The following is a 72,089-nucleotide window of genomic DNA, read 5'->3' as shown; positions in this document are numbered from 1 at the left end:
TTCTGACACTCAAAGCACATTACACAGTGTAAGTCAATGCAGTCTATACAGGATTACACCAATCTGAAACAAGGCATAAAGTATTTAAACATGATATGATTGATTAAACAAGGCAGAAAACACTGTTGCATAAATATAAAACAAAGTACCAATTAGGATAAAAATACAGCAAAAAGATAAACATAGTGTACCCAGTAGTAGTGCAGAAACCTTTATAAAAGCCCTTCCTAAATCATTTTGATATATTATTGCCTTTATACAAATGCCCTCCTGAACACTTTTCTTTTACATAGTTCAAAGAAAGACAGAAACATGAGAACCTTCCTGACCCTGCCAGACAGGCCATTCCACAAGGATGGGGTCAGAACAGACTATGCATGTTTGTGAACAGTTGATCTTTTTTGTAAGGTGGCACCTGCAGAAGACCCTGCACAGATAAGCACAGCTGTCATGGTGAAACATAGCAAGAGAGGCAGTCTTGTAGATATGTGGGTCTAATGCAATGGAGGACTTTGTGTGTGATAGTCGGTATGTTGAATTGCACCCAATAACTGATGAGTAGCCAGAGTGGGTATGATATGGATGGTCCAGATATTATATTATTATTGTTGTTGTTGTTGTTGTTGTTAGATTTATTACCTGCCACTCCCAGACAAGCTGGTTCGTGGTGGATTACATAAAGACATTCAAAACAATAAAAAAAAATCCCCAGTTAAAACCTCCATTAAAACCCCATAAAATAATTATTGGGATAGCTCCCAATAACAACCAAGCTGCAGCATTCTCTATCAAATGGTGTCTTTGAGATAACTTCAAAGGCTGATTCATGTAGAGTGCTAAAATGAACAGTGAATGATTAATCCTTTAACATGGTCGAAGAACCTTGAGTGATGGGATTCAAATAGGATTCTACAGTTGAGAGGGTCACTTAAGAGTGGCAGTTGAGAGTGCCAATTCAGTTGGAGAGGAGTTAAACAGAGAAGGAGGATCAAGGAGGATACTGTATTATGCAATTGGGATCAGTAGTTTTTTCTTAAGGGAAATCACTCCCAGTAAAGCAGTGTATTGATTCCAATCAAGTATTTCATAAGAAAAATAGGAACTTGTGGACATATTCCTTCCTTCACACAATTAAGTAATCTTGAGATAAAGAAGCTTAGGCTTACGTATTTACGCAGTGACTACCAAGTTCTGTCTATAGACCTGTCTGTAGAACCAAACAGATATTTTCTTATGACAGACTGTTAGCATTATACAAAGTTAATTGATTCCTTTTGCCTGTTTACCTGACAAGTTTAAATCTGAAACCTACCTGACAACCTGACTTAACCCTTCCCCCTCAACAGTATAATAAAGCATTTTCTTTATATTGAATTACTACCAGATACTCTTGTGCCATTATCAGCCATCTATATATGAAGGATTTCTGTTGGTTCCTCAGTTCCCTGGGCTGGGTAAGCATATCTGAACACTGCCCATGGCGCCGCGGGCGCCACGGACTAAATAAGGCGATAAGGGCTTCTGGGGCAGAATGTGTCTGGGATGAGGAAGGGTCCGGATTGGACCCTTCCTCAGGACAGACAATCTGGTCCCTCTGATTCCCAGCCCCAGCAACTGCGAGCCGCGCGCAGCGCAGCTCGCAGTTGCTCCCATCCTGATGCGGCGACCGCATCAGGCCGCCAACACAGGGAGCCGCTGCCCAAGAGAGCTGCCGCCGCCGTGAGCCCCGCCGCCCGACAAGGTAAGCTTCTAGCGCCCGCTGTATTCGGCACACAGCGGGCTTTATTACTAGTATCTGTATATATTTAAACAACTAGGTGGAACAGAAAGTGAAACAAAAAGAAAAGGGACTGCTCAGCTAAAGGAAAAGGGAAGTGGGGGATCACTGCATAGCGGGGGGGGGGATGGAAGAGACCAATAAAGAGTACTCAGACATGGTCTGTGGAGCAAACAAGGCCACAGGTTTATTATAACTCTAAGTGGGAACATAGTGCAGCATGGGGGGGGGGCAAGCTGCCTTCCAGAGGTCAGCAGACCTCCAGAAAACACTGTTTCCAGTAGCCACCCATGCAGCTGAGGCACTCACTTGGCCTGTTGAGAGCACATCCCTCTCCTGGCCAGCTGGGATCAATCCCCAGGGGTGGTAGGCAATGAGTACCCATGGGTTTGAGTCTCTAAATGGTAACCTTTTGTTACCTGGAAATGCAAGCACAGCAGACCACCCCAGCAGGGCAGCCCTGCTCAGTATTAACACAGCCTTTTATGCATGGGTAAGTCCAGTGTGTAGACTTGGAATGCCTCAGAACAATTAGTTTCCTTATGAAATGGATAGTAAACATCAATGCCAGTTTGACAATATGGAGATAAATGTATATAATTTACCACAATATTAAATAAAAAATAAAGAAAATGTGGGAGCCCTACTGCATCACATTTAAAATGTTTGATCTCTGAAACCAAACATTTTCCCCATTTTCCCCTTTATATAAAAAAAACCTCCAGGCCTAAAATACATATATATGATACATATAATTCTTTATACAAAATCAATTTGTATCCTTCATCTCACAGAAGTGTGGAGGGAGAACAGATTCACAGCTAAGTGGCCTGTTCGTTGCTTCTGTACTCTGCATTTCAATTCATCAAATAGATCTCAGATACTTTTAAAGGTCAGACAACAGCATGCACAATTTAAATTCCTTTTCTAATGTATGCTTCCTTAGTAAATATTTTCCTTTTTATTATACAGAATGTTTTAAAGGTTTTATGAGATTTGTTGCTATTTTAAAGAGAGAGCCTAATCTCTATGCCCTTCGTTATGCCTTGTATGTCGGAGAAACAGCCAAATGGAAAAACCTTTTTCATGAAACAGGCAGTGGTGGCTCACTAGAAGACTATGAGCTTCCATTACTGAGTGCTGCTGAATGAGAAGAGGGATGCTATTAGGAGGTCACAACAAAGTGACCTCAGCTTCTCTTTCAGCATTGTTGGGAATGCATGCCTGCTGAATGGAAAACAGTAACTGGTACAGACAAAGGTGATGACATCATAGTCCACACCATACATTGCTATACCAAGCAACCATTTGCTTGCATTTTACCTAGAGTCTCCATTGTCATCTCCTGACACCCTCTGGTAAGGATGAAGAATCCTTGCCCTTTCTATTCAGTGGCGGAAAATGAAATATCTTCAGTGAAACACTACATAACCCAACCTTAGATTCAGTATGCCTAAGGCCAATGATAAAGCCCATGTGTTTGTCCAGAGTTTGGTCATAATAAGTCTCCAGCAGTAGTTTGTCCACCACTAGAAGGGGAGGGTGATGGAGGGCATGTGTATGATAGTCAGTGATTCTGAACAGCAAAGCATCATAATCATTCTGTGTTCAATTCTAAGAGCTGCACTTCACTTGAGGATTGTTGGGTTTAGCCTAATGTGGGATGAAGAGTGCAGTAAGTGGAATCAAAGAATCATAGAATCATAGAGTTGGAAGGGGCCATACAGGCCATCTAGTCCAAACCCCTGCTCAACGCAGGAACAGCCCAAAGCATCCTAAAGCATCCAATAAAAGTGTGTATCCAACCTTTGCTTTAAGACTGCCAGTGAGGGGGAGCTCACCACCTCCTTAGGCAGCCTATTCCACTGCTGAACTACTCTGACTGTGAAACATTTTTTCCTGATATCTAGCCTATATCGTTGCAAAGGTAAAGGTATCCCCTGTGCAAGCACCGGGTCATGTCTGACCCTTGGGGTGACGCCCTCTAGCGTTTTCATGGCAGACTCAATAAGGGGTGGTTTGCCATTACCTTCCCTAGTCATTACCGTTTACCCACCCAGGAAGCTGGGTACTCATTTTACCGACCTCGAAAGGACGGAAGGCTGAGTCAACCTTGAGCTGGCTGCTGGGATTGAACTCCCAGCCTCATGGGCAGACAGCTTCAGACAGCATTTCTGCTGCCTTACCACCCTGCGCCACAAGAGGCTGTTATATATATCGTTGTACTTGTAGTTTAAACCCATTACTGCGTGTCCTTTCCTCTGCAGCCAACGGGAACAGCATCCTGCCCTGCTCCAAATGTCAACCTTTCAAATACTTAAAGAGGGCTATCGTGTCCCCTCTCAACCTCCTTTTCTCCAGGCTGAACATTCCCAAGTCCCTCAACCTATCTTCATAGGGCTTGGTCCCTTGGCCCCAGATGATCTTCGTCGCTCTCCTCTGTACCCTTTCAATTTTATCTACGTCCTTCTTGAAGTGAGGCCTCCAGAACTGCACACAGTACTCCAGGTGTGGACTGACCAGTGCCGTATACAATGGGACTATGACAGCTTGTGATTTTGATGTGATGCCTCTGTTGATACAGCCCAAAATGGCATTTGCCTTTTTTACCGCTGCATCACACTGCCTGCTCATGTTTAGTTTACAATCCACAAGTACCCAAAGGTCTCATTCACACACAGTGCTACCTAGAAGTGTATCCCCCATCCAGTAGGCATGCTTTTCATTTTTCTGACCCAGATGCAGAACTTTACACTTATCTTTATTAAATTGCATCATGTTCTCAGTTGCCCATTTTTCCATTGTGTTCAGATCTCGTTGAACTCTGTCTCTATCTTCCGGAGTATTTGCCAGTCCTCCCAATTTGGTGTCATCTGCAAACTTGATAAGTAGTCCCTCCACCCCCTCATCTAGATCATTAATAAATATGTTAAAAAGTACCGGGCCGAGCACCGAGGCCTGAGGTACCCCGCTACTCACCTCTCTCCAGTCTGATGAAACACCATTGACAACAACTCTTTGAGTGCGGTTCTCTAACCAATTCCCTATCCACCTAACTATCTGAAAATCCAGATTGCAGTCCTTCAACTTATCCATCAGAACATCATGGGGAACCTTGTCAAAAGCTTTACTAAAATCCAAGTAAATGACATCAACCGAATTTCCATGATCCAGCAAACCTGTTACTTGGTCAAAAAAGGAAACTAGGTTGGTCTGGCAGGACCTGTTGGAGACAAATCCATGCTGACTTCCTTGGATCACCAAATTGTCCTCCAGATGTTTGCAGATCGCTCCCTTTAATATCTGCTCCATTATCTTCCCCACAACAGAGGTCAGACTCACTGGTCTGTAGTTTCCTGGGTCATCCTTCCTCCCTTTTTTGAAGATCGGAATAACGTTTGCTCTTTTCCAGTCCTCCGGGACATTTCCGAAGATGATGGACAAGGGCTGTGCAAGTTCTCTGGAAAGTTCTTTGAGTACTCTTGGGTGCATTTCATCCGGACCAGGGGATTTGAACTCATTCAGTGCAGCTAAATGCCTCTCGACAACCTCTCTATCCATGTTAACCTGTCACCTAGACACTGTCCTTTGGATATGGCCATCTCTAGATGTGCCTAAACACTTTGACCTGTGGGAAAAAACAGGTAAAATAGGCACTAAGCCTTTCTGCTTTCTCTGCATCTTTCGTTAGAGTTTGGCCATCCGCACCCAACAGTGGGCCTATTGCCTCCTTTACTTTACGTTTGCTCCTCAATTAACTGAAAAATCTTTTCTTGTTACAATGGGCTTCCCTGGCCAATATTAGCTCACTCTCAGCTTTGGCCTTTCTGACGATTGATCTACAGTGCCTAGTAACCTGTAGGTACTCTTCTTTAGAGCTCTGTCCTTCCCTCCATTTCCTGAACATTATCCTTTTCTTTCTTAGTTCCTCTTGAAGTTCTCTGTTCATCCAAATAGGCTTCTTAGAGCTCCTGCAGTGTTTTCATCTTTCTGGGATAGTCATTGATTGAGCATGCAATAGCTCCTGTTTGAGTAGTGCCCATCCTTCACATTCTCGCCTTCCCTTCCAGCATTCTCGTCCATGGTATGACACTCATCATGTCTCTGAGTTTATTAAAGTTTGCCCTACGAAAATCCAACATCCGCGTCTGGCTACAAGCTTCCTTGGCTCCCCATCTCAAAAGGAATTCTATGAGGACATGGTCACTTCCCCCTAGGGTCCCCACCTCCTTCACCTCATCCACCAACTCTTGCCTGTTGGTCAGTATTAAGTCCAGTATGGCTGAACCTCTTGTGGGTTCATCTACCATTTGATAAATGAAATTGTCAGCCAGGCACGTCAGAAACTTGCATGACTGAGGACGCTTCGCAGAGTTTGTTTCCCAGCACACATCTGGGAAATTGAAGTCACCCATGATGACAAGGTCCTGCCGCTTGGATATTTTCTCAAGCTGCTCACAAAGTGCAGCATCCACATCCTCTCATTGGTCAGGTGGTCGGTAGCAGACACCAACCACCACGCTGTTTGTTTTCCCCTCGCTTATTTTCACCCAGATGCTTTCCACTGTAGATATGCTCTCCTTCACTAGAATTTCCTGACAGGTAAGCCCTTTCCTCACATACAGTGCCACTCCTCCACCTCTTCGATCTATTCTGTTTTTTCTGAACAGTTCATATCCATCCACCATTACATTCCAGTCATAAGAATCATTCCACCAAGTTTCTGTGATGCCTACTAGATCATACCTTTCCATCAGCATGGGAAGTTCCAGCTCTTCCTTTTTATTGCCCATGCTTTGGGCGTTAGTATAAAGACATCTGAATCCTTTTACCTAGAAGCGTATCCCTCATCCAGTAGGTATGCTTTTCATGTTTCTGACCCAGATGCAGAACTTTACACTTATCTTTATTAAATTGCATCTTGTTCTCATTTGGCGATTTTCCCATTGTGTTCAGATCTCGTTGAACTCTGTCTCTATCTTCTGAAGTATTTGCCAATCCTCCCAATTTGGTGTCATCTGCAAACTTGATGAGTAGTTCCTCCACCCCCTCATCTAGGTCATTAATAAATATGTTAAAAGGTACCGGACAGAGCCTCGATCCCTGAGGTACCCCACTACTCACCACCCTCCAGTCTGATGGAACACCACTGACAACAACTCTTTGAGTGTGGTTCTCTAACCAATTCCCTATCCACTTAACTATCTGAAAATCCAGATTGCAGTCCTTCTATTTAACCATCAGAACATCATGGGGAGCCTTATCAAAAGCTATACTAAAATCCAAGTAAACGACATCACCGAATTTCCATGATCCAGCAAACCTGTTACTTGGTCAAAAAATGAAACCAGGTTGGTCTGACAGGACCTGTTGGAGACAATCCATGCTGACTTCCTTGGATCACCAAATTGTCCTCGAGATGTTTGCAGATCGCTCCCTTTAATATCTGCTCCATTATCTTCCCCACAACAGAGGTCAGATTCACTGGTCTGTAGTTTCCCGGGTCATCCTTCCTCCCTTTTTTGAAGATCGGAATAACGTTTGCTCTCTTCCAGTCCTCCTGGCCATCTCCAGTCCTTAAAGAGGTGAGAGAGAGAGTGACGGATCTGGCTGGATTTAACTCTTTGTTCTTATTATCTTGAAATCAATTATTTGTGAAGATTTGGGACAGTTTGTATGGATCATATGACAAATTTTTGACAATGCCATACTTGTTTCCCTTTTCCTCATGTTTGGCTACTTTTAAAACAATGGGTAAGAGACAAGGGTGATATAATTATTAGGGATTAATACAAACCTAAAAATTCAAGTACAGTTAAGCATTCAGTGTGACCCCTGAACCAAACCTCAAATTGAACTATGCCAGAATTTTCCTGAATTGGACCAGCCAGTTCAAACCCCCTTGAGCTGGGAGAAATGTGGGGATCACCTGGAAAGGGTTAAATGGCTGGCAGCCATATAATAGGTCAATTTTGCTTTCCCATCTTTGAAACTGAGGGAGTGAAACAGACATGTTGACACAGTCATTGAAATCTAACACTTGATGGGTGGAACCACCAAGATAGCAGCCATTTCACCAATCCATTTTACTTCCTCCTGCTTGGAAGGGGTGGACCCACCTTGCTTAACGGTTAGGTTTAAATGGCCTGAACAGCTTAACTGGACAATAGTCCAATACATGTTAGAGGATGGTGCCTTATCTGAGCATTGGTTCAGTGGTTATGAACACAGGTCAAATTCTCATCGAATTTTGGCTAGTGAACTGGCTTGTACCCATTCCTAACAATTATCCAATGCCATCCTAACTATATTAGGAATTTCCATTTCCTATGGTCCATGTTAAATGTACTTAGCACCTGATATTTAGTCAGTGAAAATATTTTATTTATTAAAACATTTATATCCAGTCTTTTCTCTCTTTGTTCAAGGTGACTTACAATAATAATGAAAACATCCTCCTGCTGAAGTGTCCAATCCTTCCCCCATACCACCCTTAAAGTTGCCTATAATTTAAACCACTTTAAAAGCCCTGGTGAATAGGTAGGCCTTGCAGTGCCTTCTGAAAATCTCTAGGGATCAAGCGAACTGTACATCTCCTAGTGTCCTTACTTGCCCATACTGTGCTCACAATATTTGTTCAAGTTGATGAAATCTCTGTATGGTCAATCATCCAGCGAGAACTGAATCCTACTATGGGTGCATATTGAAGTAAGTATTTTTATTTATTTATTTATTTTTGAATTTATACCCCGCCTCCCTCACCAATGTCACCTCTAGGCAGACAAATCACAAATTAAACAATAAAACAGCATAACCCATAAAATCCCATCTTTAAACCACTCCTGCGGTGCGGATTAAATAAAAGGGTAAGGGCTGTGGGGGAGGAGTTAGGGTGGGCCCTGTCCAGGATAAAAGCTCAGAGGAGCGAATCAGGAGCTGCGAATAGCTCCTGATTTGCTCCTCTGAGTGGCACTCCAAGGCCAAGTGGCCAATAGGGAGGCGCGCAAAGCGCCTGCACACTTCCCAGCCCGAGTGTCCGTCCCCGGCTGCCACCACCCGTGCCCATCCCACCCCCACCCCCACTTACAAGTCGCCACTGTGCTCCCTCTCTCCGACCTTCACCGCCTCCACCACGGCCAAGGCCCGCGATTCAAAATGGTGGCGCGGACGAACAGAATGCTGGCGAGCCGATCCGCAGCCAGCAGCGCTCCAACGCTTCCCAGCCTGTCCCCAAATGGCTGCCAACAACAGCAGGCCCACGCTCCGCCGCTCCGCCGCCACCGACTTGCTGAAGTCTCGTAGGCCGCTCCAAGCCGCATTCCCTCCCGATCCTGACCTCGCCTCCTGGACGCCACCGTTGCCCTGACACCCGCCCGGGCCGCAGTAAGTCTGCCCGATGAGAAGTGGGTCCACAGAGCTACAGCCACCAGCCCTGCAAGCCATGCCTGGCCTACCAGCCCCCCGTGAGCATAGGCTCCCGCAGCTAGCGCCCGCTGTATTTACACGACAGCGAGCTTAATTCCTAGTTAAAACATAAGTAGACATATTGGTCTGAAGCAGCAGACCAAAGTTTAAATCCAGTGTTATCTTTAAGACCAATAAAGTTTTCTTCTGGGTATAAGTTTTCGTGCGCACACACACTTTGGCAGTTAGTATGGGTAGACATTTTATCAAGCATTGCTAATCTCAGTCATTGAAGCCATTACTTTTTGCAAATAGTCAAAGGCAAAGCTCAAACAGCGCAAAGCAAAGGTTAATATTTCTGAAACTGCAGAAGTCTGGCAGTGGATCAAGTTCTGAAATTAATAACATGCTAGTTATCTAAGCTGTAGCTTCCATCAGTAAGATGTTTGCCCACCACTCCCAGCAAGCCAGCCCATGGCAGGTCAGCATATAACATACCAGTTACACTGGATTATTTAAACATACAACAGGGAGCAGATTCAGATTCAGGGAGCAGATTAGAGAATATAGGCGCCAGCTAGTTGACCTTGGGTAAGTTACATTTCTCTAAGAGCCATCTTGATGTAGTGGTTAAGAGTGGCAGTCCGTAATCTGGAGAACTGGGTTTGAATCCCCCACTCCCCCACATGCAGCCAACTGGGTGACTTTGAGCTAGTCACAGTCCTCTTAGAGCTGTTCTCACCGAGCAGTTCTATCAGAGCTCTCTCAGACTTACTTACCTCACAGGTTTTCTGCTGTGGGGAGAGGAAGAGGTGATTGTAAGCTGCTATGAAATTACTTTGGGCAGTGAATAGCAGGGTATAAAAACCAACTTTTCTTCATCATCCTAAACTGAGCTATGCTGTGCTCTGAGTTCCTTGAAGTCAATGGTTTAGAAGGATGTGGCTCTACTTAGGACCATACTGCATGACTTTTGGAAAACCACTCCCAACATCTCAGAAATGTGTCCTTTAAAAACAAAAAAGATACACCTTTACCACAGGATGTGCATAAATACATTAAGAGTCTAGTAAGAAGATTGACAGAAGCAAAAGCCCAAAAGAGTTGTAGGATGTCATTGTAATTTCACCTGGGAATAATTATATGATTATTGTTATTTCTGTTGGAATACGCAAGCTCTGTAGTAAGACTGGGCGCTTCAGCACCCAAAGCGGCTGGTCTCTCCCGGCACAGCTAGAGCTGCGCTGCAGGGGTGGGGAGGTGCGGGCGTTAGCCTGATGGCAGGTGCACACATGCAGGCACAGTGCACACACTGTGTGCACCCACTGGCATGCTGACGCCCACGCCTCCCCCCCCCCCGCTGCACGACGCTGGCTGTGCCAGGAGAGACTGGCCGTTTCAGGCACTGAAGCGCCCAACCCTACAGTCTGTAGTGTGCATGGTTCAATAGCATATGTGAAGAATATCCTACACGGGGCATCAGAGGAGATATGTTGTTAACATAGATCAGTAACTTCCTTGTATTTTTCAAATAATCTCCTGTGGCTGGATTGGTTCCACTGAAGACTTCGAGTTTACCTTCAGATGAAGTCAGTTAAACCGCAAGAGCTCTCTCATTCGCAATAAAAGTATATATTTAAGCAGAAGGTACTCTGCATATTTAAACTCTGCCAACAATTTCAAAGAGAAAAGCAAGAGGGGCGGAAAGAGAAATCTTTAATAAAATATTTCACAGTGTTGTTTCTTCTGTATGAACCTGCTTGGCAGCTGATAACATCATACAATGCACTGGTCATGGAGGGGCTATGGTAGAATATTTGCTTTTCATCCAGAAGATTCCATATTCAGTGATAATATTTGCTTTACATACAACATATTGCAGATTTGGCACCTAGTATCTTCAACCAAAAGCATCAGGGCTGATATTGCTAAACCAGTGGTCTGACTTTGCATTTCACTGCTTTCTGGGGTGACCAGGATATCTATCAGGGAGAGGACATTTTCATCTTGTTTGGGGAATGCTCCCATGACAAATGTCATCTAGCATCATATCTTGGTCATTTTTAAGCAGTGATGGATGTTCCACTCCATTCACTGGATATGCTTTTAAACTGTGCCATTGTGTCACTGATTTTTCATCATGATACCATGGTTTTATGTATACTTTTGTTTAAATTAATATTTGATTGTTATAACTCCATGTTACCATTGCTGTAAGGTACTCTGGATGACTCTAAAACAGAAAGGTAGTATGAAAAACTAATAAATAAATGATTTTTTTTTGTTGCCCATTTGGGGCAAGCCATTATTTTGAATATTGCTAGGCTTCAATGATGAATAATATATTCTGGCCTACATGAGTATTTGTCCACTCCTACTCAGTTCTAACAAAAACAGACAAGAATGTCAAATTTCATCAGGTCCTATTAGATTGTACCAAGAGACAAGAGCACACATCAGATAATTAAGTTCAAAGCAACAAGTCATTTGGGACACAATGCAATGAAGCAATGTTTGAATTTGCAAGGAGATGAAAGCTACATGATCTAACAGCTGTTCACACACTATTCCCCACCCTCACCCACATGGGGTAGAATTCCTATGCAAATATATTATGAGAATTCTGCAGAAAGGGGACTGCATGTCAAATAAAAAAGAAATCCACTTATTCACTCCCAAGTAATGAGTGATCCATGTCAAATCTCCATTCTTATCAAGCTGAGCTATATGTATTGCCTCTGAAGTGTCTCCACTGAAAATTGAATATAAAATGAATTAATATGTTATTTAGAAAGCTGGCATATATCTTGATTGCAGGCCAGAAGGACATGCTTTGAGTCCTTAAAGGAAAACACCCACACAAATATTTTGGTAGCTAAAGGGGCCACAGCTTTATTAGCAAACATAGTCCCTGGAGTACCCGTACAGCATGGGTGGCTCCCACCATCTCACCACCAGCTGACCATGAGGAAGTCCCTGTATAGAGAGTCCATCTGGAGCACTCAAGCTACTCCATCTTCACTTGAAGCCCAGCTCCTGTCCACCTGCTGGAACCCTGAGGAGTGGCAAGTTAATGGGGAAAGCTCTGCAGCCAGCCCAGAGGGGAAGAGGCCAGGAATAAGCTAACAAAAGGTGTCAGAAAGTCATGAAGCATGACCATGCCTCTAACAGCCTACATGAAATCACTGTGAAACATGTGGAAAGAAAGAGTTGAGAGAAAAGACCAAGGAAAATGTACAGAAAACTCCCACATGTAGGAGCTCCATCACTAAGCCTCTGTATTCATAGCAGTGATGAAAGCAACACAGAGAACCTTCACTCTGTGGAAGTAATCCAATTTTTCACTTAGCTAGAGTTATAATCCATGGATTTTTCCTCCCAAGTGTTTCCCACTGACCCACTCTAGTCTCACTGAAGTCTATGCCATCTGCCTTTACCCCCATTCACTCTGCAAGAACTAACTATCTTGAATTGGGTCTAGAATAGTTTATTGATTTATTTTATTTTATTGTTTCTATTTCACTTTTCAACACAGAAAGGAAATCTTTGCTTACGTTATCCCAAAATCTAAAACAGGTTGGAATAAGTGCATGCTGTTTACTGGTGTATACTCTAAGTACATTTCAGGTCAAGAAGTGAGATTCCACAGTTTATAGTAAGTGAAATGTCTGGACAGTCATCAAGGTTGTCCCTTTGTAGAAAACTCATCTAGCTATGAAGTCAGGCATAAATGATGGTATTAATCAGAGAAAATGTAGATTCTTAATATGTTTTAAAAATATTTAATACATGATTATCAGTAATACTTCTGATGTACATGTCCAAAACCACAAGTTGTTGATAGATTATGTTTAAGATCATGCAAACTGTACTAGTCATAAATGTAATTTATAAACTGCACAAAGCAACTCACAATATACATTGTGCATCCCAGGTTCATGCATTTTAGCAACAGTGTATCTAAACTGAAGGCTGATTTTCTAGGTAAGTTCTAATGTCATTTTGATAGGAGTAAAAATGTTTTCGAGACTAATTCTATTTAAAATAACAATGCTGTTAAGATAAAAGTGGCTATTTCCTTCTTCTTGAATGTGAATCCCTTATAAACATTATGTTTCTCAATTGCAGGCTCTTGTGGCAGCTCTTTTCTCCATCACCCCTCAGCTATTCATTACTTGATGTGCCAATGCCTGTCACAATTCCTCCTATGGGACAACCGTGTCTTAATATTTTAGTAACAGCACGGCAGTGTAATTATCTTTAAATAATTCAGCATGTATTTCATCCATGTGGAAGCCATCCAATCAGTCAAAAGGAAGAAAATACATTTTGTGTCAAACTTAAAGTCTGGCACAATATGTTTTTGTCAGACTTGACTCCTCAGGTCCCTCACATTTTCTTTTCCAAGTCTTTAAAGTAGTATCTTTTAAAAAAAAATCCTAAAGTATTTTGGGCATGATTTGAAGCTCAATGAAAGTGTATTGAACTTCATTAATGGTACCAGATTTTGGTCTACTTACACCAAGCATGAATTTGGCTCTTGGCCTTGATACCAGTTCCCTGTGTTTTGGATATGGAATCTAAATCAAGGCAATTTCAGTTAGTTACTGATGATAAGGATGTGGTAGCTGCCTTGGGCTGTATCTCTTCATTTCTTACTTTAATCAGGTCATCCTATAAAAAGAATATTTTTGTTTTTATTAAATTCTAATGATTTCCTTGTTAAAAATTCCACAAGGCAGATTAACCCCCGCCAGAGAATTAGAATAGAACAGAGAAAAGGAAGCAGTATATATATAGAAAGCCAGATTTTTGGGACAATGCATGATTTCAGGCCAGATATAAGAATCATAGAATTGTAGAGTTAGAAGGGACATTTAGGGTCATCTAGTCCAACCCCCTGCTCAATGCAGGAACTCACAACTACCTGCCCACCCACAGTGACCCCAACTATGGACCAACATGAAGAAACAATGGCTACATAGGAGACCATAAATATGCATGGTCTCATTAATGTATTCAGTGGTTGAATTTGCTACTATTTTATACCTACATTTTAAAATAGTGCAAATAAAACAATAATACATTTTGCAAAGGGAAGATAAACTGAAAGGTTATCATTAAAGAATTTCAGAAGTCATTTTTCCATATGAATTTAGCAGGTGATCTTGTGAGGTTTACTCCTTTATATCAAGAGCTACATAACTATAGGTACACAACTATGAGTAGTCCACCCTTGCTTATAGCTGTATTTTCACAATTGTCACTGGATGTTGCTGGTCATTGTGAGATTCCTAACTCATTTCCTTTTTTAGGCTGGTAGATACCAGGGCAACAGATGCCAGGTTGTACAACTGAATGAACAGCACAACAATAAGCATCTTGGCCAATCTGATTTCTAAAACCTCAAGCTGAGTAATAAGAAAAATTGTTAAAGACTGCACGGTTGTTAAATCTATAATAAGCTGTCTCTATGTATACAACACCAGCAGTTCTTGTGAGTGAGGGCCAGAAATAAACTTATCTCGCCATTGGCACCATTACTGTATAATTCATTAATTGTAGGTTACTATTCACCTTCTTGCTGACAGTCACAGCAACTGAAAACTTCCAGTTGTAGAAAGGCCTACATGTCTCTTGCTCATGTTTAGCGTTAACACAATCACTGACAACCCTAAAAAATATTTTGTAACGATCCATTTCTCCAACAAAACCTGTCCCTAACAACCTTGGTTTCACTGTCCCAGATCTCTCCAGTTTCACTTGACACTTTCCTTGCCATGATCACTGTCTAGGATTACCAGCTCCACCAGTGGGGTATGGGAGTTAAAGTTGCAAACTCCAGTTTGGGAAACTCCTATAGACTTGGGGGCAGAGCCTAAGGAGGACGTGGAGATCAGTTCACATCTCAAACATCCATTTTCTCTGTTACTCTGGAGATAACCTGATATGCCAAGCGTATATCACTGAGGTATCACCTAGAGCAGGGGTAGTCAAACTGCGGCCCTCCAGATGTCCATGGACTACAATTCCCAGGAGCCCCTGCCAACAAATGCTGGCAGGGGCTTCTGGGAATTGTAGTCCATGGACATCTGGAGGGCCGCAGTTTGACTACCCCTGACCTAGAGGCTTGCATCCCTATCACTATCCAATTTTAGATCCTCTTCCACAACTCCTGCTTTCCCTTATGAATGTCAAGATTACATTGATGAGATGCATGAGATCCATAACTGAAACTCAGAACATATTAATTCATATAAAAGCAACTGCGGGGAGGGAATGTGTAATGTCAATCAGGGGAATGGTGTTGAAATTTACCCATTTCTCCTCACCATTTTTGAATATTAATTCATTCATTCGATTTATGTACCCTTACTGTGACTATGAATCATGCACACACATACACACCAAGAAGTTGTTAACCCAGATATCCCAGTAGTAAAAATAGCTATGGGGAAGGACAGATTTTAATCCAGGCAACAGCACTGGAAGGGAAAAGTCAATTCCATGCCCAAGTATCATGGCTACTTCAATGAATTTCTTACATCTTGCAGACAGAAATTTTAAGCCATCTGGGAAGCCATTTTATCGCTTTTATGATATGTATACAATTCCTATCACAATGCAGGAACAAGTTAAGTGCTGAACTGAATCAGTAACTATGTGTAATCTAAAGAAGTGATATTTATGGGTGGAAGAAAATCATGCACATTATTGCATTGACAGTTCATCATTGCAGAATCAAGCTGCCTTTTAAGTCAAATAGCAGCCTTTCTTGCAACAAAACCAGGAAGCATGTGAAGGTCCACTTGCATGGTTTCTCCCATTTCTATATGTCCCTTCTTTGAATCCACTCCTTATAGTATTAAACGAAAATTTAGTTCAAATTACAGTCAAGTTGACTGATTCACTATTCCTACTCCTGATGTTGAATGAACAAGAAACCACTTGGTCTAATTCTATTTTCTTTGTTATTGCACTGTGCTCTGTATTGCACATTGATCACTTTCACGCTGGCAACAGAACATCAAATCCATCTTCCTCTTCCCTCACTTTTCTACTGTTGAGTTTTCTGTTGGTTGAATTTTCTTTGCTGCTGCATTTTCATTTTCTGAATTCTACTGAATCAGGTTATTATTCTTTGTAACTCTATCCCTCCTGGGTAGTCAAGATTCTCTCTCCAGGAAAAATACACTCAAACAAATCCCATGACTTCAGTAATGAGCAAAAGAAGAAATCCCATTGCATTATGGAATTTTTAACATTTCTTCCTATTCTCTTTCTTAAAGATCCAGTCCTCTTCATCCATTATGTATAACTTTTATCATAAAATGGGCATTTATAGGTTTCACTTGTCATATGAAATAAAAGAATGGAAGACCCTGAGCCCTGGGGCTTGTTTCCAGTGTTCCACATTGGTCCAGAAATAGGAAATCAATAAACGTGTGCTGTAATGGTTATACGTTAGAGTGTCAGATTAAGGTGGGGAAGAAACAGTCTGGTTGGAATCCTCACTCTGCCATGGACCTCAATGGATGATCTTGGCCAGTAACTCTGTTGCAGTCTAACGTACCACATATGGTGGTTGTGAGGATAAATTGAAGGAAAACATGCACTGCCCTAACTTTTTTGGAAGAAGGGAAAGATAAAAAGTAAATTATAGCTAAATGTTTGATAGGCAGATGATAGAAAAGAATGTAAGAGCTCTGAAAATACACAGAATACAGTCAACATTTTCTACCCATACACCTCCGATGAGAGATGAGATTCTCCTTACTACCTGGCAAGACAACACAGGTGACTAAATGTGAAAAAGTCCATGCTGAGGTAGTATAGTCATCTGACTGGACTCAGTATTGTCCTTGCTTCCATCTCTAAATCTCTGAGTTTAGAGGGAAAGACTGTTTTCTCAGATATTTCTTCCAAGCTGCTTTGAGCTTGAGATTTTCTTTCTTTCTTTCTTTCTTTCTTTCTTTCTTTCTTTCTTTCTTTCTTTCTTTCTTTCTTTCTTTCTTTCTTTCTTTCTTTCTTTCTTTCTTTCTTTCTTTCTTTCTTTCTTTCTTTCTTTCTTTCTTTCTTTCTCCAATAAATGGATAAGGGGAGGGATGTCTGTGTTGCTGTCTGTGTTTTGAAGCTCATGCCCTTTAAAACACTGAGCCATTCTAATAAACTGGGGCTTACTTAGGAAATTCTATTAGGCCATTTCTGACAAGCAGATGAAGTCTGTCAATGATTATGACGAAAATTGCTGAAAGTCTGTCAAATCAAGGGGCAAGGACTAGAGCAATTTTATCTCTATTACCCTACAGTGTATTGATTTTAAAATGTATACAGATACAGAAAGGAAAGCTTAAGGCAGCTCAGCCTCAGTGGAAATCATCCTTCTGTTCATTACAAACTGTCTGAGTTTAAGTTGATTAGACCTCAAAGGAAGAGAGGAGAGATTTTTATGGTAATGTCGTTTCTGCAGGTTATCAAAACAGCTCGAAATCTGTTTATGCGCACAATAGAGAGCCCAAAAACGGCCTTTTGTGAGCCATATTAAAACTAGTATATAGAAGACTTCATGAATTAGGGTGTTACAGTTTAGTAGTAGTAGTAGTAGTTTCATTTTTAAATATATATATATATATATTAAATTCTATTGGGGTCACCCTGTCAGTGTCAATTCTTTGGCCTGGATTTAGCTGAATCAATCCTAATTGAAATTCTGCACAGGTCCAGTATTCTGTGGAGATTGCAGATGAATGACAGTGCAGTGGCAGGAAAGATAAATATGCTGGCAAATGAGATCCAGACTCTCCACAGAGGATGGAATAAATTACTTTACCAATAGAGTGGAGGTAATATGTTGGAAGAAAGAAAGTGAAATCGAAGCAAGCTTAATACCTGTTTGTTAAAGGCACGGGGTTTGGGGGATGCAGCTACACAGTTAAGATTTACTTAAAATAGAGATTGCTGTACATACAGCATTAGGTCCCCCTTTCAGTTGCTTTTGTATTATGAAAAATGATTACACTGTTCACTTTAATTTCTTCCTTTATGCAGGGGGCTGCCTGCATGGATTGGAATTCATGGCGCATGCTGCACATAGCTCAAGGCCCCCAAGAAACGGTGGTATAGCATATTGATTAGTCATTTGATAAATATACCAAATGACACACTGAGCTTAAGGTGCTTCATGCAAAATGTATTTAAATGACCTTGGCTAATTAGTGTGAATAGCTAGGAGGCACTCCTGTGTGAATGAGAGTCACACTTTGTGGGTGCAAAGCTTTAAGAGACAGACAAAGTTGCATTTAAACAATGGGAAAGCAGCCAAATGGCTTGCACAGAAATTTGATGGGGGGGGGGAGAACTGCTTTCTGCAGTCCACTTGGAAATGCACCACAGAAAAGCAATTCTATTGCTTCCCTCCAGAGATAATGTTATAAATCAGATCCATCTCAGAAGCCAAATCTCCATATATTTACTTTGATTTTTCTCTTTCAGAATGTCAGCCTGTCACTCCCACAAGCAATCACGCCCCATCATACTATCCTAAATGCTTCTTCATCCTTGTTTCTTATTTATACTGTATTTTCTTTCCTGTCATTACCACATGACAAATCACTGCACCGCGTTATTTAGCAAATTGCCCTGAGGATATCCAAAACATTCTACTAACGGCTCATAAAAATGGGAGAGCTATTTACCTAAGGATACATTGGCATGGGGATACAGCATCCATACAGAATTAAGTTTGCTGAGGAGCTTGGGATAGCAGATGATTTCCACCTGGGCTTTCTGTTTTGCATAAATACAATTCTTTTTGTGATGAGTCTAATATTATACGAGAGATGCCCCAAGGACATGACGGGCCCTATCCTCACAAAATACCCTTTCATCACCAGCTCAGAGAATTTGGCATGATAGATCTAACATAACATTCACAGACTAGTTCCCTAACACTAGTAGTAATATCCAAAAAAACCTCTGCCTAGCAAACTGTCAAGCAAAAGATTTATCATTCAGCCAGGGTAGAGTCAAAAAACTCTTCCTGTCCCCTTGCTTAGAGTCCAATGGGTCTTTTTAAAACCATGGAAATGTGTAGGCATAGCACATCCCGTGTCATCCATACATGACAATATAGGAATGGCTGGAGAGCCGATTGAGTATAGACTCAGGTAGAAGCTTGAACCAATCCACTCACAGAATTCCAAAATAAAAAATATATTAATCATGCACTGGCCACAACATGAATCCTGTTCTTATAGGCAGGAAGCCAATGAGCTTGCAGCTTGACAGTGCAGTTGGTAGGCTGAGATTAGAAAGGGGATTTCAGAAGCATTACTGGATGCCCAGAGCTTTACATGTAGATTATTAGTTACAGGCTATTGGGTTGGCAGATTCTGAAGCATATTTAATAAGGCCATAAACTAGAGCCTTCAACCTTTCCAAACTTAGAACGCGTCATCTGCTGAGAGGGACTGCTTCAGGCTGGGCCAGCAAAATAGACATGAATAAACAGACACGTAATCTGGAGCTGCTGGCCTACACCCATTATTATTGTTGCCACTCCCTGAGCCCAAGTTACATGGATCTTTGGGCTTGGCTCAGGCTTCTTCTGGCCTGGCAGACACTTTCCTAGAAAGTTAAAGGGACAGTCTACCCTTGCTCTGCTTCAAATCTCACCTCAGTAAGGTAATTATTAGGTCATGTGAAATGTGAAACAAGCCATTCTTACCAATCCAAATCTCCATCTCCAATATGGAAAATGCTGATTATTTAATTAATTAATTAATTAATTAATTCAGGAGCTTCGGGAGGGGGAGAAGGAAGTGAGACAGCTAGAGCGAGTGTGACGGAAAACTCACGACAAGGCGGCTAGGAGTTCTCATCGCGCACTTATGAGGGTGTATTATGAGGGCGTATGAGAATGCGGTATAATCGAAGAAATGAGACTTCTACACCACAGAAATTGCATCCGTAAGCTCTCACCCCGCACTACTATTTAGAGTGATTAGGTCTCTTACTGCCCTCAAAGAGGGGCATCAAAAGATAAGGGAATTGGATTTGAGTTGTGCGGCTTTATTGAGCTATTTTGTGGACAAAGTTCTATCGCTCCGCTGTGACCTTCCTGCCACAATTGATACAGTTTGCGAACTGGAAGCTCCGTGACCATCACAGGAGTTAGTGTTTGATGGCTTCAGGCGGCTCTCTTTAACCAAAGTAGACAGATTGCTAGGGTCAGTGAGGGCAACCACCTGACCCTTAGATCCCTGCTCATCTTAGCTGCTCAGATCAGGCGACAAGCGGATAGGAGGCCCCTTGAGGGATATTGTAAATCTCTCCCTAACAGCGGGAGATTTCCCTGAGGGACTCAAGGAGGCAGTGGTGTGCCCTGTACTGAAAAAAACATCGCTGGATGCACAGGACCCCACCAGCTACTGTCCAGTCTCGCATCTTGCATTTCTAGGCAAGGTAGTGGAGCAGGCCACGGTGGATCAGCTCCTAGAATTCTTGGAAGAAACTTCATCTCTGGACCCATACCAGTCTGGCTTCTGACCTGGCCATGGGGTGGAGACTGCACTAGTTGCCTTGATGGATGATATCCGGCACCAGCTGGATCGAAGTGGCTCGGCCATTCTCATGCTTTTAGATTTGTTGGCCACATTTGATGTGGTCAACCACAAGATTTCTGGCCCACCACATTGCCGGGGCCAGGATTAGGGGGAGAGCACTAAGTGGATAGTCTCCTTTCTCCAGAACCGAACACAGAGGGTTGCAGTGGGGGAAGAGTTGTCAGCCCCTTTCAGGCTCCCATGAGGAGTATCTCAGGGGGTGATACTCTCCCCTACACTTTTCAACTCCAGCCCAATTGGTCCGGGCTATGGGCTGGGTTGCCATCAATATGCAGATAACACCCAGCTCTGCTTCCTAATGGACGGCCAGCTGGACTCCCCCCCCCCCGATACATTTGCCAGATGTTTAGAAGCAGTAGCTAGATGGCTCAGGCAGAGTTTCCTGAAACTCAACCCCTCCGAGGTCCTGTGGCTGGGTAGAAGGGTGCAGGATCTAGAAGTGCATCTCCCATGCCTGTATAGGGTGCAATTAACACCGACACCAGCAGCCAGGAACTTGGTTGTGACTTTTGATGCCTCCCATTCCATGGAGGCTCAGGTCACGAAAGTAGCCCAAACAGCATTTTTTCATCTGTGTCAAGCATGGCTACTAGCACCCTACCTGCCCTCCAAACACTTGGCGACAGTGATCCATGCAACGATCACTTCCAGACTAGACTACTGTAACTCACTGTATGCGGGCCTAACCTTGGTTTTGACCTGGAAACTGCAGCTGGTACAGAATGCAGCTGCAAGGGTCCTCACTGGAACATCCTGGAGGGCCCATATTCAGCCAGTGCTACGCCATCTGCACGGGTTACCAGTCTGCTTCCGGATCAAGTTTAAGGTTCTGGTTTTAACCTTTATGGCTATACACAGCTTGTGTCCGGCTTATCTGCAGCAGTGGTCCCCAACCTTTCTGAGGTTGGGGACCGGCAGGGCATTGGGGCGTGGCCCGCGCCCCGCGCCCGTGCGGGCCACGCCCCCGCATCGGGCCGCGCCCGTGAGCCGCGCCCCCACATCGGGCCGCGCCCGCGAGCCACGCCCCCGCATCGGGCCGCGCCCGCGAGCCGCGCCCCCGCATCGGGCTGCGCCCCCGCATCGGGCTGCGCCCCACGAGCTGCGCCCGCACATCGGGCCGCGCCCGCACAGGTGCGGCCCGGCCCCGATTCCCTCTCCCCGTCCTCCCGCAGTAAGAAGCTTCCTGGGCCACAAGCTTGCGGCCTGGGAAGTTTTTTACTCCGGGGGGGCGGGGAGAGGGAGCCGCGGCCCGGCGCCATGGCCTTCGCGGCCCGGCACCGGGCTGCGGCCCGCAGGTTGGGGACCACTGATCTGCAGGACTGGTTATCTGCTTATACCCCCCCCACACACACACACAGGGCTCTTTGCTCTGTGGGTATGCATTTACTGGGGGTTCCGGACCCCCGGGACATATGCCTGGCCAGGGCTTTTTCAGCCTGGTGGAACGAGCTCCCAGAAGAGCTATGGGCCCTCCTGGATTTCTCAGCTTTCCGCAGGGCCTGCAAGATGGAGTACCAGGCATATGGTTGAGGCCAGGGCGGCTCCTGGCATTGTCAGCTGTGGATCTCTAGCTGAAACCAACTAAGTCCCTCGCTCCCAGATAGAGATGGGGGGAGGGGAGTGGGTTATATATTTATTATCCGCCACCGTTACATTGTGTTTTAATTATGTTTTAATGGGTTTTATGGGATTTTATTGTTTTGATGAATTCTGTAAACCACTGTGAGACATTTGAGAGCAACGGTATATAAAAATAAAAATAAATAAATAAATAAGTATAAATTTGATTATTATTCAGTCCCACCCTGTAGACAACTGACATCTGTGTTCCCTGTGCCTTAATTGTGAACCCTTTCTATTTAGATGTGTTCTTATGTGGCTTTGTCTCACTCTGTATGCCTCCTTTTACTATCTCCAAAGGATGGTTGTGGAATTGTCATTCTGGCCCATATTAAATCAAGTCAAGATAATGTATTGGGCCCCAATAAATCACAAGGTTTGTTCCATTCACTGTCATGATACAGTAAGTAAACTGAGAAATAACATATTTTTAAAATCTTCTGACAAGCACAGCAATCCCTCAACTCCAGCAACAGAGGGTCAATGTAGACAGCTGTTTCAGCTTTCACAGGTTGGGAGTGATGCTGTCAATAAGCATACACATCTGCTGCCCATGTAGGCAAAGTATATTTGGCTTGCTATGTGCAACCCGTCTGCTGGAATGGCACCTTGCCTGCTCACAAGTTGTCAGGCCCTTGCCATATGGCAGAAATATCCCGCGATGAAATGTTTATTTGGCCAGACGGTATTTATGTCAAAATGAACATTGCTTCTGGTACAAACTCCTGTTGTTGTTAGTGTTTTCTGCCTTCCCCTGCATGATTCATTTCATGGGCACTTATAGATATTCACAGGCACATCAGCTGTGTTCCTGGATGTGACAAAAGTATTGCTGGTGGTGATATGTGACATGGCTTTCTCTATACATTGTTTTGGCTGCACGGCATGTTCGTTATTTGTGCTTTTTGCTCCAAAATTAGCCTGCATGATGAAGCCAATAAAATTACCAAGATATATCCTACGGAATCCCCACATTATATCAAAACGCTTTGGCATTCCTTTGTTCAGTTGTCTACTGCATCTTTTTAACACTTTAGCCATCGCTGCTATCGTTGTTCTTACTCTCATTTGCTATTTTAGTATTTTAATAAGAGAGGTACTAATGATGCATATGTTTATGGGTATCTGTGAGATCATCACATCAGACATAGAACCGCGGTATCATTAACCAAAAGTCCGTTAGTCACCACGTTCACTCAGGTGAAATGTCAATAAGCAGAACCACAACAACCCAACTGGAATCAGTCAGGACCTTAAAAGGTTGAATGTCTGTACAACTTCAGTTAATTACAAAATTATATGGGTTTTGTTGTGCACAACTTAAAAACTTAATTTTTAAAAAAAACAACATACAGCCCATAGGCCATTGCAAGAACAGTGTACATGGGCTGAAATGTACCACGTCTATAGTTGGTTTATATAGTGCATATTACACTGTTCTTGCAATAGCCAATGGGCTGTGTATGTATGTTTTTAATTTTTTAAGTTTTATGTTGTGCACTATAAAAGCCATATAATTTTGTAATTAACTGATGTTATACAGACACTCAAACCTTTAAAGCAGTGATTACCAAAGTGGGTACTACCACCCCCTGGCGGGTGCTGCAGCAATCCAGGGGGGCGGCGATGGGCCACAGGTGCATTTGGGGGCGATAAATAACTATTACAATAAAAAAATTAATTTCCAGGGGGCGCTGAGTGATATTTTTTCCAGTTTGGTTTTTATGGTTCAGGTTCCAGATCATGCCCCCCCCCCCCCCTTTGGCTCTTGAAATATCAATAAGGCCAAGAATAAAGACAAGGGAGAAAAATACCGCTGAGAAACAGCAGCAGCCATGGAAACAAAAGGGGGACAAGTAATATGAGTAGGTTTGCCATAAGTGTAAAAAATGTCCCTGCCCCCAAATTTATGCCCTTTTTAGCATTCATGGAAAAACAAGCAGACATGAGACTAGGTAAGAGATTTTGCACATACTTTTATACAGTAAGAAAGATCAGCATGTTGAAAACAGGAAGTGACAGATACCCACCTAGCTTTTTGTACTGAATCTTTTTTGATCTCTGCTGAATGAAAGGCAACAGTGTAGATCGTCTTAGGAGCACTTGAAAGAATAACATTCTGGTTGTGAACCACTGCGGAATATACATTTTTAGTGGGGATGCTGTGAATTATGCCTTTGATTGCTGAACTTGCTATGTTTGAAGAAGACAATCAGATATGAAACAAGCACTCTGTTCAGTTCATCCTGAGCAGCCATGAGTACCTGTGGAACTGGTTTGCATCCATTTCCTCCCAAACTGACCGTGTGCAAAGATGCTGCAGATTCAAATGGATCAGTGGCCCTTAGCATCACAAAGGGCAACTTAAGACAAGAAGGAGGAGGAGGAGGAGGAGGAGGAGGAGGAGGAGGAGTTGGTTCTTATATGCCGCTTTTCTCTACCCGAAGGAGACTCAGAGTGGCTTACATTCACCTTCCCTTTCCTCTCCCCACAACAGACATCCTGTGAAGTGGGTGAGGCTGAGAGAGCCCTCATATCACTGCTCGGTCAGAACTGCTTTATCAGTGCCGTGGCGAGCCCAAGGTCACCCAGTTGGCTGCGTGTGGGGGAGTGCAGAATTGAACCCGGCATGCCAGATTAGAAGTCCACACTCCTAACCACTACACCAAACTACACCAAACAAACACCAGTATATATTGGAACACAGCATTTATCAATGGTTACACTGTGAATTATCAAATTGTTTATTGAACAAACTGTTATGCAGCAAGGAATGCAGGTGTAGTAGAATTCAATTGGGCAGCATGAGAGCATGCATGTACAAAAATCTAGTTGCTCTGTACTGAATGGTTACTAAAGAATACAGTGAAACAACCTGTCAAACATGCCCAGTTTGCCAAAATCCTGGCAACCACCCAGTTTTGTATCTCTCTTAACCAGCTATCCAGACCCCGGTATACCTGCTCTGATCACATGGCTGAATCCAGATAAGACAGGAGTTATGCTGGTATGAAAGGCTAATACATTGTATTGTCTTTTTCTATCCTTCTCATACTAAGTTATGACTTTGAGTCTTTTATTAAATCCAGCTCCTTTGTTTGACGAATAGATTGACAAAATTTCAAAAGGGCTTTCTTCTATCTTCATTTGGCTTAGAAACAAAGTTATCTTCCTAGACCCAGACAACTTAACCATGCTGATCCCTGCCACAGTAACCTCAAAACAGGACTATTAAAACAGAGCATGTTTCATTCATTCATTCATTCATTCATTCATTCATTCATTCATTCATTCATTCATTCATTCATTCATTCATATTTATCCCCACCACTCCTGAAAAACAGTCTGGCTCATGGCAGTTTACAGCAAACAATTAAAATACAACATGGAATAATAAAAATACAGTATGACCCCTCAACAATTGGGCTCTCCATGGGGCTGCTCTTAAAAACAAATCAGAAACATCATTTGGTCCAAAATGGGGCAACTTGATCAGTACTTGGAGCAAACCTCTGGCCATAAGCCTGTCTTCTTCGCACTTGCTTCCTATTTGTTTCCATGTTTAGTCCAAGGTTCTGGTTCTTACCTCTAAAGCACTTCATGGCCTGAGATCCTCATTCTCAAAAAGAACTGTCTTCCTCCATGCAAACCAGTGAATCAGTTCTGATAATCTAATCTGTGCTTTGTTTCTGTTCACACCTGTAAATTGATGAAAACTACTGCTGTCTGGTCTTGGGCCCTTTCTGTTGTGACACTGTGGATGGTCTTCCTGAATATTTCAGGACAACATCCACATTATTTTAACTTTGAGTAAACTCTCTAACACAGAGCTTTAGGAGTGGTTTTGATGTTGGTTAATAAAATATTGTTATCTCTTCTATTTTATTATCCTCAGTTTAAGGGTATGTAAAGGGTTTTTTTTTTTTAAATATTGCCATTACCTTCCTTGGGATCATGCAGGAGAAAAGTGTCTTAAAATGCTTAATACAAACAAGTGAATTAATAATTAAATAACAACAACAACAACAACAACAAGCCTTTAATAGCATATAAAAGTGCAATATAAGAAGGGAAAGTGCAAAAGGATCCACTGCTAGTGAGAACAAAGGCAAAGATCATGCTTTAGACATAATACATTCATGATTTCTCATGGCAAGATGTAAAAACTTTGCTACTGGTTCAATTATATCAGGGTTCTGGGATGTCAAAAGAAACTGAGTCTTTCGTTCATCCGAATGCAGTTCTCTTTTACACAGCAGTGAGTTAAGAAATTTGGCTCGGATCGAAGAATAAAATGGACAATGGAAGAAAACGTGTGTAATTGATTCTATACAGCATTGTCCACATGGGCACAACCTAGCTGAATACGGGATCTGTTGAAATCTCCCATACAGAATAGCAGAAGGTAGAGCATTAGTTCTAGCTAACATGAATGCTCTACGCTGTTGTGGGATGATTAGATAGTAGAAGTACGCAGCTAGGGGCTGAGAGCTTGGTGAGATCCCCAAGCTCAATGGCGAGCAAACATTTCTAGATTTACTGCTAAGTTCCTGCAGTTCTATGTCTAACAGTCTGTGTTTAATTAAATTAACGCCATCTTAGAGGGGAAATTGTTGGGCTCCTTTAAAGACTTATGTCCCATGGATCAGTAACTGATCATGGACAGGCTGGAGTACCTGAGAACCAGCTTACTGAAAAGCACAGCCAGCACAACTCCCTTATCTACTCCATCAAATATGGATGTGCCTAACCATGACTCCAACATGACTATTATTGCCCCTCATAACAAGGATTCACCAACGGAAACAGCGCCTGAGAGAAATAATCATCTAGGACCACCAACCAATGCTCTTATGACTCAGGGGGAGGGAAACTGCCATAAAAGGGACAATATCGAGACAGCACATAGACACAATTGTCCAGGAAAGGGTATTGACTTTCAGGAAGTGACTGACCCAGCGAAGACGCAACTCCATGTTTGGCGAATAAATTGGCTGCAGCCGTTTATTAACCCCCAAACCCCAACGGAGGTTTGGCCCTCTGCTGGTGAGGGAGCCTGACCCCGTCAGCCGTCCAGCTGCCACAAACAGAACCGTGGCTAAGGCTCCACGCCTCACTCCCAGCCGGGAGGATGGGACACCTTTCACCCCAGATTCACCTGGGAAGCGGCAGCAAGGGACCCAAAGGGTGTCCGCCTCCATTGGTGCCCCCTTGCCGCTTGGCCCCCGAGCCCCTGGCCTCCCAGCTGGGTAGGCCGTGCCCAGGTACTGGCTGGTCTCTTTACTGAGACCCCCACCTCAGGGAGCCCCGCACGCAAACGGGCTTCCCTGCCAACAGGCTCCCTACCAAGCTTGACCGCGCTGTGACAAAATTAACAACAACAAAAAAACGGGAGGGTGGGAGGGTGACAGTTCCTGCGGCGTCTGGCGCGAAGAGGGCCTTGGAGCGTGCGCCCGGCCTATATATAGCTGGATGCCCCCGCCCCCTCCGGCCGCGCGACACTCTTGGAGACGCGTCATCACTGGGCGCCCCCACAGCGTCAACGGCGGCCATGCCAAGCCACGGCCGCTTTATGGCAGTGTTTTCTTTGACCCTAACAAATCTCTTGAGCAGCTGATTGAAACTGATTGACTCTTAAAGGACCCATCTCTCCCAGCAATCAAGATCCTCTCCTGGAATGTTGCTGGTTGGAAAAGGAAGGTGAATGATCCAGGTTTCATATGTTTTATCAAAGGTTCTGATGTGGTTCTATTACAGGAGACATGGTCATATTATGAAATTAGCTTAGAGGAATATGAATCCCATTCAGTATTAGCCTACAAGTCCAAGTCCAAGGGGCACTACAGAACAGGATTAACCCTCTTATGCTCCCAACAAGCAAGTATAGAACTCACTGCTCTATCTGTTTGCAATCCCATTGCTCAGGCCTTCTTCCTAAAATTTTCCAACATAGCTTTAATAGTAATTAATGCTTATTTCCCTCCTTGCCTGCACCAGCAAAACTTGCACTTCCATTGGAGCCGCTTCACAATATTTGTTGAGGAGCTTGAATCAAAATTCCCCTTGACTGAAATACTGGTTGCAGGAGATTTCAACGCAAGGATAGGCAAAGATGGCCCTGCACTCTCAAGGGCACTGGGCTTGGACCCAGATGAACCCCTACCCAATTTTCTGATACAAGACATTCCAAAGACTCTCATATAAATAATGCTGGAATCTCATTGGCCAAATTTTGCATACGTTTCGACAGATTGATACTAAATGGCTCGTTCCCCCAAGATCATCCTAGGGAATTCACATTTGCCTCTGGGAGAGGTAGCAGTGTGATCAACTATATATTGTTTCCCCCTGCTTTGAAAGACCAATTAGAGGTATTTTCTATTGGAGACCGCACTGATAGCGATCACCTCCCACTGATATTGAGCATCAAGACGTCTTCTCCCCTAAGGCCATCTCCACCAATTATGGGCTCTGAAAATGTCCAAGGTACCCTATGTAAGATCCCGTGGTCACAAAGCACTGCTGGAAAGATCAAACATCTATTTACTGCCAGTACTTTAACAACATTTAACTCCATACCCAACATCAATGATAATCCCTCTGAGGTTATAAAAAATTACAATAATATAATCACTCACATTCATCAGCTATTTAGCCCCCAATCAAAATCACAGAAAATAACCCAAAGAAGAACCCTAAATCCCTGGTTTGATGATGAATGCTGCAAATTAAAATCTCAAATCCGTGCCATTTATCGTGATTATAGGGAATCCCGTGCTAAATTTATGCCTGCAGAATATTTCCATTTGATTAAATAACAATATGCTATCAATTCAGTTCAAACAGGGGGCAGGGATGGGGAAGATGCAGGTTGAGGCCCTAATGCCTTTCCAAGTGGATATTCAGCAGAGAGCCCTTCAAGGTTCTCTCCATCCATTTCAACTTTGTGCCGACATGATGTTCTGAACCTCAGAGTTACATGTGTCAGGGGATGGCAGATGGCTGCATGAACTAACAACAGACCACATAGAAGGGAGAAGATGTCCATACAAAGAAAGAGAAAGATGCTATTGAGTGCCTAAAAGAAATTGTCTTTTTTCAAGGCTGCTCAGTGTTTCTGCTGCTTGGAACAGTTGCTGTAGACAGGATTATTGTGAGCCAGGGCCTGCTTTTGTATGGAAGACTTGGGAGTTGTGTCAATGAATGAATGCCTTCTGAAAACTTATAATACAATCATGCTGTATGTTTTCTGAGAACCCTTTGGACTTGCGTGATACAGCAACAGCAAATCTCTATGACACAAATAATTTGTACTCTAGGCAGACAGTTAAGAAATCTTTATCCTTGCAACTCTAGCTGCAGCCAGTCTGGAACCTTTCCAAATCAGATACAGCCTGGCAAGAGTAAAACACTGTGGACAAAAACATGCATTTGATTACATTAAAGGCTTTACCATTTTGTCCAGTTCCATTTTTTATAGATTAAGGGCATGTAGCCTGTCAGTTGTTACATCAGAGGATGACTATACATCTCACACAATAGAATCACTAACTGAAAGCTTACATAACTCTGCATTTCCCTTTCCTTTAACCATTCTTTGGTTTCCATTATTTGATGTATTTATTTAAAACACTCATTAGCTGTCTTTCTGCCTTTCAGGAGTTCAAGGTAACAAAATATAAAAAGCACAATAAAATACATAAAAACAACTGATTTAAAATCAACTGGTAGGCAGAAGAACTAATCTGCTGGTAGGCAGAACTGCTTGTAGGCAGAAGGACTAATAACAGATTTCAGGTCAGTTGACAGAGCCAGATGTATCTCCCTGGGCACACTGCTCCATATTTTTAGGACTGCCACATAAAATATTTAATTACTTAATTTTAAACATATATGTTGTCACTCCCAGCACTGATGGCCTGTGGCAACTTACAACATGAATAACACAATAAAATCATCAACAATAAAAATCCCTTCCCAATCACCCCAACCCTCCCTCCAAAATACTCCCTCCCCTTACCAAGCCACCAGAGATTCGGCCATGTACTCAGAAAGTGTAAACCCAGATGCAGAAGCCTCAACAAAATGTCTGGTGGAAAACCTCTATCTTACAGGCACTGAAAAACTGAAAATGTTTCAGCAGGGCCCTTAGCTCTTCCGGGAGCTCATTCTACCAGGTAGGGGCCAGGACTGAGAAGGCCCTGGCTCTGGGCAAGGCCAGGCAGACCTCCCGAGGGCCTGTTGATACCTGAAGAGTGCAAACCCTGTGGGGGGATAGGGAGTCAAACTGTCCCTCATATACATTGGGCCCGGACCGCATATGGCCTTAAAGATGAATTTCTTTCATCAAGAGGGCCTTTCCTTTTTGATCCCCAGGCAGGAGTGTATGGGAGAAAACAGTCCTTCGGATATCTCCATTCCAAGCCATGTCAGAGTTCAAAGGTTCAAGCCAATAGTGCTGGACAATTACACACAGATGTAACAGAGAAAGAATACACTTTTGCCACCATCACCCTCATGGAGTAGACTGCAATATGGGCTCCAATATGGGCTCAATGCCATGTTCAGTTGGACTTGCTTTGAGTTGTCTGCCAGAGTAGCTTTGCCTGTCATCAATTCCCCTATAAGTCAGGGAGACTACTTGGTCATGTCTGGAAGGAGAGGGTGCTTAGAGGTGTTTGTGTCAATATTCTGGGCCATTTTACTATTATGGTAAGTAGGCAGGGTCTCTATTTGGGGATATGCAATATCTGTAGTGTACATAATTGATCAAAATATACAAAATGTGCAGTTAGCATATTTAGATCAGGAACTTCCTGATATTATTTTCAAATAATCTTCTCTGTGTCCTGATTGGCTTAATCTGAGACATCCTGCTTGGTGTAGAGAGCCAGCTTGGTATAGTGGTTAAAAATACAGCCTCTAATTTAGAGAACCAAGTTTGACTCCTCCATAGGCAGCCAAATGGATGACCTTGAACCAGTCACAATTCTTGATGGCCCTGGATGGGTTTCCCAAATGGGTGGAATTGCATTAGTTTTTTATATAATTTTAAATGTTGAACATTATTGGGTGATAAGACCATATATGGTCACGTTGATCCTCACCTCCCAAAATGGTCAGTGTTCTAGCCAGTGTCCATTTTGATTGCATCCAACCACCACGTTATTTGTTGGCCTGGTTTCCTTTTCCACTGACAAATCCTAGCATAATTGCCTTCTCCACTGAGTGGAAACATACCATATGGCCAAAGCAAGAGATTTTGCCTACCAGTTTGTGATTTTGCCTATTGATGATATATCAGACTTCATTTCCTTGTTTGTGACTTTTGCTGTCCATGGAACCTGCAGAAGCCTTCTCCAACACCAGAGTTCAAGTGAATTGATTCTTCTCTTGTCTAATTTTTTCATCATCCAGGTTTCACAGCCATAATTGGCATATGGTCATTATGGAGGCCATAAAATACTGAGCCACTCCTTACAGCTTGGATGTTGAAGTCACCCAGGACTATCTTGTGGTCTCCAGTCCACCAGCATGCCAAATACCAGTTTGGGCAGATCAAAAAGCAAAATTATGAGACAGCAGAGTGGATGGTATATCAGGAGAAATCCCTACCCTATCCTGATCACTCCACCTTCAGGAATACACAATCAGTATTGGTAGACAGTTGGATGAGGCACCTAGATAGATGGATGGAATTCCAATAGACCACTGTGACTCAACCTCATCAGTTCTCTGCTCTAGTCTATTGTTGAGAATCCCAAAGGGCAGAGATAAGCCATATTTGTACCCACATCCTCATTCAAATATGTCTCAGCATTACATGCCAAGTTAGCTTGCCACTATAAGATTAAATCTTGATTAGCAGTTGCTTTTCCATTTAGTGACCTGACTTTGCCAAACACTTGCTTTTATGCCCTCTGACCATGCACAGAAGTATTTCCAAAACCACATTTGGTGATTGGCCAACGAGCAATCCCTCCCCCAGACTGTTTTTGTACTGACAAAAAGGGTGCATCTGAGCCTATATGAAAGTTCTACAGTACCTGAGGACTGTGGCTGTGATGTTGCAAGTATGGATGACTCTGAATTTCTTGTTTCTATTATTTTAGCTCCCAACTCTCCATTTTGATTTTGCATCTGCTTGGGTGAATTAAGCTTATGGTTCTTTATTTTTGCACTATTTTATATTTTCTTGGGCTGAATTTCCCCCATAGAACATGCACATTTCCCAATAATTTGTATAAATGCATGTGCTTGTGCATGCATACACACGCACATACATACACACACCAGCTGGCTGAGAGGGGCAGTATATAAATCTAATACATACATCTAGCATCGAGTATCCAAACTTTGCAGAAGATGGGGCAATGATTTCTGCTGAAGGTGAAGGAGTGCAGAGGACAGTCAAGGCCTAAGTGCTGTGGTTACTGCTGTCTTCTTTTTGCTTCATGACAAAGGGTTGCTGATGAAGAGCAGGTCACTGTTCTCACAATTTCTATTCTTCACATAGCAAAAAGTTTTTGTATCCACAAAGAGGATGTAAAGCAATCATCTCTTCAACTTTGTAGCCACTCTTTCATTGACCCTTCACCCTGGACACTATAGCCAAGCAAAATGAAGAAAACTGGGCCAAAAGTGATGCATCATATGAGGTATGCTGGTTATGTGAAATGGACTGGTCAAGTTCTAGTAGTGTTTTGATTTTACAATCTGCCTCTGAAAACAGGGAGCATTTGTTCACCCATAGTTGCAAGTTATATATCCATTTACCACTGCAAGGGCTCTAGATAAAATATATATACAACCATACAATGATTTATGATTCATATATTTTGGGGAGTTTTCTGTGTTCTTCTCTTCCATAGCATAATGTTCAAGAAAGTGAACATTATGAAAAATGAACATGAAAAGATAATAAAATCTGACAGCAAAATCAAGCCAGCAATAAACAGAAAACAATCAAGAATACCTTCATCACAGATGCTTCCATTCACTTTCAGATACCTCCCAGATGCCTTTCATTTTTATAAACAGGTTGTTACAAGATGGTGCCAGGCAAGAAATGAAGAATGAAAGCAGATCAGTTCTAGAGACATTCACGAACCTGCCTCCTTCCTCTTTATTCAATAGCTGTTAGATGAGTGTTCTCAGTTAATCCCTGAATTCTTCTTACTTAGCTCAATGGATCCTTTACATTTTAAGTTGGTTCATAGAAACTTTCTAGAAGTCAGGCGGAAAATTCTGATGCAAAAAGCAAGTATGTGTGGCATAACCAAGACAAACTAATTTCTGTCGGGTTGTGAATCCCTTCTCTGCCCAGAGCTATTTGAATTTATTCAAGCTATGTCCTGCAGAGGATAAAACCCTTCTGTCTAATTGTTATAGGCCATGCCAGTTAGAGCTGGGATCTAAAGCACAGCACATGGTGTTCCACATGCACACAGGAGTTAAATTGAACACTCTGGCTTCTGGCAAATTGTTGATGAGGTCCAAAGCTTCCTCAATTGATGTATTTTCTAGGCAAACCACCCAAACACTTTGGTTGCCAGTTGGACCTGTTCTTTTCTTTCACCTTAAAAAAAAAAAACAACCCTGGGTTTGAGAAGTTAATTTAACACTCACATTGAATGTAAAAGCTAAAAGTCTGTATTCTGCCTGCCTTGCATTCCTTATCAACTTTGCTCAATGCTATTTTGCCCTATGGAGCTGATGACTCAACTGCAGCAAGCCCCTCTGCAAGATGGCACTCATTTAATTCCCCCCCCCCAACAGCTGCTCAGTAATTTCACATGTCATAATGTAAATGTATTCTCTAGTCATGAGGTAAAAGTGAGTCCCTTCAAGCTAGATTTGGCTGTGCTCACGGAGATGTTCACCATTCTGTCAAACATATTCGGCAGTCATTATCTTTTATAGCAGGCAGAGAGCAGAAGAAAAATTTGAAGGGAGCATTTTGTCTGTCTCTGTATCTCTTTTCTCCCTCACACACAATAGGTCCATTCATTTTAATGGAAGGCATGTGGTTAAATCTCCTGTCCTGCTTTGAAAACCTCTGCTTATGATTTTTTAAAAGCTTCCATTTTATTCTAACCTGATGGAACACTCCTCCCTTGCTATTAACACAAGCAGTCAGTCTGTGGGGCTAGCTGAATGCAGAGAAGCAGATATCAGAGAAAGTTAAGAGGGCCTTTTTATGACAACCACCCTGCCAAAAATGAAACTGATGTCCGGCTCTTCCATCAATAGTAAAAGTAATAATTTGGGATTTTTGAAATACACTTTTGTTTATATCATTCCCTCAAAATAAATATGAGATAGAAGAGCAGATGGGCAGTTTGGCTGGCGGTCCTGACTGAAAGGCTGAAAATGGAAATATCAGGGATGTGGCATTGCTAAAAGTCCAGTTTAATTTAAGAGCATGTAGATAACTGAACGGCATGTTCGCACTCATTCAGAACCAGACAGCATGCCAATTTATGACATAAAGCATGCCGATTGTGCCATGCCTCTGACTGGCTAAAAGAGAGGAGGAAAGTGAAAGTATATATAGGATGTATGGCTACAGAAAAAAAAAGGGAGTTGGAATAAAATGCCACAAGGGGCAAAGAACAGAACTTTCCTTCTCAATGCAATGCAGTGCTAGTGGCATACATGAGGGAGTGAATGGGGTTGGTAATGCTTGTGTAAAGGTGATGTCTGAGAGGCTATGGCTGAAATAATTGTTCCATTGTGTGAGGGAGGATACAAAACGGTGGACAGAACCAGTCCCAGTGTAAAACTGTTATTCCCAGTGAACACAATAAAAAGAAAGAATATTTTATTGCCTTTGTTAGGGATGTACATGGAAGCAGAGAGGTCCCTGATTTGAGGCTACAGATGTATGTGATTTGTTTCATTAGCATGAGAAGTCCTACCATAAGGGATATCACCTACAATTTCCAGCCAATATAGGATTGTATAGACGAATGAAAGGTTTTCATCATTTCACAAACCTGCTTTCTGAGGGAAAAACTTTTCTAGCACAGACCAAACCTTGATAGTTGTCGTTCATAGTCACTGACTATATAGCAAACTTTGGCCTACATTTAAGAAACACCAGCTGGAGGTTGTTGGCAAACCTGTGCCTAGCATTCCATGAAGGTACTATTTGTATCATCAGGAAACCCTGACCTATGGGCACTGTAAATATGGCTGATTCTATGTGTACAGTTGCCTTCTGAAAATGGGCTGCAATGCTCACACAGATCGGGGTGGCCATTGTCAGTTTTCCACACGGAAGCTAAAGCAATGCATTTCAATTTCTTTGAAAACTATGAAACCTTTGAAAGTGTTCCAAGTCTAACAGTGATGTAATTTCCTATATATAAAACTGGAACAAATCCATTTTAATTAATAAGTACTGCCTGCAAAAGATTTACCGATGCTTAAGTCTGTATTATTAAAAGGTTGCAGTAAAATATCTCCTGGAATTAGTTTTCACTTCATACATGTTTTATTTTGAAACTAGCAGGGGGGAAAAAAAACTTCCCTTGTGGATTTTTGTGCCTGGTACTTTTCATTCAAACTGTCCAATATATGTGTTTTTTTTATTCATCCCCAATCCTTCCTTCAAAGATTTGTAGAATTTACTAGGTCACAGGAGAGAAGAGAAAGTATACAGTTACTGTTCCTCCATCCCACCCCAAGAGATCTTTTATGCATTTACTATGAGCTGTTTCCTCAAACTCCAAGAAGGGATGGCCACAACATAGTTTCTTTGGGAACTCTATTACCTGAGGTCTCATTACATAGCAAGCAAATTAAAACAAATAAACAAAAATTCCTCAAGAATTAAACATGATATAAAAGTGGCCAGTAAGCAGCTAAGAGACGTTACTGAATTTGAACTACAAATTAAGCAGAATAAACTACACTTGCTGGGCCATAAATAACTCTTGAAGCTGAAAACAGAAGATGAGCAAGTAAAAAATTGTATGGTCAAATGGATGCAGAATTTTGGGTAGAAAATTACATTTGAAGAGTGGAAGCAATTATGGTATAAGAATATTAAATTAACCAAATGTCAATCAATTTGAGAGAATGGGTATAAGATGTTCTATAGGTGGTATGTTACTCCCAAAGGAATAAGCAGAATATCAAGTCAATGAGCTGACAAATGTTGGAGATGTCAGAAAGCAGTAGGCTCCTTCTATCATATGTGGTGGTCTTGAGAGGTAATGCAAAAATTCTGGGTTAAAGTTCATGACTAGATGCAAAAAAAATTGAGATATAAATTTCCAATGTATGCTAAATATATGCAGTCAAACTTTCTCCCAGCAGATCTACTAAAGCAGTTGAAGTAATTCTTCTTTTATGCAATAGGTAGACCAAAGGTGTAAAAAACAAGAGCTGCTAGGAACAGATGCTTGGTTGAATAAAATAGGAGGATTTGTAGTGATGGCAAAACTAACATGTTTAATACATAGAAAACTGCTTAAACATTTGCAGAATACTGGAATTGAGAGCCAGCTTGGTGTAGTGGTTAAAAGTGTGGACTTCTAATCTGGTGAGCTGGATTTGATTCCACACTCCTCCACATGCAGCCATCTGGGTCACCTTGGGCTCACAACAGCTCTGATAAAGCTGTTCTGACCGAGCAGTAATATCAGGGCTCTCTCAGCCCCACCTACTTCACAGGGTGTCTGTTGTGGGGAGAGGAAAGTGAAGGCAATTGTAAGCTACTTTGAGACTTCTTTGGATAGAGAAAAATGGCATATAAGAACCAACTCCTTCTCCTCTTTCTTCTTCTGCTTTCTAATGGATAAAAAAATTAATTGCTCTACTTTATTATTTACTTTGATATAAAGTGATGTCAGCCTATTAAGAAGAAAAATCAACATTGTGTGGGTTGAAAGTATATACTACTTGAACTGGTATCATTTCCTTGCTTCTCTTTTGCTGTTCACTTTCAGAAAGTTCAGTAATTTTTTTAAATTCCACTCCTATCAATAGATTCATTTTTGAAAGGTCCAGCTAATTTGACTTTACAGAACAAAATGAAGAGTATAATAATTATAGATATCAAATCGTGAGTATTTATATCTTATCTTTCCCTTCATTCTTAAGGATGAAATATTACTCTGGAATAAAAGAAGAATGTGTTTCAATATCAAGGATCTGTTTTTCAAACCTAAGAGTCATATAAAAGTCATTTCTAATTTTCTCTCACCCGTGATTATTTATTTGTTTAACTCTATGTAAAACATTCTTTCCTTACACAGCTCAAGGAGGTTTACAGCATAGAAAAAACACAAAAAATAAAATACATTAAACAATTTTAAAAGATTTAAAATAATATTTGAGTGTTACTAATAAACTTAGCCAAATGCAGTCCTAAATAAAACTGTCCTCACCTGCCTTCTAGATTGAAAACAAGGTGAACAGCTGTACCACTCTGAAGTGATTGTTTCATAATTGTGATATCTATCTATCTATCTATCTATCTATCTATCTATCTATCTATCTATCTATCTATCTATCTATCTATCTATCTATCTATCTATCTATCTATCTATCATCAACAGCATAAAACAACTATCTTCTGCCACTTGTCAGAAGCCAATGCAAGTGGGGACAAGGGGATTCCTAAAAGCTTCATTGCTACTTTAAGAGAACAAGCTTTACATATAGTTGAACTAATGAGAGGTGCATTTGTACTGTAGAAAATATTGTTAATGCTATCAGTTATGATAATCTGTTTGGTTCCAAATGTCTTTGTCTGTCTTTTCCTGCACCATTTAGTCAATTCCCATATATTATAGAAGCAGTTTGTTTCTTCTCAGCAAGTGTTGGAATATGTCCTTGGCCTACACCAGAACATTCCAAGCCTTGCACAGCTGTACAATAGCAATAGCCTTCAATTACAATTTTCTCTTTTTAGCCAAGATTCCTGTTACTTATTATCCTTTGGTATATATAGGAAACAGGAATTGGAGATTTGAAAGGGACAAATGGGGAAAGAAAGATGGCAACATATAACAGAAGGCGACTTTCTACAGTGTGATATCAGTAAACTGTGGAACTCACTTCCTACACTTTGCATTTGGTGTGAATGTTCTTGGAGAAGGTTGGGCAGGTGTGAGGGTGGGACAAAGCTGCGAAGACTGTTGCGCATTTCCCCCTCCATACAGGATTATTCCTGGTTGCTTACCAATGGGATGCGCAATTTAGAGATGTAAATCCAGTTTTGGCAATTCTTGAAATCGCAAGTTTGAAATGGCCAAAACTCAATCTAACTACTGGACAGCCTTAGGATGCAGGCAGCATCATGTGGAGGGGACGCTAAAACCCACCAAAATTGGAAGGCTGTCCAGGAACAGATTCCTCGTGTGGAAATGGTCATGGTGTTCCACCTAATCATTGTGGCTAATAGCCACTGATGCACCTATGTTCCATAAGTTTATTCAATCTCCTTTTGAAGTTGTCTGTGCTTGGAGCTACCACCACTTCCTGCGGCAGTGAGTTCCATGTTAATTACTCTTTGGGTGATGGAAGTACTTCCTTTTATCTATTCTAAGCCTACTGCTCATTCATTTTATTGAGTGTCCATGAGTTCTTGTATTGTGAGGAAATGAGAAAAGCATTTCTTTACTTTCTGTATCCCATGCATAATTTAGTAAAACTCTATAATGCCACTCCTCAATAGTTGTTTCTCCAAGCTAAGGAACCATAACCTCTATAACAGTTCTTCATAGGGAAGCTGTTCCACCTCATTAATCATTTTAGTTGCCTTTTTCTGTACCTTTTCCAGTGCTATGATATCTTTTTTAGGTGTGGTGCTCAGAACTGTATACAATATCCCAAATAAGGTCACACCATAGATTTATACAGGGGCATCATGATACTGGCTGATTCCTTTTCCGTCCCTTTCCTACAAAACCCCATCATATCATGCCCCTAAAATAGACCATTTACTCACTGAAGGTTTCATGTCAGGCTGCAGGCTGGAGTTTTAGTCGTGGCAGGTTGCCCCACCTCTTCCTGCACCCACACTGGGGAGCATTTGGACTGGTGCACCTCATCTGCCCCCGATTTGTGCTCCTGCATGGGAGCTGGGGCAGTGAAGTTCCCAGGTCATAGAGAGAAGAATGCTGATTTGGGTTTCTTTTGTGGAAAAAGGTTGGGTATAAATGAAATAAACAAATAAAGGTGAAGATGGACAGCTTATGAAGGGATAAAAAAGTCAGAAGGACAGAAGGAAACAGGGGAAGGTGAGGCTATGAAGGCTGCCATGAAGACAGAAAGATAAATTGCATGGTGTGGGGGATACAAGAGAAAGTGAGATCCTTGTGAGTTACAGAGAGAGAGAGAGAGAATCAAATTGACTAGGGAGAAAGACAATGTCTAGGGGGCAACTATTCACAGGAACTGCAAGTATGCATAGGAAGGAATAAGAAACCTTGGAACTGCAGTCAAATTGATATTTTGCTTTACTTTTTGTTTTGCAATTGAAGCTCTGGAAATCTCCAATGTGTGGAGCTATAGTAACAGTTTTGTACATGGTTTCTGTTTCACTGCAGTGCTTCAACAGCGTCATGTCATCTCCTCCCAGAAGAAATGAAGCTACAAGTTCCTGTAGTTTCAAATCTGGGTCCTCTTGATTTCAGTATTTTTTTTTTAAATGCTTCAGTACTGAGTTGAATTGTGTAGTGTTTTCCAGTGTGCTCCAACCTGCTTCATTAAAGCCATGAACTGACTGTGTGTGCCTCATTATATATGCAACCATCATTTGGTCCAAGTATTCATTTCCATTGCAAAGAGCTGGTCTACTTATTATAGTTGACCACATTCAGTGGCCATCTTGTACTTATTTCTAATTGTGCCATCAGGGTGTTGTTTCTTTAAAAGGACAGAATGTGCAGACCAATTGAGCTCCAGTTTTAGTAAGACATCATAATCCCTCCATCCCCCCCCCCCAATAATGACCAGAAATCAGTGCGGTGTGTGAAAAGCAAGGATGTAAGGGCTAATTTATTTTATACCATGAGCTGAGTCATTCTGAACAAGAAGGGTTACACTTCTGCTCAGAGTTACAAGCCCGATGTTTAATCTGCAAGCAAAAAGGAGTAAAAACAAACAAACAAACCCAAACTTAAATGGATCTTCAGCCAAGGACATGTGAGCATGAAAACCTAAAACCCACTCCAATTTCTAAAAGTTGCCCTGGAACAACAGACTTCAAAGATATTTTATATGTTTTTATAATACTTCATACAGAAAGGTTTTGACTATTAGTAGTATTTGTAATAGAACAATCCAGATAATAACAGTCATCGACCAGTAATGCAGATATATAATATATAGCTGGGAGAGTCTAACTATAATGTTGTTATTGTACAGGAGTCAAGCAGGCCATTAAAATTCAACTTACCTTCATTACAATAGCACACGTCTGAGGAACCTACATATGCCCCTCTAGGTTCAGAAAACACTTGCATGTGTGTATAAAGTGTTGTCAAGTTGTAGTCAATTAAGAAAAAATAAAGTTGGTTTGCCATTATCTTTCTCTACAAATTTTTCCTTGGTAACCTCCCATCCAAGTACCAATCCTGCTTAGCTTCTGAGACCTGATGAGACAAGCCTACACTATAGCATTCCACTTCTCCATGGCCTACCATATATATAACTCATAAAAGGACCCAACATGTTTGATGGGTGGGTGAATTGAAGGAAAGAGTCCAAAGAACTATCAGCTGTCAACTGAGATCTGGGGGAAGCTGCCATTTGAGACCAGTTATTATTATGGAAGTTTGAACATCTTTTTATACAAAAATTATTATTATTTTATTATGGGATTTATATTCCACTCTATCTTCCAGTTTGGCTTCCAGCTTGCTAGTCACAAACAGTGAATTCATTTCCAATGGATGATTTGTCTGTTTGTTGACCTAGTCACTGATGGTTGCTGATCTCCAGGTGGGACTGTAGACATGAGTTCTCCTGGAGACCTCTCTGACTGCATACATCAGTTTCCCTAGAATGGACTCTGTGGCATTATACCCTGTTGAGATCTATTCCTCTTCCCAAACCCTGCCATTCTCAACCCCCCAAAACTTTAGGAATTTCCCACCATTAGAAACCCTATTATTTTATAGTTGCATCAACTATTCCTTCAATCAGTATTGCGCAGCATAATAGGCTTTTTGCGTACGCACATTCTCACACAGCTCTGTGGTGTTCTACCTTTTCTCTGTGTTGTGCCATTGTACAGGTATTTTAGAAGAGTTACATTGGTAAGAAATTATATATATAAGTCATACATAAATGCTGTATTTTAATAAACTCTACCATTCAGTGTTTGTCTATAAACCAGGCATTCTCAACCAGGGATTTGTGAAACCTGGAGTTCCACGATGGCCCAGAAAGTTTCAGTGATTGGATGGGAGTTTGTAATTTTTAATAATTAAAAAAAATATTTAAACATTTATCTGGTGATATGACAATATATGGTCATGTCAACCAGCCCCCCCCAATAGTCAATGGTGGGCCAGGAGAGAGTGGGAAGGGGACAGCCCTGGCCACACAAATCCTTGCTGGCCAAGCCTCATTGCACATAATACCAACAAGTTCAGAGAGGTAAGTACTCTCATTTAAACTTAACTGTGGGGGTGGGGCAGAAGTGGCATAGGCCTACCCCAGTCCTGAATCTGTCATTGGGGGTGAAGGTGATGGAGTGGCTTAGGCCTGACCCAGCCCTGTTTCTGGCATTGGGATGTGGATGATGTAGTGGCATAGCCCTGCAAAAGAAAATGAGGGGAAATAGCTGAGATACTGAAAGCAGTCTCCCTGCCTTTCAGCTCTCCCACCATTTTTTTTTCTGTTTTAAAGGCTGGCTTAAAGCAGCTGCAGAAGAAATAAGAGGGAGACAGATGATATCCTGGGAGCCTTTAATGAATGCAGATGATAAAGAGCAAAACAGCTGAGAGGTGGAGGAGCAATCTTCTCCCCTCTTCACTATTTCCCCTGATCTTCCTGGTTTCTGGGGATCTTTTTTTCAGTTTTCCTGAAAAATCCAGTATATTTTTGAACACTGAAGTATATTCAAAAATGCCTTTCATACCCCACCTGCCTTTCCAAGTGTCTTCCTCTTTTAGCTATTGCCTTGCCAAGATTTAGAACCAGGAAGAAGCCTCAGAATGGGAGAGGAGGGGTTTTATCATCTTCTTCCTCCTCTACTCTGGCTAAGACCTGTTCTTCTGACAAAGGGAGACCCACCTGTTTATCCTTTCTGACTTTTGTTTCTCAGTTTCCACCATCCTTCTTCCCCTTTTTTGGCATTAGAACTAGTCTGGTTGGGGTTAGGCAAAGAACAGTACCAGAAAGGAAGCTGCTATTAGGGAAAGAAGGGGATTGAACCCTTTGTTTTTCCATTTTGTTTTAGTCACACATCTCTCTGAGAACAAAATTTGAGTCCAGTAGCACCTTTAAGAACAACAAAGTTTTATTCAAGGCATAGAGTTTAAAGGCACCTCCAGGGTCCAGGATGTAAACTGCACAAAGCTTTTATTCCAATCACAGGTCGATTCAGTCCCTGCTGTTTACACAGAATGCGATTTCCGTTTGGATTTTGGGTGATTTAAATTTCCCTTCTGCAGCAAGGATTGATCCAGAGTGACCCTACCTTTATTGTGCAATATCTTAGAGTGCTTTTAATGCTCAATATTTTTCAAATCCAGATTGTGAAAGAAAGCACCATGGTAGAGAACCTCTGATAGGTTCTCTACCATGGTTCTACCATGGTTCTACCATGGTTCTACCATGGTTCACATGGCTCTACCATGGTTCACACTTGGTCATGTGACAAGCTTTCCTTAACGGAGAATCCCCTAATTTTTCTCAACTTCTGTTGGTCCTGGATTTTTCCTCCCTCCTCTGCCTTGTTCGATCTCTCCCCCCCTACAAGAAAAGACAGAGTCTCCCTGCTTGGCTCCTCTCCCCCCCCCTTCAAGAAAAGAAAGAAAGAGGCTTGGCACCCTCCCCTCCTTCTGAACTACCCTAACCACATGCAGAAGACTTTCCTGTTTCAATGGGGAGGCGGGAGAGGAAGAGCCAAGTTCAAAGCGATCTGAATTCAACAGGATTGACAATGGAATAAAGAAAGTAAGTGCAGACTCTGCACAGGAGTAGTCAACCTGTGGTCCTCCAGATGTCCATGCTGGCAGGGGCTCATGGTAATTGTAGTCCATGAACATCTGGAGGACCACAGTTTGACTACCCCTGATCTAGTCCATCCTGGTGACTGCCTACTGGCCTCATCATGTTCTGAATCAAACTGTTGCCTGGTGAGTCTTGGAGAGGGGGGGGGGCATTCTCCAGTTTATGGGACTGGGGTCTAAGACTGTTGGGATTGTGTCAGTGCCTCCTGTGATTCAGGGATGCTGGTCAGCTCTCTTCATGGACAATGCTGACAAGGTATTTTTCAATATATTTTTGGCTCGAAAAGGTCCAAATGCACACCCCTACTCCCAATTAATTGGGGACTGCCTCTTTGGGTAATAGCGAGACATAATTAAGTAAAATTCAAATGTAATCAAGAAACATACAGAGACATCCATGGTTGCAGTAATTATAACCATAATTATTTGAGTTTTGCTAAGCCAGTTGAACAGTTTGTTGGCTTTTGAGGACTCCAAACGAAGCTCCCATTATTTCCACAGATTCCACTACACAGGGCCACTATGGTGCTCAATTTCCTAAACTCTTGAAATAAGCAGTACCATTTCATTGCCTTCAAAGGGACAAAAGACTTCAGTCTGAAACACATTGACCTGGAACGAAATCCCATTGACCTCCGTGGGGCTTATTTCAAGTGAACAGGCATGGGAATGGGCTTATCTGCAAACAGACTAACAGTTTTATGTGGATCAAGCTATTATCATTGGGAAGATTTTTATATCTTCAGCAAATTATGTTTACTAGGTTTACAATAATGTAACCAGGTCAGATGAATATTTAATGTATATCCTGAAAACTGCAAAAAAGTAATGCTATAGATGCTGAGATAATCATATTTATTTTCCCTAGATTACAGTGACAATTTTTAAAGGCATTAGATCCAGTAAACTTTATACACACACACATACATATACACTAGATTCTTAACACGATCCAAAAAAGTCAAATTTTTCTGACTTTAAAAACTGAGTAGATAAATGATACCCCAATAATTAGCTAAAGATACTCAAAAGCAGATTCATAGCAGCAGCCATTCTTAAGAATATGTTGTGGACACTGGCCACTACATCTTCTGACTTTTAGATGAGAAGCAGCAGTAAAGGGTTTTGTCGGGGTGTTTTGTATTTGGGATATGCAGCCAGAAGACATAACTCCTTAGTTTCTACACACATTGAGCTAGTCTTGAGTTAGTCTTGAGTTGCCATTATTCAGTCACTTAAATAGATGTTGTTGGTTACGGTTGGATTATAGCATTTTCCCTCTCACCTTTTACAGAATTGACTTGCTTTTTAAAAATATAAAATTACAGTTAAAGTTCTGGGTTTTCCAAAGCAGCCTTCAAAGGGCTATTAATGTTTCTCAGAGTTTTGAATTTCTCTCTCTCTCTCTCTCTCTCCCTCACTTTGTATCTCTCTCTCTCTTTTCCATCTTCTTCCATTTTAAATAATTTCTTCCTTTGCTCTCTGAGTAGCCAGACAAAGAATTCACAAATCAGTTATTAAGTATTTAAGTTCGTTAAGTTCTTAAAGGTGGGAAGATTTGCAGAGTCCCTATTTTCTCCTCCCTACAAAAGCTGCCAAAACAGCTGAATGGCAGAAACACTTCTGGATTTTCAGCTGTTTAGATTGGGAACAAGCTGGAACAAGCTGCCCCCACAGCTCAGCTGATTAGGGCTCTAAACAGCTGAGATTGCTCCTAGGACTCAGCTGTTTAAAGGGGCTCTCTTGGGAAGTCTGCTCCAGATATATGATTTCACAAGAAAGCCCCTTTAAATTGCTGAGCCAAGTAGAACAAACTGCTCCATCACTTGGTTTTCACATACCCCTCTTGCTCATGCTACTATCAACAATTGGGAAGGCAGTGAGGGAGTACCTTTGGAACAAAATTTCTTGGATCCATCTTTGGCAACCCAAACAATTGTGTGGGGGGAGTTGTTATGCATGGCAGGACTCCTCCCTCACAGACTGACATATTGTCTTCTACAACCAGTGGCACCCGTCTATAGTCTAGGCTTAAGCCAAAGCCATGACAGTGTTAAAGTCTGCCAAGCCAGGTCAGAGTTCATCTTAAAGAACTTGCTCTTGGCCACAGATTCAGAATGGCAGTTTCTGCCTGACACAGATACCTCCTGACTTAAGATTGCTTTCCTCCTACGCCCTCTCACCCCACCCCATTATATTGCTGATTTAATAGACTGGCTAAAACCTGTTTGCCCAGGGGCTCCTCGGCAATCCGCTTTGTCTTTCATATGACTACTACTTGGCCCCTCTGCCATTGGAAATCTCTTCCCTAAACCCTACAACTAGACCTATTGAGACATGATGGCTCCGTTTTCTTAGACCCATTAATGCCTTTGTCTAAGCCCATCAATGGCCATCTCCAGACCTGACCAGGGCATTGCCCAACATCCTGACCCATGGAGAATTCCATCATGTGCTCACTGAGGCCACATCACCCAGCCTCCTCCCCAAAAATCCTGTTTAAATGATGGCTGTACACAGCCTCTCTGAGTGCTTTCCAACCCTGGATCCATTGGAATCTCCCTTCACACTGGCTCGTGTCGCTTACCTCTGACCCTCCACCCTCCAGGAATGGTAATTATAATGAAGCATCTTCTTTCCTCACTATGATCTTTCTCTATACGTCTGCTTGCTAGGAATGTTAGTTATATTTACGCTTTTATTATTTTTCTTATTAATAAAGACTTACTATTTTTACAATTTACCAAAGTTGTCTGCTGTGAGTTCTTAAGGGTGTAATTACCTTTTGAAACATAGGCATTTGATCCTTAAACACTAAGTTATCCCCCCTTTCACTGCTCAGCTAGTTCCCCACAGCTTAATACACGTGTCGCAGGACACGTGTAAGCGAGATTTGGGTAACAGGGGGGATGGCATAAGACCAAAGACAATCTTCATGTAGAGAAAGTGAGTATGATACATAATATATTTTTTTGGAAATAGATAAGAAGGAAATCAATGTTGAGCTGTTGAGACCTTTGTTAAGAAGAGCAAAAAAACAAAACAAAACAAATGAAAAAAAAACATTCCCCAATCATTACTTCAATGGATAGTTCTGTATTCATTATAACTTCCTTATCCATTGTTGTTCCTCTATATATTTCTGAAACAACCTAGGGGATGGGACGTGTCTGGCTGTCCAAGTTGGAATAGGGTCAATCAGGGTGCAGCCAGCTTTGTCCTCATTGGCCCTGCCCCTGCGGATCCCACCCTCCAGCCCTGGACTCCAGCCTCTTTGCTCTCAGATGCCTCAGTGCCTGGAGCCAGCAGCAGGTGAGAGGACCCTGGGCTAAGGGTCGTGGTGGAGCACTTGCTAACCAGGGCCTCCTGGCCTGCTCGGCTGGGCCCGCTCACGAGGGCCTGCCAGCCTGCTGACTGCCTGCTAAGGAGCTCTGTCTCAGGCCTGCTAATGAGCTTTCCAGTCCCCACCCACCCCACTTGATTTGGCTGTGAGCTGTGGCCCAAAGCCACCTTAAGCTGCCTGGCCAGGGGCCAGGGGAGGGGACCCTTTTAGGGCCCGTTCTTAGGAACGGGCTTTGAAGCTAGTCTTGAGATATTTGTAGACCCACTATTCCAGAATCATGATTGCATATTGGGACACAATTATATAGAAAATCACTACTCAGACTCCACACATTAGAACATGGCAGCCCCTGTGAATATGGACTTTCACTCCCGGGATAGCACAGAAATATTTTGTGTATGTTGTATGGGGTGCAGTGTAACAATAAACTTTTCCAGATGACTATTAGATAAGGATGTGTGGAGTAGGACTGCTCCCACTGCCTGGTGTTGCTCTGACTTCATCGGAATTCCTGAGCACAGCCTATGCAAATTGCAGGTGCATGAACTCTTTATTTGGGATTGGGGACACTTCATTTTGCAAAATTACTAAATTACTAAAGATCGGTTCAGAACTTTGGGGTATTATAGGACTCTGAACAGGTAGCATAGAAATATTCTAAACAAGCTAATAGATAAATTAAAAACAAGGACATCTTTATGTACATTCTCCCCCAGCTGCAATTTCAAAAGTGTTATTGAAGTACTGAAAAAGATTTATTCAAGGCATGAGCTTTCATGTGCATGCACACTTCCACATCATCTGAGGAAGTGTGCATACACATGAAAGCTCATGCCTTGAATAAATCTTTGTTGATCTTAAAAGTACTATTGAACTCAAATTTTATTGTGCTACTTCAAACCAACATAGCTACCCACTTGAATTGAAGTATTGAGCTTTGCCGGATTAATTCTTGCCAATTCAACATCAGAATCTGAGCAGCTGAAATATAAAATGGATTTCAAAATGCACTCTGGAAGTTCACTGAAATTCTGATGGAAAAATTCAAGGTCATGAACTTTATCAATGGAGAGTTCAGTGATATTTCGATCAGTTGTTCAACATACCTTTAAGCAACACAAAGACCATATACAGTTTGCTAAGTTTTCCTACTTGATCTGCTGACCATCCTTGACCTGTACTGTGGATATACTTCAATAGTGACCAGAGTAGCCTTGCATGCCACTGATCCTTTCCCTTCCACATGCATCTGTAGTATCTTAATTGTGAGTTGAAGAGCAAATCCAAGGCCTTTTCCCTATGTGCTGGGAGACTTGTGTATCTGTTCTAAGGCTCAGATTAGTTTTTAGATAATGCTATTAAACTATTTTCTATTGTTTCTTCTGTTTTGAGTTCTAAGGAATCTATTCCATTCCACTTAAAAAAGAAATAATGTGCCTTGGAAATAACTGAAAAACCGTGCAAATAAATATATTATCCTTACCCTTTGAGCATGAAAAAGCAACAGTGATTTACATTCAAAATAATGTGCAACCTTAGATACATTCCGTGTACATTGAAAAATAATCCAACAACCTCAACAGCATATTTTAAGGGAACAATCATTTGTAAAACATGTGCAAAACACTTGTCTGATGTGTATCAATTTAAATTATCCTGCTGTACAAATGTAAACAGGCAAAGGTTGTTGAGTTGTGAAACCAATTTGGACAGGTGACTTGGCAGCTCTAACATGATGTGTGTTTATTACTAATATTTGTTTTTAAGAATAATTATTCTGGACATGCACAATATGATGTCCCAGTGATGTGTCAGCAAAGTGCTTCTTATTCAAGTTAAGCACAGACAGCTAGGTGAAATTTGATGTTTGGGGCTTCATGTTATTTAATGCAATGTTAAAGGCATATTCATTTCCTGTATCTGTTGAGATTCTCCCTCACAAATTAGCTCTGGATAGAAAGTTAACCCTGGTGGACTTCTAAGAATTTTCCCTAATGGAGGATGATGTCTTACTTTAAGGCACTGATCATTGATTGCCAAGCCTGCTGTTTTAGATTAGGAACCAGAAAAAGAAGAAGAGAAAGAAATGGTAATTAAATTATGACTGGAGGCAGTGTAAAAATGGGGGAGGTAAAGTAGTCAGCTATGCTACCTACCTGTCAAAAGTAAATGAGTGCTCTTTCAAACTCACAATAAGAATGGCATAAATTATACCAAAGATTTTGCTTGTATTTTCATGGTGTAGGGTTAAAGAGATACAGACAAGGGATGATGTCATATTTCTAATCCTTGCAGTAATAGCTTGAAAGTCCCTTTTCTACTTTGGCTTCCTACTTCTGTAGAAGTACTCATTCTATATCTTAACCTTCATGACCTTTTAATTTTCTCTGAATCATTTTTTATGTAAAATATATTTTTTAAGTGTCAATAAAGCAGAATTATGTATTATATATCTCATTCTGGGTATGGTCCCAAAATGCAGATGAAAAATCTGAACAATGGGGCCATATATGGATATGGGGAAATCAAACCTAAATACCACCCAGGTTTGCAGAAAATCTTAAATTTTAAAAAAGAAGAGGATCTCCATAGAAAATTCTATTCTACCAAGGACGTAAGTCAATCCACTTTGGCCTCCTCCTTTCTTTTCCTAACTTTTTTCCTCCTTCCGAAATACCTGTCTCTCCTATTCCTATCTGCCCTTCTGCTCTGCATCTCTTCTGCTTCTAGTTTTGCCTTCTTTCTCTGTCTTGCCTCCTGGAAAATGAACCTTTGACTACCCAACCCCACAAAACAAACTTGTATGATTCATGTGGGTCCATTTTGCTTCTCTCCATTTAAAAGCGGTGGGTGTGGGGAGGAATCAAGTGGCAGGTTAGAATAGCTTCCTGCAAAACAGCTGATCAAAGCTGAATTATGCTGGGATGACCTGCATTGGTCTAGCAGCTCTGCAGACCCCACCAAAATCATATCAACAAAGAGCATGCTCTCCACATGATCAGCTTGGGATCTGCTGAGCTGCCCAGCATGGTTCTGGGAGCCTAGTAGACCTTGCCAACAGCTGACTTTGCACGATTGGCTTGGTGTCTGCTGGGCTGCTCTGCAGCAGCCATTTCAGCATGCTGGTTCCCTTCCCTCCCTTTCAAAACAAAGAAAGTGAACAGGCATGCTGAAATGACTTGGCATCATTTTAGGCTGACAGCAGGGCATTTGTGCCTATTTCCTGTCAGATTAAAATAGCTGACAGCCAAACTGCAAACCAAACTGGACAAAAGTCCATGAAAGGTTTGGGGAGGCAGCTCCACCAGATCTTGGTTTGATGAGCATCTAAAGTGTTTAAAAATAAAGTACTGGGACCAAGTCTAGTGTAGTTTTCTACAAAAGTGAGAAAAAATGTGTCCACTATACTTTTAATTCCATCTCTAAGGACAAGTCGTTACAACTGGTGCTGTCACTTGGCAATGAGTGAAGTTCATTTTTCATACCTTATGAGTAAGAGATGTCTTAATCATGGGCCAAAAAGTATGGAACAAGACAAAGTGCATGCTTGTGTCTGCCTATTACAGTGGCAAAATGGACACCAGCTGCACTGGCGGGACTACTCTGGAACTACTGAGATAAGTTTTTGACTCTCATTAATCTTAAACCAGTGGAAGTACTATGCTGGACAAGTCCAGGCTAACAGTGCAGCTAACTTCCATCCTGCCAAGTTAATTGTTAATTCTTTCATGCCATCCTACTTCTTGCATTTTTGATGTGGAACATAACTTCTGGTGTGCCTTGTGCAATGAATACAGATGTGATGTCTATAGTCCCACCCACAAATCACGCCAGAAGATAAAGAGGGGCCTAGGCAGCCACTGTGTGCCTAGCATTGGCCAAGGCAGCAGCTGCCCTATCCCTGAGGTCTTGATAACAGTGGCACAAGCCCTGGAGATCTAGGCAGCCCCTGCTAAAGCCCCACTGGTCACTCAGTGGCTTCCCTGCCATGCCCTCGAGGCCTTGGCAGTGGCCATGCCAGCTCCAGGGGACTAGGCAGCTGCTACACAACAGCGGCAGCTGTCCTTTCCCCAAAGCCTTGGCAGCAGCCATGCTGGCCCAGAGCGCTAGGCAGCTGCTGTGCAACCAGTGGGGGTCTTAGCAGTGGCTGCCCCACCCCTGAAGCCTTTGCACCAGCTATGCCAGCCCCAGGGGCCTATGCAGCTGCTGCATGACAAGGGAGGGCCTTAGCAGTGCCTGCCCCACTCCCGACAGTGGCAACAACGGACCTGGTGGCCTAGGCAGCCACTATGTGACCAGTGGGGCCAAGACAGCGGTGAAGAAGGTAATCAGAATGAGGAAGGGGGCGGGGAGAAGGGAAGAGTGTTTGTGTGTGTGTTTGCTTGGGAGGTGGGTAGGTTGGGAAACCAAAAGATAATGGGGGGAAGAGGGGGGAGGGAGTCTGTGTGTGTGTGAGTGAGGGAAGGGGGAGGAACCAAGGAAGAGGTTGGGAAACAAGTAAGGGGGAATGGGTGGGAAAGGAGTCTCTCTGTGTATATATGTGTTTTCCAGGGAGGGAGGGTGACCTGACCAAGTAGCCCCAGAGCAGGTATGTGTCCCACATTCCCTCTGAGAGTCAGGTTGTCAGTAGAATTCTTTTTATATACCATTAAAGAAACAGCCCTCAAAAGCCACTACATTCTTTAGCTCTAAATTCTCTGAATTGCAGAGGGATTTAGTCCTTACAATCACATTGGCTGGGAGCTGAAGCTAAATCCAATACAGCTTGGTGAAAATTAACTGTGCTATGCTGATTTATCATCATCAGTGTCAACTTTCTAACCCTAGACCTGACGAATAAAGTATTCCAGTAAAGGCAGCTTAAAAAAAAATTCCAGTTAAATTACATCGCACTTTAAAAACTCAATTATCATGAAATCGATTCTAAAGTTTGTTCCTACCAGGTTGAAGAAATCATGTATTCCCTCTCCAGTGAATGCTAGATTTTTATGCTGCTTGGTGATTGATGACAGTAGCTATAGCACTGTACATAAACCAAGGGGAAAAGCTCTTGAGGTCAACTAATGTAATCTAAAAACAGTGGGAATCTGTAGTGAAATGAGTAGACTTGGAAGCAGCTATATTTTTTCTAAGTCTACAATTAGGCTAATGAGACATATGGAGCTCTGCAAGGTTTAAGAACTATAAAAAGAAACCTGGCACGAGGAATGTCGGCAAAAAAAAAAGGGGGTTCTAGTCTCTGTGGTTAAACAGACAGCAGAATATCTTCAAAGTATGCAGAAAGATGTTTGATCAGGAAAGAAGCATTGAATACCCAGGATATGGAGTCCAGTTATCAATTGACTGTAACCATGGACTAATGCATGCAAAACATGTGCAAGGAACTTGCTATGCAATTCATTCTCACATTTGCTAGAAGCAACACACCAAAATACCAGTGGCTAATAGAGACCTAATGGATTGAGTCAGCCTCTCTGCATAAGAGTTAAGTGCCCTAATAGTATCACATTTTGTTTCTAGCCAGTACAACATATTTGCTGTATTTTATTATGCTCATGAAGGTGTCTTCCACCTCTGGCATACACGGGGACACATTACACTGTGGAGCATGCAGCTCTGCAGCAATGCACCAGCAGTAGCCCTGAGTGGTGCCACTGGTGCGGAATCAACCCTTGAAAACCTTATGGGTTCACCATAAGTCATCTGTGACTTGACTACAAAAAAAGAGAGAGTTATGCATGTAAATAAGTCTAAGCAAGATCACTGTGCTGGTATGGGACTCAGCCCTGTTATATATGTTGGGCAACATGAAAGTCAACTCATGACTGATGATCATGCCAACAAGTGATCCTCTTCCACTACTTTGCCCACAGCACCCATTAACAGGCTAGAAGACCAACCAACAACTTCTCCCAGTCTCAGGACCAAATGTTGGAGACGAGTTCCAGACACTCAGACACTCCTTCTCTTCTCCAACAATGGAGGAGCCTTGATGGAAAAGCAGGTATGCCAGCTTCTATCCAAACAACTATGACTGATGATGAGTAAGTGACTAATCTTCCAATATAACCAAGAAATAATGTATTAACAAACTATAATCCCCATCTAGTAAGGCATTCTGTTCCTCAAAACCAGAGAAGCAGACCTAAATGCATTGGGGGAAAATGATAAATATCATTCACATTTATTGAGAACATTTTCTTGCTATTATTGAATCTCCTTCAAAAACATGGCAGAAAAATGCTGTGACAAGTCTGAGTTCCAATGGAATTTCTAAGTATTTTCCTGCATGGATTCTGTGATGCTATACTTCCTTCAATGTTTGTTTTCAGTTTCCTCTGCTCTTATGCATTCTGTTTGAATGTGAATAGCTCATGGGAAAATCATGAGCACCAGAATGGAATATAGACACATTTAATGATGGGCATGTTTCATGATCTGAGCACCATTTTGGATTTTTCTCTGTTCTTTTTCAAGAAATTACCTGAGGAATGTCCAAACATTCATAGATTTATATCTCTTGAACTCAAATCAACTGGACTCCAGCTTGGATACCGAGAAGGCCCTGGCCCTGGTCTAGGCCAGGCATGCTTCCCTGGGTCCGGGAACGATCAGTAAGTTTTCGCCCACAGAGCGTAAAGCATAGGGTGATAGGTGGTCCCTCAGGTATGTAGGTCCCAACCCACCTTAAAGGTTAAAACCAAAACCTTGAACCAGATCGGGACAGCAATTGGCAACCAATGCAGCTGCCTCAGCACCGGCTGGATGTGGGCCCTCCAAGATGTGCCGGTGAGGACCCTAGCAGCTACATTTTGCACTAGCTGAAGTCTCTGGATCAAGGACAAGGGTAGGCCTATATAGAACGAGTTACAGAATAATAACAACAACCTTATTTTTCTAGCCCACCCTTTCCTGCTGGCTCAGGGCAAGTAACAAAAAGAAGTATACATGATTACATGGCTAACAAGTTTTAAATGTTTTAAATTAATGTCTATTAACATATACTTGTTAAATTATAATCTTAAACTATATCCTTAAAAACTTTTCAAAGGGGAATTTATTTTTTTTGGGGGGGGCATTGGTGTTATGGATGGAGCATTGCTGTTTTATGAGCAGGGAGGTCAGTGTTAATTTCATGGCCTCACCCATAGGAATAGCTGTTCTACAGGCCTCTAGATCTCTTGATGGTCCCCAAGGGCCCTGATGCCACCAAGAAGAGTGTTCCACTAGCCCAGGGGCTACAATTGAAAAGGCCCTGGCACTGGCTATGGCCAGTTTTACTTCTATGGGCCCAGGTATCTTGAGCAAGTGCTGGAATCTTTTACAACTTGTCATGACAGTCATCTTTTTATCTCAACATTGTCACTTTTTATATTTGATAACCTCCATTTTGTAGTCTTTGTTTATCACACAAATTTTTAAAAAGTTATAGGTGATGGGGGAGTGGGGAGTGGATCCAGGAGACTGCATACCAATTAACTTAGGGTGCTTTTACACCTCTGAATAATGCATTTTCACCTACTTTCAATGCAAGTGGTTGTTTTTACTTTGTCAAATGGTCAAACCCACTTGCAAATGCATTGAAGGTGAATTGAAAGTGCATTATTCAGCATGTATGAAAGCACCCTCAGTATCTGACCCAGGTAAAATGACTGAAAAATACAATTATTGAATGCATATAAGTAGTTTTACTGGGGAAGAATCAGCTTGGTTTCTGAAAACCTCATCAACCTTTTAACATTTTGAGGGTATCAATGGACAAGTAGATAGGAAGTATCCAACAGTGGTTATCATTGTAATCCTAAACAGAATTGCACCCTTCTAAATCAACTGAAGTGTACATTAGTTAACTTCCAAAATATTTTCAGCCAAGTCCCTGTTCAAAGGCTGCCAAGTGAATTTAGGGATAATGGGATAAGAGGACAGATCAGTAACTGAGTGAAGGATAGAAAGCAGAGCCTTGGAGTAAATTGACAGTTTTTATAATGGTGGGAAATAGTCAGAGGAAATATCCAAACATCTGTACTGATGCCAGTATTATTTGGAATTCATAAATTATCTGAGTCAGTCATCCGGGATACCTATTAGGCTGAAATGAAGCAGCCTTGGACATTTTAGATGGAGAGGCAAGACTTCCATGGACAGGTGTAAATGTAGTGTGGGGCATCCCAAAAAGGCCCGCTGCCACTGAAGAGATAGCATACAGTAAATATGCAATATGCAGACCGCCTTAGATTATCTTAAAAGAGGATTAGAAACACGTATGGAGGATCAATAGCCGTGATAATTGAGAGTTTTTGAGGCAACAGGAGGTTTCATGCCTTGCTTGGGGAATTTTCCAGAAGCATCTGATTGCCTATGGTGCAAGATCATCTGGAAAACCAAATGAGCCTTTAGTCAGATCCAGCAGGGCTGTGATGTCCCTATTCATATAACTGAAAGCAAGGCAAGTTTTCTGCATGTAATAATGAGAACATTTCATCAGTTGACAATTTCTTGCTACTAATACAACCATTTAAAATAGCAGAACTATAGCCATGAAAATGTCAACAAGTTTTCATTTTTGTTTTTCATTTGATTGCTATTCACTCAGGGTTTTATCATGAACAGAAAAAGAATTGAGGTAAGTTGATTAAATATGAATTTTAGCAAGATAGAAATAATGATGATTGGCAGTCCTTATGGTACAGCTGTTTAGCTAGGGTTGGAAGCCAGATGATGGATTTTTGGTCAGTTCAGAACTCTTGTGATGTACTTACATAAACTAAAGCTGTGATTCCAGCTCTGTCAATATGTAAAACTGTCAAACCCTGATGAGATTTCTATCCCTTTTCATCTCACTTTAGAACTTGACAATGGTAGATGCCCCAAGTGCTAAGTTTCTTTGGTGTGCAGGTAAACATTTACCACATTGTTCATCCAGACAATCTTAACAAATGGAGGAGACAATTCACCATTCTTCTAATTCCCTGGTTTCTAATCAAGTAGTAATATGCTTTTCACCACCTAGCAAGGCATAACAGATGACTGGTTTATTGGACAGTCACACTTACACGAATGATTGGTTTCCATTTGGTTAAGCTGTTGTCTGTAATCAATAAAGTAGAGGATTTAGGTGTTATCAACAATCTTGGAGAAGCTGATTACATTTAAAAATAAATGCTTAAATGAAAAAAGCAAGGGAACTATCTCCAATCCTTCTTCATTCAACTTCTCATCTCTCTCTCTCTCTCTCTCTCTCTCCTGTGATGAATTATTCACCAAATCTGTTTGCATCAACATAACTTTCCTATTTAAAAAAGAGAGACTGACTCCAGAGAATATATGCATCAACAAACCAAATCTGTGAACATTTACATATTCCGATTCTTATTACAGACAGCAACATCTGGTTTTGACCATGGGAAGCTCGATGATTGCTTTCACACTTCCGAGTGCATAGCTGCAAGTGTTAGACATTCTTTATTTTTTAATCAGAGGAGCTCAGGCTTAGCTCTAAGTTAAGCCTCCTTATCTGATCTCCTTAAATCACCCTTAATATGAAAGAAGAAATGAGACACACCTGAGACTTTTGGAAGCCTAACAATGGGTTCTGTGCAGAATATTTTAAAAGACATTTATGTTAAGTATACTGTGAAATAATGAGTCCTACAAGTGCAGCATGATGTGCCCTGTTCCTATATCTCTTGAGTGAGCATTTACAATTGTATAGCAGCACATCACATTAAAGACACACAATTAAACAAGAAAAATGGGACTACCCAATACCTTATCTATTGGATAGTTAAGATATAGTGGAAATGTAGGCTTTAGTATCTATATGTGTCAGTGGATGCCCAGTATAGATAAGGAAATCTCTGTGCCAAAGGTGAGAGGAGAGAGTAGGCTATAAATGTGCCATCTGTGACTAAAACTGCATCTGTTGTTTGGCCACTGGGAAAGAGAGAGGCATTGTTTTACTACCCAAAAAGCATTTGCAATTTTCCTGTCAGGAAATATCTTTACACACTGTAATACAGATACGACAGCTTGGATAACAGCTTTTAGCTTTACTCCAGCAGGTTTTAGATTTTACATGCTATATGCCTAGGCCTGTCAAGGAGAGCTGTGTCAGACACAACACTTCTCAAAATGTTTCTCTATTGTGCCTGCTAAATGTGATGTCATCTCGCCCCTGCCACATAGGGCTGAAATTCTGTTTTATTCCTTCCTGGCAGCTGGAAATCTCCTGGATGCATACACTCTTGCCAAGGAGTGGGAACCTAATGGTAGACATCAATATAATCCTCCAGCCAAGCTCATACTGCTCACCATGTTTATTACACTACAATATAAAACCCTGACTACACAGCAGTTTTGCACAATGTATTTGTGTGAATGAAGGGTTTTGCTTCAATGTGGAGTGCATTGCTTTTGCTCTGTTTGCAATTTCTTGGCATCACTAACAGACCTTGGCTGGTGCAAAGGAAAGGGGGTCTGCAGGAGCAGATATTTTGGCTGTTTACTATTTAGTATCTTATTACCTACCTCCCCCCCCCCCGCCCAATTTCTCTAAGGAGCTCTGAGTAGCAGCATGTTTGTTCTTCCTCTGTTTTATCCTTGTAACAGCTGTGAGGTAACTTAGGCTGACAGATGATTGGCCCCAGATCTCTACATAAGTGACTCTCAGGGTAGAGTGGAAAGGTGAACCTGGGTCTACATCCTAACCACTACATAGTAGCAGCTTTCCATGGGTCATGTTGACTAAGGAGCTGCACAACATATAGCCCATTTTCTTATGCTATGAAAAGACATGATACAGGGATAGGGTTGCAAGGCCAAAATGGTACCCCAGCAGGAGTATCTGAAAGATGGGCACAAGCTATTTGGCATCACACCAGTGCACATCACTGCTTATGGGGGTAAAATCAGAACTGGAAAAAAATAAGACCAAGGCTGATGGTGCAAAGTAGGCAAAGTTATTCAGTTAAAAAAAAAACACTAAAAAGAATTCTCAGCTCATTTTGCCCACAAAAGGCGCCTTTAGGGGAATCAACTTGTCTTCCAAGGTTTCAGCAATAAAGAGCAAAAAATTGGCAAGTATACTAGCAATAGCTTGCTGCATCTTGAAACACAGCTGACATAATTGGGTTGCTGCCCTAGGATTTGGCCAAAAGTGTTTTGGATGAATCCTAGATCATTGCAGTGATGTGATGTCACTTCCAGCTTCATGCCGGATGTGAAACTGCATTTTGGCATGAAGCTAAATCACACAGACACCACATTCCAGCAACAGCACCCTATAACTTGGTGGCAGGGAACAGGGGCCCAGACATTGTCCCTTATACACTGAACTCACTAAAACCAAGAACAAGAAGAAGTGGAGTTGGGTTTTTATACCCTGCTTTTATACCCTGAGACCTGAAGGAGTCTCAAAGTAGCTTGCAATCACTTTCCTTTCCTCACAACCTGTGAGTTAGGTGGAGCTGAAAGAGCACTGACAGGACTGCTCTGTGACAACAGCTCTAAGACCAGGCCCAGATTAAGGAATTGTGGGGCCCATAGCATTGGAGCCAGCGGGGCCCTAGCAGAGAACAAATGGCACTGTTATTTGTTCTGCACAAGTAACAGTGTGGCAACCTTCTCAGGGATAACTTGGAAATTAGAAGCAACTGCTACCTTCACTTTGCTGAAAACATTTACTAGTATTATCCTGAATTCCAAACTTCTTTAACATAAAAAAGAAAGCAAACTAATTTTTTGTGAGGACATTCAGGGACTGTCATCCTCTTTGAGGGCTGTAATTCCAGTTCCAGAGCATTAATGTCTCTCCCAGGGATCCTTTCACATGTGCCAGCTACTCACTGCATTTCAGAGGGCACCTGCCTGCCTCAGCTGACACCAGCAGCTCCAAGCTACCGATTCCCCTCGCCCTTCAAGGGTTTTCTTGAGGGGGAGTCTTGACAGGTTGTGGTGGAGGTCCATCAAATACAGCACCCGCTGTCACCGGAGCATTCCCTCCCCCTTTCTCCTGTTGTTCTTTGTGCCTTTATGTGTGAATATAGTAAAATGGATAGCAAAGTGTTAAAATGGATAGCAATGAGATTAGGAAACTCCACCCCCGGATTTGTTCTATTTCCTTAGCTTTCAGTGCCTATAGGTTGCAATAAAGAAGTTGTGTTCTGCGGGTCCTGTGAGTACATAGATTTATTGCCCCCCTCAGTCTGTCACTGAGTTCAGGGGCTTTGCTGGCAGGGCCCCTTGAAATGCAGGGCCTGTAGCACATGCTACAAGTGCTACATGGATGAACCAGTACTGTCTAAGACAACTGAGACTAGCCTGTGAAGGAGTGGAGAATCCAACCACACTCTCCAGATTAGAAGCTGCTGCTTTTAATCATTACACTAACCAGACCTGGGACTAGCTAATGCTTGGATGGTAAATTTCTGTACACTAGTTGGAATTTAACTGACCGTTTACGCACTGGAGGTTTTATATCGGGCTGCAGGTAGGAGTTTTAATCATGGAAGGTTATCCCACCTCTTCCTGCACCCACACAGGGGAGCATTTGGCCTGATGTGCCTCGTCCGCCCCCAATTTGTGTTCCTGCACAGGAGCTGGGGCAGTGAAGTTCCCAGTGCATAAACGGTCACAGTGGAAGAAAGTGGAATAAAAGCCAGTGCATTGGACAGAACATTATTGTATGTGTGTGTGTTCATCTACACATAATGTATTTGCGAACTGTATACATGTATAGATCTATCTATATCACACTGAAATATTAAGTGCTTTGCACTTGTGGGTGTTGTAATGCATTGTAAACTATGGATATAAGGGTCACATTTGAAATGGTGTTCTTAGGCCTGTCTCTTTGTGAAGAATACCACACAGGGGGTTTCATTTTTAGTTGCCCTGCCTTGCTCTCTCTCTGTCTCTCTCTGTCTCTCTCTTTTCTTTTCCTTTTTTTTTTTTTGGGGGGGGGAGACTCACATAGTTCCTCTCAACTCATTTAGTACTCAGAAAGCAGTTTGGAATTTTACAGCTGCATTCTCAGCTGGATAAGGTTCGTTGCAAGGCCACATGTTTTTTAATTTGACTTTATCTCAAAACAGCCAATAAAATCAACTTTTTAAGTCTTGTGAGTCAGAATTTTGTAGGTGTCCTACTGTTCTCATTTTGCCTGGAGGAACACTTATCTAGAGTCCTGTATTGTTAACTGGAAAAAAATATTTTTGAAAAAAGTTGAATTTATTAAATAGATATCAACAAGCAGGGAACCTACAAGGTCTTGAGAGGATCGCTTCACTCTCTCCTGTATCCTGGTTACCCAAATCACTCATACACATGCACCCCTGTAGCTAGCAAAAGTGTAATTCTGCTAGCAAACAGAAAACTTGTGTATTGTTTGGATATTAATCACTGAGATCATGAACGTAGGATTCCCAGGGTTAAGATACAGACCAACACTCAAAAGAAATGAAGGGGAATAAGTTTTTTTAAACATGAAAATAAATTTATTAAATTAACAAAAAGAGACACAAGTGAAGTCAGGTAAATAAAAATAGAGGTGCAACAGAGAGGAAAGGCACAGATGAAGTACGAACATAGTTTAAACCCTTTTCCTAACTAACTCCTTGCTACTAAGGGGGAAGGAAAGGTGAGACTCAAAGACATGTCTTCCTGATGACAGCTGGGCAGCCCAGGAGAAGTGCAGCAGAGCAGGGTGGAAAAATAGAGAAGCCAACTGTACAGCTGGAGTTGCAGGGTGTGTTTGAAAACCTAATACAAACTGGATGGATTGAGAGACAACTTTTAATAATTTTTTGCGAAGACTGAAGACATGAAAACTCTGATCTGGAGATGACCTAATTTGAAAAGGTCTCTGTGTGTATGTGTACACACTCATTGTGGAGGGGAGATTTCTTCTTTTTGGATGCAAGTATCATGGGGAAGTGTTCCTTTAGGGAGACTGAGAATTTAGATGGGCAAGGATGGAGGGCTCTGTATTTTACATGATGGAGAGGGGGAGAAATCTTCCTGTCCAGCGCTTAAGATACGGAGGAAATGGCTGGAGCTAGTCTGTTGCTCATTGTCTTGATTCTTTGGCTCATTTTGAAAACAGGATTATCAGGGAAAGAACTGCAGATATATAAGTAACTAGGCCATTAGTATAGATGAGACTAGATTAAAGCAGTTGTGAATGGCAGCAAACTAGCATATAAATACAAGCATTAACAAACAGATGTGGAAATGTCTAAGTGTCATGAAAGTTCATACCTTGAATAAAACTTTGTTGGTCTTTAAAGTGCCACTGGACTCAAACTTTGTCCTGCTACTTCAGACCAACCTAGTTACCCACCTGAATCTAGAGTATGAGTATAGCTATGGTTGGAAGAATATAATTGGTAAGGTCTGTGAATAGCAGTAAAAAGTGTTGGATATTAAGGATTGGTAAAGTCTTAATATCCTTAAAGTTAGCAGAGTGCCATAATAAGGCAAGTAATGCAGCAGCTGGCAGAGTGCGTGGGGAGTGAAAATAACAAACAAAGAAACACACGTTCACAAACGTGGCACTTAACTAATATAACAACTGTTTGATAAAGAACTTAATACTACACATTTAGAGGTAAATATAAGGTTCCTATTCTATTCTAAATAGCTGGATGGAGAGAGATGCTTGAGGCATCTCCCTGCCATCATGTTGCTTCATGGAGAGATGGAGGAGAAAGAGAATGGGGATTGTGGAAACAAGAAATTACCCTCTAGGGACAGGTCAGTGAGATCAAACGTGAGAGTGGTCAGTGTCCTATCTATCTCACTAACTCAATGGCAAGAGAGTCCTGTTTACACCCCCACAAGTCAGGAGACATCACACAGAGAGCTATTTTCCAACAAAAAAGCATACATACAATCAAAGAGAACTAAGTTTGAGTCCAGTGGCATCATTAAGGCCAACAAAATTTAATAGGCTTTGAAAAACTGGCAGCACCGCCCCTTTTTTTGTTTGTTTTTTGTTTTTTCTAGCTAGCATGTGATTTGAGCTTTCTAGTGACACTGAACTAGATCTAGGTGGGACTGGAAAATCTAATATGGCCACAATTCCAAGTCTGTGAAAAAGGTATATGCATATCTGTGACATCTTCTCTAATATATGTGCAACACAAGTTTTGTGTCTCATGATCGGCCTTGTAGAACAAAACCCTATTGTCCAGAAACATGCTAATATTTCAGAATAGTTTGCTGACGGGTAATGGAACAAGACTGACTAGAGCAACTACAATAATTGAAAGCTTTCTGAATTATCTGTTTTATAACTGACTGAATTTAAATTAATTTGCAAACTCAATCTGTGGGCCTTCTTAATATAACCAAATGAAGTATAAGAGAACTGTACAATTTAATAAACAAATGGAAACCATCCTTCAGAATAAAATGCCACACTAATTTTTTTTTTAATTTCCTATTACAGTTGCAAAAGATGTGCATTTCTTCCATTGTTTTACAAAGATAATGCCAAAGAAAATTGGCCACAACAAATTAAGCAGTTAAACAATATTGTTAAATAAATGTGAACAGATGATGCTGACATACTGAGTTATAGAGATGTACAACGAAATGTTTTGGGTTTTTGGTCTGATAAAGGTAAAGGTATCCCCTGTGCAAGCACTGGGTCATGTCTGACCCTTGGGGTGATGCCCTCTAGCGTTTTCATGGCAGACTCAATACAGGGTGGTTTGACAGTGCCTTCCCCAGTCATTACCGTTTACCCCCAGCAAGCTGGGTACTCATTTTACCAACCTCAGAAGGATGGAAGGCTGAGCCGGCTGATGGGATCGAACTCTCAACCTCATGGGCAGAGCTTTCAGGCTGCATGTCTGCTGCCTTACCACTCTGCGCCACAAGAGGCTCTTTGGTCTGATACCAGGGAACAAAAACACAGAAACAAAGAGTGTTTCCAGTTCCTCTGGTCGCAAATATGGGTTTAGTATTCAAATCAGTCATCTCCTTATTATATTTACAAACATTAACAAGGATGGACTCATTGCCACTGACGAAAGCCAGACTGAAAATGGAAAACAAATGAATCTAGAGACCGTTTTGGCAGAGTCAAAGTCTAAATAAATGTGATAACTTTTTATCTTCTTATATTTAATTAAGCCACTGGACAGATTCTGTCTCTCCTTTGTTATAATTTTGGAATCGTCCACTTTTCTCGTGCACCACTAAAATTCAGCCTGCAGCCCGGCATTAAACCTCCAGTGCATAAACAGTCATAGAGAGGAAAGGGCAGGAGAAATCAGCACAATTTCAAAGGTAAGTCAATATAGATAACTCTGAGGTAAAATCAGTACAGGCACAGACTTTAGTTCTTATATTTCAGGCTAATGAGAAATTATTAAACTATTAACGGTTATTTAAAATCTTCATGCTGAGAGGCTTTTGTTCCAGTGTTTGGTACACTTTCTTTTAGTAGTTTCTGACTATTTTCATTTCTAGAAGGCTGGTACACTCTTTTCAATACCCAACCCCTTCTTTTGAAACACCAGCATTTGTCTTGAGTTTTTTTTTTATTTACTCTGAGGTCTCTAAAGGCAGTTTCTAACCAAACCTGACCAGGACTATCTAGTTCTTTTTCTGACTGAGTAGGGAATTTTCTTATCTCTCTAGAAGATCTATCCCCTTTCCTTGGCCTGAATGGGAGTCTCTGTTTAACAATCCATTTGTCCTTGCCAACTTTCCCTAGTTCTCCTTTCTGTGTTTAAGCCAGTTTGGTGTAGTGGTTAGGAGTGCGGACTTCTAATCTGGCATGCCAGGTTCAATTCTGCACTCCCCCACATGCAACCAGCTGGGTGACCTTGGGCTCCCCATGGCACTGATAAAACTGTTCTGACCGGGCAGTGATATCAGGGCTCTCTCAGTCTCACCCACCCCACAGGGTGTCTGTTGTGGGGAGAGGAATGGGAAGGCGACTGTAAGCTGCTTTGAGCCTCCTTCAGGTAGGGAAAAGCGGCATATAAGAACCAACTCTTCTTCTTCTTCTTCTAAACTGCTATCAGTCAGGACTGGATTCTGACTGTTCTCAGCTAAGGTTGCAATCAGACTGAATTCTCCTCAGCATCCAGTTCAGAAGTCTTTCTTTGATCAGCTGATGCTAATCAATTAGATCTCTTGGAACAGCCTGTCACTCAAAGCTCTCTGGCTCTGTGAATAATTAACGCTTCACAGTCCTTTATCTGGTTACAGAACACTTATAAGTTTTTAAAAAGTGCAGTTTCTTAAAGTCCACTTAAAATTTCAAGTTCTAATTGTTGTTGGTGTTGTTAGGTGCGAAGTTGTGTCCAACCCATGGTGACCCCATGGACAATGATCCTCCAGGCCTTCCTGTCCTCTACCATTCCCCGGAGTCCATTTAAGTTTGCACCTACTGCTTCAGTGACTCCATCCAGCCACCTCATTCTCTGTCGTCCCCTTCTTCTTTTGCCCTTGATCGCTCCCAGCATTAGGCTCTTCTCCAGGGAGTCCTTCCTTCTCATGAGTTGGCCAAAGTATTTGAGTTTCATCTTTAGGATCTGGCCTTCTAAGGAGCAGTCAGGGCTGATCTCCTCTAGGACTGACTGGTTTGTTCGCCTTGCAGTCCAAGGGACTTGCAAGAGTCTTCTCCAGCACCAGAGTTCAAAAGCCTCAATTCTTTGATGCTCGGCCTTTCTTATGGTCTTTCACAGCCATACATTGCAACTGGGAATACGATAGCCTTGACTAAACGCACTTTCAAATGCAAGTTCTAATACAAATATATAATTCAACTATAAATATAAAAGAACAGCTTCTAGTGTTGATGTTTCAAGGTGAAAAGTAACATGGAATAGAATGCAAATTCCCAAACAATCAGATTCAATGAATAACATTGTCTACTGCATTGTACACAGTAGACTAATAAAAACAAACTGATTGATCTGTCTCATTATGGGCTTGATGTGTTCTAAAGCACTAGCTATAAAATAAGCTAACTGGAAAATCAAAGCTTTAGTGACCTCTGAGGACTCTTCTTCTGGTAGTCTGGTCTAAATTGTGTTACTTTAAATTTAGATATCGCATCTGCAACATATTTAAAATGACAAAACACTAACATTTTCAAATAGCTGTTTCCTCAGGCTTCATTTCTGTTCTTCAAAAAGTGCTGCTTAGTAACTGAGCAAATCACACCATTGCCTAGAAATCTCAGTATTTAGTCTTTTGTCACCCAACTTTTCCTCTAAGGAGTTCTCCATTTTTTGTTGCCCTAAACGTCCTCCCACTATCTTGACAATGGTACTAGCACACTTAAGACAAAATAACTGAATTTCAGACTGTTAGTACAACAATAGGAGGAGAAAGTGAGTTCTAGCCCGAACTGTACTGAAGAAAACAAAATCCCAGAGAGAGACAAGCTGATGCTGGTCAAGTATCCAGTGAATTGGGCTATTAACTTCTCAAATGATTAAACAAAGGATCCTGTTACAGTAACATTCAGGTCAGTACATGTACATAAAGAGATAGCATGTTGTCTTGTGCACTGAACAACTGTTTTGTGGGGGAAAGTCTTCCGCAGTTCCCTTAAACTGTATGGACTGCACAAGACAGTCTGAAACAGCTGCATGGTATGGAAGTGCCTCCCTACTCAGCTTTCATGGGGAAAAGAAAACAGAGGCTTAAAGGTGCTCAGATCCCATTAAACCACTGCTTTCTCCTTACATGAACTACTATGAACTGCCAAGTATACACACACACACACACAAACACACATCTGGGCATACATAAATGTCTATGGAAACTTACTAAATCAATGGAACATCTATCATGGTAGAAATGCATGTGGGATCCTTGCGGGATCCATATAACCTGGGAAGCTTCAAAGGGAAAACAAGTCTGACATCTGGTGTCTCTCTCTCTCAGGTGAGACTCAAGGGCAGATACCCAGGGAGGCCAGGGTACAACCATAACACCCTAGAAGCAGCTAACCATGACAAGCTAGGTGACATAAGTATGTAGATAAAACAGAACCAATATTCCAATCGGCTATTAGACTTTGTCCAGTTCTAGGGATCTCCAGGCAAGAGCCGGAGATTCCGCAGCTTTCAAAGATCAGTGCTTCAACAGATGCCAACATGATTGACACTACAAAGCAATTTCCCCCTCTGGGCAATTTACATAGCAAAGCTTCATAGCTACACAGGATGAGAAGGGAGGGGGCAGGTTGGAAACACAAACAATAAAATCACTATCATTTGACAGAATCAACCCAGTTCTGACAGCCATATGAGTTTACTAGAGTGGGAGGTATGAAGTAAGCTCATCAAGTGGAACAATACCTTGGCTAGGTGTAATGTGTCACTAATGGCCCTATATTGTTTAATAAGGAAGTACTCTGGGGGAGTACAATAGGAGACATTTAGGGGCAAGAGATGCTGCTGGGCAGAAATTTCACTGGAAAAAAGATGGAGGAGGAAGACGGGACACTTGGAGGAGGGCAGGATGCTGTTTCCATTGGCTGCGGAGGAGAGGACACGCAGTAATGGGTTTAAACTACAAGTACAACAATATAGGCTTGATATCAGGAAAAGAAATTCACAGTCAGAGTAGTTCAGCAGTGGAACAGGCTGCCTAAGGAGGTGGTGAGCTCCCCCTCACTGGCAGTCTTCAAGCAAAGGTTTGATACGCACTTTTCTTGGATGCTTTAGGATGCTTAGGGCTGATCCTGCATAGAGCAGGGGGTTGGACTAGATGGCCTATATGGCCCCTTCCAACTATATGATTCTATGATTCTATGACAAAATAAGTACCAGTTAGTTCCTGAAGGAAAATGGCTTTCCTAAAGGTAAAGGTAAAGGTAAAGGTATCCCCTGTGCAAGCACCGAGTCATGTCTGACCCTTGGGGTGATGCCCTCTAGCGTTTTCTTGGCAGACTCAATACGGGGTGGTTTGCCAGTGCCTTCCCCAATCATTACCGTTTACCCCCCAGCAAGCTGGGTACTCATTTTACCGACCTCGGAAGGATGGAAGGCTGAGTCAACCTTGAGCCGGCTGCTGGGATTGAACTCCCAGCCTCATGGGCAAAGCTGTCAGACGGCTGCCTTACCACTCTGCGCCACAAGAGTCTAATCGTCTGTGGCTGGGAGGTGGTGGATTCCATACGGCTCACATTTAACTCAGTCAGTTGAGCAAGCAGGAAATGGAAGATTGCTTCTAGTCCAGTTCAGACCAGATGGAAATCTGGCCTGGCTTTTCTAGGGAAGAGAAAGCAAGCTAGTAAAGCCAAACAAGGTAGAGACCCAGCCTGGCTTCCTATGTTTGTTAAGGACCCTACTGACTCCATAGTCAGTCTCTGCCAGGCTGGTTTGTGCATGTGCCAACCCACTCAGAGTCATGGGCATCTGTGCATGGAAGTGTCTTTGAGTCAGGCACCCTCCCATTATGGGCTACCTTTATTGTTACGTTACTGCCAAGCTACCTTGCAATATCTAGCCCAATACATAACCAATGTAACAGCACCTCTTAGGGCTCTTTTGCACAATGATATCATTTGGAATGGAAGTCTGAACACCAAGCAGCTTTTGATAAACTGAACCAGGCCATAACAACAACACCATTTCTACTATTAGGGAAGGGCACAAATCTGAAAAAATGTGGTTTGGTTTGTAGTTTGTGGCATGCCTGGTTCACAAAAGGGAGGGGCAATAGGAGCCCAACAAACACAGAATCAAAGTCCCAGAGAAAATCTGCAGTAGAAGCTGAAAATGTGCATGTTTTGAATTTCAGCAAAACCAGCAGCAGAAGAGAAGAGATACTTTCTTATACCCTGCTTTTCACTACCCAAAGGGGTCCCAAAGCAGCTTACAAGCACCTTTCCCCACCTCTCCCCACAACAGACAACATGTGTGTGCTTGCGTTTGTGTGTGAGGGGGGGGAGGCTGAGCAAGTTTAGAAAGAACTGCTCAAAGAGAACTGCTATAAGAGAACTGTGACTAGTTCAAGGTTACCCAGTTGGTTGTATGTAGAGCCGTGGGAAAGTAAAACTGGTTCTCCAGATTATAGTCTGTTTCTCTTCTTCGACTCTGAATGAGCAAACCTGTTTAACCACTACACCATGCTGGTTTTCAAGTGCCACTGTAGCAATGCAAGTCCAAAAGGATTAAGCTCAAACTAGAGAATCTCTACAGTAGATACTGTAAGTAGGGGACATTTTTGCAAAGCCGGCAGAACCAGTGCAATGGACGTGCCCAATAGAATCAGTGCTATTATGGCAATGCTAGCTCATTTGTTTGTTTGTTTGTTTATATTTTCCAATTTATTTCCTACCACTCCCGAGATCTGCTTGTGGTGGATTACAAACATCCAACAACAACAACAACAACAACATCTGGACTGATGTCACACTTCAAGCAAGGGAGGTTAGGAAGCCCAGATGAACCAGTGCAATATTCTAGTGCCCAGCAAAACTAGTGCCAATTTGGCAATGGCAGCTTGATTACAATTCTAGCAAGGGGATATTTTTGCAAGCCAAGCAATACCAATGCTATTGTAGAGTGCCCAGCAGAACCCAGTGCTAGTGGGATTGCAAGTTAAAAGAACACAGTGTCACAAATCCAAGCAAGGGAGGTTGGGATTTTTGAAACTCTGTGCAAGAAAGGAACTGGCAAAGGGGGGAAAATCCCTTCTTGAAATTGACATGACTAGTTTGAAAATGACAACAGTGTTTCCAAGGGTAGAGCTTTCTGTAAACCCCCCCCCAATTGCTTTGAAGTTTGGTTAACATTTTGCTTGATTGGAGATATTCTGTCTAGAAATGTATCCATTCATGAACTGATAAGCAATTGCTTGAATGTTTATGGAAGGTTTGTGCCAATTTATCACAAACTACAATTTCAAAAACTACAATCCAGCAAGATTTGCAAGAAACTTTAGTTCTGGAGCCAGTTTGTACCCAGAATATTTAAATTCTGAAGAAGAACTAGTAGTCTAGGCTAATGCATTCCAGGATAGGCTGGGAGGGGTTTCTGTTGTAGAAGGACAGGCCAATACAATAAGTTTCCAAGCCCTGTCTGAGGCAAAACAGAACCATGGCCAGATATAAAAGGTACTTCTGGCAATTCCTTTTGAAATGCCTATGATCCATCAATATGTATTTAGTGCCCAAGTAGGAGTCCAATTTGACCATAAGGCATTAAAAGCTCTCTCTTTTTCTTTTCTTTTCTTTTTTTTTTGCCAGGCCAATTGAGAATAATCCCAATAAAACAGCAGAGAAGGAACAGAAGGCACCTGGGGAGAAACATTTCTTCTCTGAAGCCCAGTATGCACGGGGGGAATAGCGCACATTCGGAGTGGAATGGCGGCGACTAAACTCACCGATAAAGCATGGTGCCGGCTGAAACCGGCTGCAGATTTGGTGCATGCGGCCGAAAAAGCCGCGTTAGCGAAACGCAGAAGAAAGCGCAGCTTCCGGGTGACCGGGGCGCAACCAGAAGCGGCGCCGGGGTCGCCATGTGCATAATCGGTTTTGCCGTCGTTGCATCCCGTCCCGTGCATAAGCCGTTTGCTTCGCTTCTTCCCCCTCCACGTTTTCCATGTGACCCAAAATCGCCGTTTTGGCGGCCGTGCATAATGGGCCTGACAGGCACCCTCTCACAGAACCTGAGGAGTCAGTAGGTGAAGAGACTGTTCCTGAGACACCACTCCCAATTGATAAGGAACCTCAACAGGAGCTGTCTGCTCCTCTCCCTGCTGTGGCAGAAACAACAGATGCTAATTAGGCAGAGAAGGAGCTAGCAAGTAGTGAAGCTGCCTGCAATTCAAGGACTTTGTGATGTGTTAGTGATCAAGATTGGTCCCCAATGGTGAGTCAAGTAAGTGACCTCGAACTCCCAGTTCTGAAACGGCTGTAATCAGAGAGTGTTAGTTTGAAGAAGGGGTATAAGACCCATATATGAGTATGTACCTCAAGGTCCCTCAAGGTCTGAGCCCTCAAGGTCTGATTGGGAAAAGGGGCTCACTTAGGACTTGTTCTCTGTGCTGGTGGCAGTCTTCCAGTGTGTGTCATATTTTTCTCTATCTGTAAGTATTTGCTCCTGTCAAAAAGCAATAAAAACTTTTGAAACTACTAGAATCTCCTGCATGCTGGGCTAGGGAACAAGAGTAAAGAGTAAATTTGATAGGTAAGCTCAGTTCATTCCAGTTCAGTTCAGTAACCTTCAGTTGGCATGCATTATAGGTAAGCTGTACCATACACCTCAGAGAATACAACACCCCCAGACTCTTTGCAAGCAAACTAGGAGAGACAGCAAGCCATATGGACTAATCAATGGTGACAATTGTTTGTTTGTTTTAGCTCAGGCAAATCATATTGGTTCAGCCTCTTCCTGTCACACCATTTCCTTGCTGCCACCTGGTGTTAAATGTGGGTTCCTAGTCTGAATACTACTTTCCCTAGGGTAGCATGAGAATCCCATGTTTATTAAGGAAAACTTCTTCAAACTCACATTTGTAGCTGGGAGTATGAAAACTTTTGTCTTCCAGAACATTTTTTTCAGGCAGTAGGAGGAAGATGAAAGGGAAAGCCTAGAGAGAAAAAAAAACAAGCAAGATAAATTAGTGATGTGAGTACTTTTAGTCACTTCATCTAGGATACTAAAAACAAGCCCTTAGTGCTACAGTTGTTGGCAAAACAAAATAAATCAGGAAGACTCTTAAAGTGATTGGAGAAGCACAAGCATTATTCAGTCTGTTGTCTCCTGAGCCCAGCATTGTTATATGCCTGAAACTAGATCTATAGACACAGCAGAATGAAGTGGTAAAGTTCCAAGTATAACTCCTACAGAGTGGACTGTACTACTTCAGGGTGTAGGTGGAGGGTACATGTTTAATGTTTTCCTCCCTAGCAGATTTCTGCAAATAAAAAGCTAGCAAACAAAAAAAGTAATGGGATTCTCCTCACAGTTCAAGTTTTCTCCTTGATTTTTTTTTAAAGATTCAGAAGCAGGTAGATCAATCCCCAGCTTAATGCAAAACTTTCAGAGTTCAAATTGGGATTGTAGTAGGAGGTGATGAGAGTCTTAACCCTTCAACTTATGCTCAGTTTTGTTAATGAAAACCAGCCACCGTGTGATGTTCAAAGAGAGTGTTTTTAAAGGCAACATTTATTCTACCTATTCTACCCCAACATTTATTCTACCTCTGGTAATCCAGAGCAGGTCATATTTCTTGGGAAATGAATACATAATGAGTATTAAAATTAAGAGAGAGGGATCTGCAAGGATTTGTGGGAACATCTAATCCCCCCACACACACACACACTATTTCCCCTTTCCTTTCCTTGAAAGCTCCCATAACCTCTCCCCGTTTATTTGCTCCCTTGCCTTCAGTTTTCCCTTCCTTCCTCCCCTGGTAGCTTCTGCCTGGGAAAATTATGGCCTCCTTACTTGGTCGGGAACCTGCAAGGACTTGCAGGGGTACCTAACTTTCTCCTATAAGCCTCCTCTTCATATCATTTCCTCTTTTCTTCCCCTAGCAAACAGATATCTCAACTTTCATTGCTTCCTTTTTTTCTGTTCCACCCACTCAGCACACTACCTTTTATCTGTCCCCCCATCTTCAGCTGTTTAAAAATTTCATTTGTCTCTCCCAAAGCAGCATATATCATTCTCCTCTGCTCAATTTTATTATCACAGCAACTCTGTGGGTTCGGATAAACTGAGAATATTGAAGTGGGCCAAGGTAACCCAGTGAGCTTCTACAGCAGAAATGTGATTCAAACCTTGGTCTCCTAAATCCTGGCTTTTGAGGAGTGGCTGCTGTTGAACAATAGCAAGCAGCCAGTCCTGGGTGGTATCAGGTTATCTGGTGGATGCTGCCAGATCTGGCACCACTACGTCCTCCCTCAAAAGGACAAAACAACACAGGAAAGGGCCCCATTTTTTCCTGACAATACTGTTTAGATTGACAATAATGTTGAGGTTGCCTAACAACACCCCACTATTGTCATGGAGAGAGGTGTTTCTTAAAGCTAAAGATTGTTGCTGTAGTCAGCCCTTCAGTGGAGTCCAACTCTTGGCAATCCTATGGCCATGATTGCCCATCCTATACCACTTACCTCAGCCATGCAGTGACCA

The sequence above is a fragment of the Paroedura picta genome, chromosome 2 (assembly GCF_049243985.1).
Source record: "Paroedura picta isolate Pp20150507F chromosome 2, Ppicta_v3.0, whole genome shotgun sequence".
Taxonomy (NCBI): domain Eukaryota; kingdom Metazoa; phylum Chordata; class Lepidosauria; order Squamata; family Gekkonidae; genus Paroedura; species Paroedura picta.
Note: the sequence above shows the minus strand (reverse complement) of the source record.